The sequence below is a fragment of the Copadichromis virginalis genome, linkage group LG16 (assembly GCF_057382275.1).
Source record: "Copadichromis virginalis isolate Kocher_CV1m ecotype Utaka linkage group LG16, C_Virginalis_male_GT1.1, whole genome shotgun sequence".
In the NCBI taxonomy this organism is placed as follows: Eukaryota; Metazoa; Chordata; class Actinopteri; order Cichliformes; family Cichlidae; genus Copadichromis; species Copadichromis virginalis.
In genome coordinates, this window is record NC_140633.1 from 415,221 (window position 1) to 487,309 (window position 72,089).

General features: G+C 41.5%; 2 protein-coding genes and 3 long non-coding RNA genes across 6 annotated transcripts in view; 3 read left to right on the forward strand and 2 right to left on the reverse strand.

The window, feature by feature from the left end:
* Nucleotides 1–2,955: 2,955 nt before the first annotated feature.
* On the forward strand, nucleotides 2,956–6,570 carry LOC146690016 (uncharacterized). Of its 2 annotated transcripts, XR_014915532.1 has the most exons (3): nucleotides 2,956–4,075; nucleotides 4,444–4,508; nucleotides 4,991–6,570. It is a non-coding gene; the product is annotated as an uncharacterized LOC146690016 (long non-coding RNA). The 2 variants fall into 2 exon arrangements; XR_014915531.1 differs by lacking the exon at nucleotides 4,444–4,508 and having other exon boundaries at nucleotides 2,956–4,139.
* A 1,186-nt stretch (nucleotides 6,571–7,756) lies between these two features.
* On the forward strand, nucleotides 7,757–12,937 carry LOC146690017 (uncharacterized). Its single transcript, XR_014915530.1, has 2 exons — nucleotides 7,757–10,815; nucleotides 12,812–12,937. It is a non-coding gene; the product is annotated as an uncharacterized LOC146690017 (long non-coding RNA).
* Nucleotides 12,938–22,856: 9,919 nt separating this feature from the next.
* On the forward strand, nucleotides 22,857–47,600 carry LOC146690018 (rab3 GTPase-activating protein catalytic subunit-like; the record flags this gene model as incomplete). The annotated part of the gene is made up of 13 exons (XM_085434713.1): nucleotides 22,857–22,927; nucleotides 23,686–23,759; nucleotides 24,605–24,693; nucleotides 24,871–25,043; nucleotides 29,982–30,036; nucleotides 30,337–30,665; nucleotides 32,086–32,092; nucleotides 32,195–32,422; nucleotides 33,167–33,257; nucleotides 36,010–36,113; nucleotides 36,943–37,058; nucleotides 37,350–37,452; nucleotides 47,044–47,600. Coding segments are annotated over 13 exons (1,674 nt in total), but the record flags the coding sequence as incomplete, so codon positions are not given.
* A 13,543-nt stretch (nucleotides 47,601–61,143) lies between these two features.
* Nucleotides 61,144–63,489, reverse strand: LOC146690019 (uncharacterized). The gene is made up of 2 exons (XM_085434995.1): nucleotides 62,671–63,489; nucleotides 61,144–61,692 (listed from the first exon to the last, which is right to left on the reverse strand). Exons 1-2 carry the CDS (start codon nucleotides 63,487–63,489, stop codon nucleotides 61,465–61,467), a joined length of 1,047 nt encoding a protein of 348 aa, XP_085291121.1. The 3' UTR covers nucleotides 61,144–61,464.
* A 6,928-nt stretch (nucleotides 63,490–70,417) lies between these two features.
* LOC146690020 (uncharacterized) overlaps nucleotides 70,418–72,089 on the reverse strand; it is a 1,699-nt gene continuing 27 nt past the window's right edge. The window contains exons 1-3 of the long non-coding RNA XR_014915834.1: nucleotides 71,942–72,089; nucleotides 70,574–70,705; nucleotides 70,418–70,489 (exon numbers count right to left, since the gene is read on the reverse strand). The exon at nucleotides 71,942–72,089 is cut by the window's right edge and continues 27 nt beyond it. This is a non-coding gene — a long non-coding RNA (uncharacterized LOC146690020). The remainder of the gene's footprint in view (nucleotides 70,490–70,573; nucleotides 70,706–71,941) is intronic.

Sequence of the window (72,089 nt, forward strand, 5' to 3'; positions counted from 1 at the left end):
GTTGTATAAATGTAACAATAACAAGTTTTTCGTGTCCTAATTTATGTCTGGCCATACATTGTGTTTGTACTTCCAGACACATTTCACGAAGCAGAACGCAGTCTTCAGAAATATCTAAGTGAACACTGTGATATGTCTGACCTTCAGTCCGAAGCTGAAACTCAGACCAGTCATAAAAGAAAGCACAAGTAAAACTTTTTTTATTTCACAAACATATCTTTGATTGCTAAGAATTTATGATCTTGTCTTTTATACATATCTGTGGTGCTTGCATACTGCTATATCACCACATAATATAGTCCAAAAAGTGGAAGCTTGTAAACTTTTTATAAATGCAAAACCGTGTACACTTGTGCACTTCAAAAATTCCTTGTATACTGTACCTTCTTGCACATCTCCGTTTCCTGTGTGTGTTGTTATAAATCAAACTGTAACTTTAGGAAAAAATATTCCAAAAGCACATTTGTAATTACTTATGACCGTTTTCAGCTTTTTTTCTTTAGACCAAATCCCCTGTACACATATAGTGACTCAGAGGATGAGCAGCCCACAAAAAAATGGTTTCCCCAGGCCCCTCGAGTGAAAATACCAGGTAATAAAATACTGTCTAGTGTCTTTGTACATATCTGTGTGTGACACAAGGAAACGTTTGACAAGTTGTCTGTATTCTTAAATACTTAAAAAAAAAAAGTTATCTTTTTCTGTCAGACCTGACGAGAGCTGTTAACGAACTCCGTGAGGAGGTCAGAGCCATCCGCAATACCGGCTGCAATGAATCGGTAGATGCTGGGGTACTGCCTCTGGATTTGCCCTTGCACAACATTGAGGAGCTAAACAATGCAGAGGCACCTCTTCAATCACAAGAGGCAAATAAGGCAATGGTAAGTATATAAAGGTTATGTACACTTTGTAACTATAAAGTGTAATAGCTGTCAGATGTGATTTAAATACATAACAACGGCCTGTTGATTAAACACACAAGCACTTGCATACACATTTAAGACATGAGACACGCTAATTCCATCTCTTAAAACGTGTCTATAGGTGAGACGCTTTGCCTTGATTGGAGCCTGACGCAGCAGTTAGGGGCAAACTCTATGTCCGAGTTTGTCTTTGCACAAGCAGTGCAGAAATGGCTCCGATACGCCCCAGATCGTTTGGGTGGTGCAGGACGCACATCATGCAAAAAATTACAAACTTCTGTGAATCATATAAACGTAAATAGGAAACTGTCTTTTAATAAAGTATTTAGCAAACGAAACATGCCTATTGACCTTTTTTTGTTTATTTTTTTTCTCTGTTACATCACATGCAATGCTTTCTTATTTTAGGATATTAATATTGACATGATACATTGTGACACATTTAGGTTTTTTTTATAAAGGGTGTCCAATTTAAGGAATAAGTACAATTATGTGTTTAGGTGGTTGAAGTATTGATGGAAACATGCAGTAGTTTAGTATTGGTTAAAATACCTATAAAGAAAGGTAGATTTCCAGTCATGATTTAACTGTTGTTTTAATAAAAAGCAACTGTGCGAAAGAGGTGGAAAATCAACACCATAGCTCAACAGTGTTTCAATATCAGAATCTGACATTGTTTCAATGTCAACAGTATTAGAAAATATAACGTTGAATCAACGTCAGGTTTCAACATTGATTCAACGTCAAAACCTGACGTTGTTTCAACGTTAAAAAAGGGTGCAAGAGTGACGTTAGGTCAACGTCACACTTCAACGTTGATTCAATGACACAGCCTGATATTGACTCAACATTGTTTCAATGTTTCCTTGCTATCTGGGCAGTGACGCCAGTATGTTACCGTAAAGTGGCGATGAAAAGTCTAACGGTGCAGATACACGGAGTAATCAGAAAAGTTTAGCATGAATCTGGACATTAGATTTAAGATTTAAGTTTTAAGCTTATCAGATATCACTTGTTAGAAGCTCCTTACCGTTTGAATAAATCTCTTCTCAATCTGCTGTCCTCTTCTGCTTGCATCTTTTTTTTTTTCATCTAACACTGACGTTATTTTTTCTCCGTGAAAAACACAGCAACTCATCTTATCCCGGGGTGCCAGGAAGTCGAGCTGCGGATCTCAGCAGAAAACTTTTCAAACTGATTGCAGGTTGATCCAGGTATACATTTGAAACAGGTTCTCCTCGGTGACGTGACAGTCGGAATGCATCTGCGTAACCATGGTTACAGGGGGACGCTTTGGAACTCTGCTGTTCAGCAGCAAAATATTTCAGATCAATATGTAAATACTCCAACTCTAAAACCAAGTAATATAAATATGCTGCATATGTGTATAGTGCGTTCATGTGTGTGTGCGCTGCGTGGTGACGTAGGCGCGTGCATGTGTGCCCCGGTCACAGCTCCTTTCAGCATGGCCGGAGGTAAGTCACTGCCACTTTGCTCTCAGCTAATTAAAGTTTGTTCAGATCCCAAGCTGCAATGTGAATACAGCCAAACCGCCGCGTTTTTGTTTGTCATTAAGAGACTCATTCGGGATAAGTTTTGTGGAGGGCGGAGTTCACTAATATACGCTTATGAGTTTTAGCCGAGAACGCAGCTAAAATGCTAGCATGCTAAGTTAGCCTGATTGCTAGCGGCTACTCGCGGCAGTCTTTTTTTAACAGCATGCACTCTTTTTTCCTTCGTCAGGAGAGGTGTACTGGCAGTCGCGTGACACACACAGATCAGACACATATTTCTGTGTTGCAGGTATGGAGATGTTCTTATGTTTTGGAGATGCTGTCTTTCAGTCATTGTTTTTATAAGTACAGTGTTGTACTGCCTGTTAGATGGCGGTTATTAATATAATTGTACTGAAGTATAATGTTTGAACTATAAGTACCAGAATATTGGGTCCTGGTTATTGAATTGTATTTATCTGACTGTTTATTTGTTTTTGAATTATTTTGTTTATTGTTCTTATAAGTTGTTTTTGATGTTTTTTTCAGTGACATATTATTTATTTTGTGCTTTTTGTTTTTGAGAGCTTAAGTTAATGTTTTAAAACAATTTGTTGTATTTGATTCATTATATTATTGTAGTGTTAATGAAGCTGCAGACACAGCTGCTTTCAGCATGGCCGGAGGAGAGGTGTACTGGCAGTCGCGTGACACACACAGATCAGACACATGTTTCTGTGTTGCAGATGTGCAGTAAAGAGCCAAAGACCCAGTACTGTCTCCTGCCTCTTACTTTCACGCCAGAACACAACGCAAGAACAACAGGCGTAACACATGAACGGGTTACACATACTGAGGTGAGTTGTTGAGGATATGTCGAGCTGTTGATAAGCACGGCTGTTTTTGTGCTCTTATATACTGTTAGCCTGTTTTGCTGGCGTTAGTGAAGCTGTTTTCAACTGGATGTAACATTGTTGAACTCTGATGATTAATGAATAAACTCTCGATGTGACGACGTGAGCATGTAATTGTAACCCTGTGTTCATTTAGTCGTTTGATACCGTTTAATATCCAGTACATCTATTGGGTGTTTTATAACATGCCCTGGAATCATTTTAAGTTTTACAATGCCGGTGATTTACGACTCTTTCGCGACAGTCAACTGTGGCGTAAACTCTGGCGGGTCTCAGAGCTAGCTTATGTGAGCCAGCAGTGACATCTATACATGCAGTAGCCTTAAAATACTGATTATTTATTCTCCTGCTAGGTAAGAATTTGTGTTTTATACGTTTATTGTCACATTGTGCGCCATGTTATTGTTTCGGTGAAATGAATTTCTACAATGGCGGACTTAGACAAAATAGTGTTACTGTTAATTTGACTCTCTGCAGTGTTTAAATGCTTACATATACACACACAGTTACTGTCCCGCCACACGTAGGACTCAGTTCTGCTTCTATGCCCCATCTTTGTTTACTCTTTCCCACCCAACAAGTGCATAAATAAGATGTTAAAAACGTCATCATCATATCAAACATGATCGATTTGGGGGGAGTTTGTTTGGCACATGCTGACTGCATCCTAATTATAACCAGAAGAGGAGGCGAGAGCAGAGAACGAGAGTGCAGCAGTTTGGTCAAAGGAACAGGTGAAGAAGAGGTGAGCATCCAAGAGACGAGCAAGAGGACAGTTTCAAAGCAGACATTATGGCACAATAAAAGCTGTAAGAGCAGAGATTCATTCATATCTTTACTATTTTTCTTTAGCTTCTACTCCCGCTGCTTACAATAAATCTGAGATAAAGAACAAACAAGAACAACTCACATGGCATTGATTGTTTAGTTCAGTGTCACTCTGTGATTGTTTGACATTTCATATAAATGTGACTCTAAAATATAGTCAATAATATTAAAAAGTTGCTGTTACTGAGTGAAACTTGAAGGATTATGATAAACTTCAGTTCTTACTGAATCTGTAACATTGCTTTTTTTTAAATTGTTAAATGACTTTTGTGTCACTGTGCACAGTGAAAAGCTCACCTGATGTAGTGGTGAGGCCATGTTCACCACTAGATGGAGACAACCTGGCACAGGTATTTTCTATACACTAAATTTCACACTGAAAAGCCTTGGTGGGAATTGTTGTTTCATAGAAAGTAAAGGAAAACGCTCATACTCTCTCCCGCACTCGATATATGATCCATTGTTGATCTGCACGCAGCTGTTGTCACAAATGTGGCACTCGCTTACGTCACTGTCATGAGACATTCTCGCAAAAAAAAAATCACGGTTTTAGTAACGCAGTGTTCCTACGGGAAAGTAACAGTAATCTAATTACCGTTTTTGCAATAGTAATCCCTTACTTTACTCGTTATTTGGAAAAAAGTAATCGGATTACAGTAACGCGTTACTGCCCATCTCTGGACGTCATCATCCCGTAAGCCAATTAGGTTGTCACTAGGGATGGGTATCGTTTAGGTTAGGTTAGCAGTGCTTAAACAATGGAAAAAACACAAACTTTGTCCAAAAACCTCTCATGTTTAGCTGTTTTCCACTTTTTCTTTTGTCATTTTAGCTTTTTTGGCCAGGATGAAGGGAGCATCTGCCATCAAACAAGAAGACAGCTGCATGTAACTACGACGGTGTTTGCTACTTCACCTTACATGCATTAATGTAATAACGTGGTTAGCCTACTCAACGTAAATTACACACGAACAACATTAAGCTCCTCGCCCAGAGAAGAACGGCTGCTGCTGCATCATCATCCGTCATCATTTCCGCTACACTGGCAGGGCTAGGGGCCAGGACTCTCGTCTTCGGGTTCTTGGGGGATGTTGCTAACTCCGGGTCTGATAACAGGCACCACAGCCGCAGTAGATGTGCTTGGTGTGAGGTCTTGCAGCAAGCTATCAAATATGGTGCATTTCTCGGCTTTTAAAAAAACGCTATGCGTCGCCAGGTTCGTCGTCAGATTCGAGATGTTACCTCCTTTGCACAGTATCACCTTAAAGCACTTGTTGCAGGCTGCTGAGTTTGCATCTTTTGCTGTGAAATACAGCCAGACTTTGACCGCTTCGCCTTGGGCATTTTTAATCTGTAGCTCTGCTCTAAAAGAACGTACGTACCTGGGCCCGCCTACTATCCTCGGAAAGGTAAAATGATTGGCTAGAATCCAAAGTGTATGATATCTCAGGGGAAAAAAAGCACCGAAATAAAGCACCGAAATGTGCGCTGCTTTTCGGTCTGTTTACTACCGTTTATGTCAGAACCAGTACCATAACGGCACCGGATACCGGTACCCATCCCTAGTTGTCACATGACATTTGTGGACCCCGGTATTTTTTTAGTTGGACAATTTATCAGTAAAGTTTCAATCTCTGACATTACCCCTAGACTAGACCGGCTGCACCACACAGACACTGCAAACCTCATCTCTGAAGAAAAACCACAAGAACAACATCCAAAAGAAAGAAAACATACCTTAGAAACATGCCGGGTTAGAGGAGACGGCAGCACTGCAGAGGTGAGGACAGGCATCTGTTTGAAATAGACAAAACAGTAAACATAGTCATACAGACTCAGAGACGCTTTCCATCCAATCTGTCTAAGTTTGAGCTGTTTTACAGTGAAGAATGGGCAAATAATTCAGTCTCTAGATGTGCAAAGCTGGTAGAGACGTACTCCAAAAGACCTGCAGGTGTAACTGGAGCAAAATGTGGCTCTATGAAGAGCAGGGGGTGAATAGAAAAGAATGACACACTTTTCCAAATTTCATTTGCTTAGAATTTTGACAACCATGTATTATTTTCATGCCACTTCACAATTATGTGCTACTTTGTGTTAATCTACCATTGAAACTGTCAATAAAAACATCTTTTGTTTGTGGTTGTAAGGTGACAAAATGTGCACAAGTTCAAGGACTATGAATGCTATTTCAAGGGACTGTAATGTTAAATCACCCCCCATGCACACATCAGTGCACATGCATGTACACATATGCAGAGTTACATTATCAAAGAAGCTAAAAAAACAAGCTCTGCTTTAACTTTTAACTAAAAAAAAGACTGCAAACTTTAGGAACAATATGGAATGAGTGATAATGTCATCATTCCATGAATTGAAAAAATTTGTTTCACCTTAAATCTTTTTTTCTTTTCTTAATTGCAAAAACTGTAAATTTGGCTCAAGGGGACCTGAAAGCCAGGAGACAATTTATTGACTTTGCCCACAATCTTATGAAGAAAAAGATTTCCATTAAATATTAATAGAGCAAAATCTCTCTCTCTTAAGTATTTGCACCTAACCACGTCCTAACCTAGCAGTCATATACAGCTATTAATTAATCCTGCATTTTTTTTGTCAAAGACATTTCTCACCATGAAATTACCCGATTCAAAACATGAACACTGTTAGCCTTTGCAGTAATTTCCATAGCTTAGTACTGCAAAATCAACAGTAAAAAACTCTAAAGGATGTTAGCAGTTTAGTACTGTAATTTGCATGTAATTGTGGGAAAATTCCATGAGATTACACTATTTTTACGGTAACTCACCGTACTCATGGAAACAGCTGTAAAATACAGCAAATGTAACAATTGGTGATGTTACTGAGATTATACTATTACACCATCTGGATTTCTGTTGTTTTCTACTGTAGATCTAAGAGTAATTACTTAAATCCTCATTCAGTTGTTTTTATTTGTTTGCTTCTTTTTTCTTGCTTTGTTTGTTGGGTTTTTTCCTTCCTGGTCTGAGGGATAGGGGTTCTAAGTGTTGTGGGTAGGGGATAAACTGCTGGAAGCAACTATAAGACATGTGAGTGTGTCATTAATCTGTATTCTGATATTTCAGTTTTAACAGTCACTGTGAAACTTGCTTGTTTGGCGTTTGACAATTCTGCGTGTATTTGCTTTTCTTTGTTGCTTCAACTCAATAAAAATATCTTTGAGAAAAAAAAATCCTCATTCAGAGTGTATTACTATAAAATGTGATTCACTGTGAAAGCAGTATAACATATAAACTACAATATACAGCATAATTTTTAACTTAAGGAGTAAGTTGCAGCCACACTAAAATTTAATTCCTTGAACTGAATGGAACCTCATATATTAATAAATGCATTTGTTTAGTCAAACAATGTGAAACATTAGTAATACTATTAATTAATAGTATACTTGTAAGGTTAGTATTGTGATAGAGTCGAGTATATTTAATTATACTCTTGTAGACATTATGACATTATGCTAGTACAATTATGGTGAACAAAAAGTACATCTAAAAGTTAATTTCAAGAATACTGTTATGTACTAAAACGGGGGCCAATATAGTCCCAAGAAGCATTATTAGTATACGTACTAGGTAAGATATACTTGGGAAATATAATTGAAGTATACTTATTTTTGTATGGCCAGCAACAAAAACTAATGGCTACATTTAGAGTAATGTTTAAAAATGACTTCATTTAGCAGGATGTTGCTTTTTTTCTCTTCTTATTCTTTCTTATACTGGACCTTCATTTGTTTTGTATAAGGTGGTACTTTTTAAGACACCTCTGCCTAACTACAGTGAACTGACCTAATAATATGCTCTGGTCGTCATTTTACACAAGGTGTCACATCCATGAAACCTACACCACTAACCAGCATCAGTCCTACAACTTCACTCTCAAAATTAATAAATTCTGGGACAAGCAGAAACTGTATTTTTAGCGGTGCATTTTGTTGCAGGCCAGACTGCTATTAAATGCTCTCCTAAAGAAATAATTCCTTTGTAGCACCACTTCGTCTTGGTTCAGAAGAGATGTCCTGATATACGTGATTGTTAGGTATTTTAGTACCATGGGAGCATTTACTGGATATTGTTTTATAGTGACATTATGCAGGAAAACTCTGTCATTCAATAAGGCCCCTTTGTTTTAGTTATTTTTCTCTTTGACCCAAGAATTGATGTGTGAGAATCACAGGCTGGTACAAGGTTGAAATACCACAGAGATCACTCCCTCAGCTACATTAGTTTCTTAATCTTTTAGGAGACGCCTGTTGAAGGCCAGATGGTTTGTTTCAGAATTCACTAATGAAAGAACTCTTTATTTCGTGCCTTGAAAATATGTCGCTGAGATAATCACAATTGTAGCTGAACTGATACACTATACAAAGGATGCTTCTTCACCCAAGGGCAGAAAGACGCTCCCTTATCTTGGTCTGTACTGGTTTAAACTGAGAATCTGCTGACTCATGAATTTGTCCCTCTATATAAACTGTTGTACTTGTGAATAAAGTTGAGTCAATTTGGGAAGACAACCTGAAGCAGTCTCTGTTTTCTTGTTCTCCCAAGCTGCTCCCGAGCTCGTACTAACACGCTGAATGGCATGCTTGAATATTACTTGAGAATATATTTGACTGTGTTACAGACTAAGGTACATTCTCTGCTGATAGACGTCCACGCCTCGGAGGAAGCCGATCCACGGATTAGGCCCTGGAAGCCGTTTCTTTCAATTTTGGTGTCAGAAGTGGGATCCTGACGAAGGTAGGCACTCGTCTTTTATTTTATAAGACTGTGTTATGCCTTTCTCAGTGATCCACATAGAAACGGGATACGCTGACGAGGCCTTCTTCAGTGGCCCACATAGTAACAAGTGGGATACGCTGAGGAGCCTTCTTTAGTGGCCCACATAGAAACACAGGAAGTTGCCTGTTGTTTTGTAAATTAAAGCAGAAAGGACACAGGAAGTTGCCTGTTGTCATAAACTAAGAAGTTGCTCACCAGCAGAAAGGACACAGGAAGTTGCCTGGGGTCATAAAACGAGAAGTTGCTCGTTAAAAAGTGAGAAGTTGCTCACTAAAAAGATAAAATTGCTAGCAAAAAATCAAGTAACCTCAGGTGTGCCACAGCAAAATAAAAACTAACTTAAATCCTTCAAGCGTCTAAACCCCTCTGGAAATCACTGACCATGGGTCAGAATAATTCAAAGACCTTAGACGGGTCCGATAAAAAATCAAAATTAACTGTAAAACCAGATACCACCACTTGGGTGGGCCTGATTATAGATATATATTATGTCAACGAATTCCAGGTGTGACTGAATCTCAGCTTATTGAAGAAGTAGAGGAACTAGACCCTAAAGATGACCAAGCAGCCAACACCACCTCGTTTTTGTGGATAAACGATGACAAAATCACAGCCTTTTTTCAAAATCTAAAGAAATTTCTGCTCACAATGTCTAGAGATAAAATCAAACGTTTCACACACTGCTGGACTAATGAGGCATGCACGCCTGAAGGAGGAAATGATCAGATTTTCATAACAACATTCTTAAACAATATTCATCCAGAATGTTCACAACTATTGAAGCTGACTGCCACTGATAATCTCTATGACATGAAGATAAAGAACTTTATCACACTTGTCAAAACAAAAGCTGGTGCAGATCTTTTCCCCAACAGCACGAAGGCTAAAAGTGTTAAGATGATGTTGAATTTTGATGTTGAAGGCTCAGAGGAAAGTGAAAAAATGATGTATGCAGGGGCCCCGCCCCCTCAACAAGCGCAGCAGGGAGATTTCAGAAGGAGAGATAGGAGTGGAGACGCATGTTTTTATTGTGGAAAAATAGGACACTGGAGGAGGGAATGCAAATCAGCAGCACGTAGGTCTCAACCACAAAACACAGGACCAGCTCCTGCCACTAGGCGTCAGCAGAGCTCTTCCAGACAAGGTAACTGGCAACGCAGACAGGAATCACATCAAAATAATGGCCCTTTTGCACTTAGGCAGCAACCTTATAATCCACATTTTAATCCCCACCCATATGATAACGAAAGACTGGACCGACAATAGGGAGGCCCAGGTGAAGACGAGGGACAGTGTGAAGCACTACACACGATGCTGCATTTGCAATTGTCCCGTAACACAGAAAGCTTGCCCACGTTAGATATAGAAATAGGTGAAAAGATTTATTCCTTTTTAGTTGACAGTGGAGCCACTAAAAGTTCACTGTCTGGAAAATTCTATAGTGGGCCTGTTTCCTCTGTGTGCATCAACACCATGGGAATAAACGGAACTCTAGTGCAATGCCCCAAAACTCATTCTCTAAAAACACGCTGGGGCCCAAAACCAGACGAAATTACATATCATCCATTCATAATTCTTCCAAACTCGCCTGTGAATCTATTAGGCAGAGATTTAATGGCAAAAATGAACTTGTGTATTTCATTTAACACAAAGGGTGAAATGTTTGCAGACACTGATAACAGCTATGTTTTCTCTGCCCTATGCACCGACACCATGGAGAAGGAACAGCCTCTGTGTCAGCTGGACGCCTCAGCAGAGAATGAACTCAATATCCATCTGACTGGTACCCCACGTCACACACTGTGCCAAACACGTGTACAGACACCACTACCAGGTAACCCCATGCCTGGAAGCCACATATTTGTTTCTCTCACACTGTTCAACAACATGATAACTGCTCACACCAGTGAAGGCCAAACAGTGGTTTTGTCGCATAACTCAGACATAGGCTATGACATTACTGCACCATGTCGACACATAGATCTAACCTACCCCATACACTGTACTATCTTTGCTGTCACATTGCCAGCTGAATATCAAAACATGACATTATGGTCAAGAGGTGAGAATGATGTAGGATTTATCGACTGTACACCTTATCATGCTCAGCTGAAAAACAACAAGCCGGTATATGTCAAGCAATATCCCATTTCCGCTGAAAAAGCCGCAGCCTTAGACATCATCATAGGAGATTTATTGACAGCTGGAGTAATAAAGCCCACAGTATCTCCATATAACACTCCTGTCAATCCTGTGCCAAAGCCTAACAAACCTGGCGTATGGCGTTTCACACAAGACTTAAGGCAAATTAATGCAGTCATTATGCCTCTGCCACCTCTTGTCCCAGATGTTCCCAGCATACTGACATCTATTCCAGCAACAGCCACACATTTTACTGTGGTGGATTTGTGCTCCGCCTTTTTCTCAGTACCTGTGCATGAGGACACACAGCCGATATTTGCTTTTACACATAGAGATAAGCAGTACACATGGACTCGCTTACCCCAAGGCATGTTAGACAGCCCTGCGGCTTTCTCAATGGTGGTACGTGCTACCCTGGACGGCTTCATTCCTCCAGAGGGCTGTACCTTGATCCAGTACGTGGATGATCTCCTCCTCTGTGCTGAAAGTGAAAAACTATGTCAAACTGCCACACATATGCTACTCCAGCACCTCCAACAGACTGGCCACAAAGCATCAGCAAAGAAAATGCAGTACTGTCAGACTTCTGTTCAATATTTGGGATTTACACTGTCTCACGGACAACGTTCCATGACTACAGACAGGGTCAAAGCTGTGACCTCTGTCCCTAAGCCCACTACACAGAAGGAAATGCTGTCTTTCCTAGGCATGGTGAACTATTGCAGACAGTGGATACCAGACTGTTCTTTTCATGACCACATTCTGCGTGAATGCTGCAAAAAAGACAAGCCTCCTCGAATACTGTGGTCAACAGAAATGACTGCCTCTTTCAATGCATTACAGGGAGCGCTGACCTCTGCCCCTTGTTTGGGTCTGCCTGACTACCACTTACCGTTCCACCTGTACGTCACAGAGAACGGCACAACCTGTGCAGGCGTATTGGCCCAAGAGCATGGCTGTGGCTACTGTCCAGTAGCCTTCTACTCAAAGGTGCTGCCAGCAGTAGTTCAGGGGATGCCGGCCTGCCTGAGAGCAGTAGCAGCTTGCTCTATCATGATAAGGGACTGCGAGAAGCTCACACTCTCACATGACACTATTCTACACACCAATCACCAGGTCACGACCATTCTAGCAAACATAACTACACAACACATGACCGCACAACGTCGCTCAGGTTATGAAGCTACACTGACTTCAACAGCAAATCTCACTATAAAAGCAAGCAGCACACCCAATTCGCCAGCACACTTACTCATTCGTATGCTGTGTTCCTCTGACCGACAGGATGGTTCAGACGACCCTGACGATCATGATTGTATGACACGTATACAGGAATCCACAGCACCACGCCCAGACTTAGAGCAGACACCAATACCAGACTCAGTCATTGTTTATGTGGACGGGTCCTGTTCAAAACCAAATGACAACTCATTTCTTTGTGGCTATTCGGTGGTGACATTGCCTGACATCATACTAGAGGCTCACTCATTACCATTTCACTCAGCACAAAAAGCAGAGCTCATGGCTTTAATACGCACCTGTGAGTTACATGTGGATAAGCGGGTAACAATTTACACTGATAGCCGTTATGCATTCGGTGTGGTGCATGACTTTGGCACATTGTGGAGACAGAGAGGCTTCACATCTGCTGATGGAAAATCGATCGCTAATTCTGATCTTGTTCAAAGACTTTTGCAGGCTATACAGCTGCCATCGGCAATTGCAGTTGTTAAAACGAAGGGGCACAGCACGGCTGACACAGACGAAGCAGTGGGAAATGCTCTTGCAGACGTAACCGCGAAAGCAGCTGCTGCCTCACAGCAACCACCCAGAAAGGAAGTATTATCTTTGCCTTTACAGCTGCCACTTGTCGCACTCCCAGACTATTTAGAAACAAATGTTGACCTAAAATTCATACAAGAGCAAGCCTCTGCCTTAGATTACACTTACTGGGAAAGTAATGATTGTACCTTAGATAACAGAGACGGCTTATACAAAAACCTTGAGGGTTTGATTGCCCTCCCATCTTCACTACTGCCAATCCTTGTCCGCCATTTTCACGGTGTGAGTCATGTCGGACAAAGAGGGGTAATAGGAGCAATAAAATCAAGATTTGTAATCGAGAAAACATCACACGCAGTAAAACGCATATTAGCAACCTGTCTAACATGTGCACGAACTAATGTAGGTAGCTCAAAAGCAAAACATCAGCATTTACCACAACCAGATTTCCCATTTCATACATTACAAATTGATTTTACACACATGCCAGCACAAGGAAGCATCAAGTACTTACTGGTAATAGTGGACCAATTTAGTAAATGGGTAGAAGCTTATCCAACATCAAAAGAAACTGCAGAAGTAGTCTGTCAAAAGTTGTGCAATGAAATAATACCCAGATTTGGAATACCTCACCAAATTAACAGTGATAGAGGACCTTCATTCACATCAGAAGTAATTCAAAAGTGTGCTAAAACTCTAGGAATAGACTGGAAATATCATGTGCCATACCATCCTCAGAGTTCAGGAGTTGTAGAAAGAATGAATAGGACCATAAAAAATCGCCTGACTAAAGCAATGATAGAAACAGGAATGACCTGGATCAAACTACTTCCTCAAATCCTCTGCGAGATTAGAATGACTCCATCCGCAGCAACCAAATTATCTCCATTTGAAATAATCATGGGAAGACCGTTTCCAACACCATGGTCAGCCTCCAGAGGGGCACCGCTATTGGAAGGGGACATAGACACTGCATTGTCTGACTATGTTCATAACCTGGTAGAAACACTGAATAATAACTATCAGAAAGTTTGTCTCTCTCAGCCTCTCCCTTCCACAGATCCAACCCATCCGTGGAAACCAGGAGATGCGGTGTTGGTGAAGTCGCTAAAACCAAGGGCACTCAGGGAGGCCGCGTGTTCCAGCCCCCAGACTGTACTTGCAGTGACGAGAACCAGCATCCTAACAGACGGACAACCTCAGTGGATTCATGCCAGCAGGGTTAAGACCAGCCCCACCAAACCACCTAAGGCGTCGGATCAAGTAGATGACGACTCAGGCGAGCCAGCGCCCGGATTCAATACACCTACACACGCACAATCACTGATTAACACACAACGCCTGAAAGAGCCAAGACTCAGAAAGCCCTTTGATCCCCCACCTGAACAACAACAAGGTACTCGAACATCCAGCAGGAACAGAAAGCCTAGAGTACCACACAATGTCTAACCTGATAAAGATAGACTCGTTTCATCCTGATAATGGAAAAAATGAAATGCCCATTGTCATCACACGACGCTTAGGTCTCTCGAACCTGGGACCAGGCCAGGAGACGACTGAAGAACTGTGTTTTTTTATATATTTAGATTATTAATCATATCTACTGCATTAACCTTAGGATTTTTATTTACTATTTTGTATTGTAAACTGCAACCCTGTTCACATTTCTACAAGCCACATTTTGCTGACAATACCTCATGCTCCACTTGGCAAGACACCCACCTAGTACAGCTACTTCAATGTATTTGCAATTAGCACAAATTGATCCTGAGGATGTGCCAGATGTTACCAATGATGATCCTGGTGTGTATATTGAACATTAGGCTGTGAACTATTACATTTTATGATTTGCTTTTTATATTATGTTATTACATTTGTGATTTTTCCTTTCTATTTGAGTTATTATTTTAAAAAAATAATAAAAGAGGGGAACTGTTAGGTATTTTAGTACCATGGGAGCATTTACTGGATATTGTTTTATAGTGACATTATGCAGGAAAACTCTGTCATTCAATAAGGCCCCTTTGTTTTAGTTATTGTTCTCTTTGACCCAAGAATTGATGTGTGAGAATCACAGGCTGGTACAAGGTTGAAATACCACAGAGATCACTCCCTCAGCTACATTAGTTTCTTAATCTTTTAGGAGACGCCTGTTGAAGGCCAGATGGTTTGTTTCAGAATTCACTAATGAAAGAACTCTTTATTTCGTGCCTTGAAAATATGTCGCTGAGATAATCACAATTGTAGCTGAACTGATACACTATACAAAGGATGCTTCTTCACCCAAGGGCAGAAAGACGCTCCCTTATCTTGGTCTGTACTGGTTTAAACTGAGAATCTGCTGACTCATGAATTTGTCCCTCTATATAAACTGTTGTACTTGTGAATAAAGTTGAGTCAATTTGGGAAGACAACCTGAAGCAGTCTCTGTTTTCTTGTTCTCCCAAGCTGCTCCCGAGCTCGTACTAACACGCTGAATGGCATGCTTGAATATTACTTGAGAATATATTTGACTGTGTTACAGACTAAGGTACATTCTCTGCTGATAGACGTCCACGCCTCGGAGGAAGCCGATCCACGGATTAGGCCCTGGAAGCCGTTTCCTTCAGTGATAATGTAACACATTATCACAGTTTAGCGCGTTGTGTTGTGTTGGATTGTTACGTTTTTAAAGCTTTGTAATGCGACAGGTGCGATAGCCGACACCACACTTTCACCTGACGTACAACGTGACGTATGACGCACACGTCGGGTATTCACTTTCAAAACAACACTGGGGATAGAAAATAGTGCTCGAGGTGGTTAATGCTCCTTTCGCTGGTTGCCAACCACCATTAAATAACAACAAGAAGAAAATATTGATCTGCTTCTCTTAGTTTTGCACGTTTAAGCCGCAATTCAGACTCAAAAAAAGCTGCAAAGCAGGAGAACGACATGGCCATCAAATATTCTGTGCCACAGATACAGTTCGCTGCAGCACAGAGTGATGATGAGACCGTTAACATGTGCAACTTAGAAGTAGTCAGAGGTAACTGGATGTTCAATCGGGTTAAATGCAAGGTTGATTGGATTATATCTGAAGATCGTATGCTATTCGTGGTAACTCTGCTAGACTCCAAATTGCTGCTCGTCCATGCGGGAGTATCTCAAAATTAAATGAAACCACTTAACACTTTTTCCCTAAAACGGACTGACATGGGACACATTCAAGTTGGATCGGAACCTGCTAATCAGTCTGAAGGTAAGTGTTTTTTTCACTTATTCGAGAGAAGTCCGAAATGCGTTCTTAGTACTGTTTGTTTTGACTTTTAAGCTACCCTACCAGGATATTTTCATTTAAAGACAAATTGTCAATATCTCTGAATGTGGAGACTCAAAAGACTAGTTAGGTAATTTGCCGATGGATTTATGAGACTTGATAGAAACTTGGACGTTTGCAACAGGTGAATCGGTGAACTACCGAGGTTGCGCCCAAATGCTTAAAGCTGTTAGCTGGTCAGTGTTTTCAGGTGTGCTTGTACTACCTGTACGGTGCGGAGTGCTGACTAAGTCATGTTAAACCCATTAAAGCGTCGAGCTCAAATATCTTTTCATTTTTGTGCACTGTTCTCTTGTTGGCACACATTTTCTGTTTATTGAAGCCTTTTGTGAATAATTTTGATCATGTAAAAACTGGGAATTGGTCCCTATTGACAATACTCTTATTTTTTGCATTGAATATGTCATTCAGGAAAGGTAATTGGTCACTGAAGTTTTTGCAACTGTGTATTTCTAAATTTTGTGGCTTCAGTGCACACAAATTTATATTGTTCAGTTTGCATGTTAAAAGCCTGCCAAGCACCCCAAGGCTGATTATGCTTGGTAAGAAGTCATTTATGACATAGAGCTGATTAGACCATATTAAAATTTCTGTTTGGCACAGGAGCTTTTCGTGGACACAGGTATCCAGTCTCTGTTTTGTTAGCTCAAATTTCTGTAATTTCCTTTATAAACCAAGGTTGTTGGACATGTGTCTCAGTGAATCCAGCAAAGTAACAATATCAAATTTCACATTACATATTACTGATCAACAGTAGTCTAGCTACACCAACAGCAGAAATACTGAAGTCAATACTGTAAAGTTTAACAGCAGCACAAACTATAAACTCCAAAATAACCATACAGTTGATTCACCTCCGGTACTTTAACTGGGCTGACTCTTTGTTAGGTGTGTTTAATGTGCAGAATAATTCCCAATTATGTACAATTATAATATGTTAAAATGGACTTATGTACATAAGGCCATTAATAATTAACTGTACGTAGGTATTTGCTTTATGACTATCTAGACAGTGTGAAGAAGTGAAGTATTGAAATTATTTTATGTTGCATAATGACAACATGTTGCCCCTATACATTTAAGGACAAAGTTCAATGACCGCCACCTGCTGGATGGTGAGTGCAGAGGGGCGTGTAATTGTTGAGCTGGACAAAGAGAACACCTGTGCTGATGCAATGTCAGTCTTCTTTGGTTCATTCTATGTATTGAACCTGGAATACCAGGAGTCAGCGGGTGCAAGGTTTTTTGTAAGGATAAACCCTGAAGAGGGAACAAAATGTACCTCCAAGGTTGGGACAAGCAGGAAGACTGGGACCACTGTGAAGCGAAAGGTTGTTCACATTAACCCTCATGTCACAACTTTCCTCCAGTGGCTTACTGAATTTGAGTGGAGAACTTCAAATTAGGGAAATTAGTACATTTCTTGTATAATTTAAGTGACCAATGTGTTGTTACCCATGTCTCCACAGATGATCCATGGCCCATGCTTTCTGGACATTTACACAAGACGAGCAACAATGAAGACAAGCTCTCTCGCCATCTTGCAAGACGCTGTCTCTGTCCAATAGGTTTTTTTGAGTGCAACAGTTTTGATTTTTTTCCCTTCTTTTACCCATCCATCCATCCATTCACTTCCGCTTATCCTTTTTCAGGGTCGCGGGGGGCGCTGGAGCCTATCCCAGCTGTCATAGGGCGAAAGGCGGGGTACACCCTGGACAGGTCGCCAGTCTGTCGCAGGGCCAACACACAGGGACAGACAACCATTCACACTCACATTCACTCGCACATTCACACCTAGTGGCAATTTGGATTATCCAATTAACCTATCCCCACAAGCTGCATGTCTTTGGACGGTGGGAGGAAGCCGGAGTACCCGGAGAGAACCCACGCAAACACGGGGAGAACATGCAAACTCCACACAGAAAGACCTGATGGTGGAATTGAACTCAGGACCTTCTTGCTGTGTGGCAACAGTGCTAACCTTCTTTTACCCGTTTGTTAAAAATTATTTCAGCTACTTACACTTTAATTGTCACATGTATTGGCTCACCCTACAAATCAATGAACTCAGTCCACAAAGCAAGATCAGGGTTCAGTGCAGGTCAGTCAAGTTCCTTCACACCACACACGCTCATCCATGTCCTTGTGGACCCTGTTTTGTGCAATGATTTGGTCGTGTGAGCCAGTATTTTGGACAAAGTGTATATAAAGGCAGACGTGTGGGGCTTGATATTATATCCATTACAATTCAGTTTGTTTGTATGGTGCCAACAAAATGAATGCCAAGGCACTTCACATTGTAGGTTTGAGACCCTACAAAATATAAGTAAGGAAACCCAACACTTGAGCATGTGTTGTCTGCCATGATATGGATATGACATAATATTGTTATTGTTTGTACAACCATCTGAGAAAATAATGGATTACATGGTTTAGTAAAAACAAGTGCTTCCTCAATGAAAATATGTTTTCAGTTCTTTTCAGTTTTTGATTTTGGAAATGTGTATTTCAGCAGGGAAGAATCAGAATTGAAATAAAGTGGTGTAAAGCACATGAATTATATTTTGTGTGTGTGTGTGTGTGTGTGTGTGTGTGTGTGTGTGTGTGTGTGTGTGTGTGTGTGTGTGTCCATCCATCCAATTTTTTTGGAACCCTCCAGTCTCTTACAGTATGTTACTGTTAACTGAAATTACGGTAAATTACGACCTTTTAAAAGAGTAAATGACCGCCTGTTAGGACACGGTGTCCTCTAGCAGAGATGAATATTTTTGGTACTGATGATGCGTACCAACGGTAAGTTACTGGTTAATATATTGCAGTTTATTACCTTGCAGCGGGCTTACAGTGACATACCGTGAATAAACGGTAGTATACCAATTTATTAATCACAGTATGATGTTACTTTGTTGACGTAATTTACGACATAACGACATAACGGTATCTCACTGACATAACTGTCGCCAGTGAGATACCGTAAAAAAGGCTACGGTGCGTTACCATAATTTGTCCAAGAGTATTATACCACACCAGCAAAAAACGGTATCATCCTGCAGAAAGGTAAGCTACCGTAACACGGCGTCACGGTATGACGCTGGCAGCAGTGACACCAGTATGTTACCGTAAAGTGGCGATGAAAAGTCTAACGGTGCAGATACACGGAGTAATCAGAAAAGTTTAGCATGAATCTGGACATTAGATTTAAGATTTAAGTTTTAAGCTTATCAGATATCACTTGTTAGAAGCTCCTTACCGTTTGAATAAATCTCTTCTCAATCTGCTGTCCTCTTCTGCTTGCATCTTTTTTTTTTTCATCTAACACTGACGTTATTTTTTCTCCGTGAAAAACACACCAACTCATCTTATCCCGGGGTGCCAGGAAGTCGAGCTGCGGATCTCAGCAGAAAACTTTTCAAACTGATTGCAGGTTGATCCAGGTATACATTTGAAACAGGTTCTCCTCGGTGACGTGACAGTCGGAACGCATCTGCGTAACCATGGTTACAGGGGGACGCTTTGGAACTCTGCTGTTCAGCAGCAAAATATTTCAGATCAATATGTAAATACTCCAACTCTAAAACCAAGTAATATAAATATGCTGCATATGTGTATAGTGCGTTCATGTGTGTGTGCGCTGCGTGGTGACGTAGGCGCGTGCATGTGTGCCCCGGTCACAGCTCCTTTCAGCATGGCCGGAGGTAAGTCACTGCCACTTTGCTCTCAGCTAATTAAAGTTTGTTCAGATCCCAAGCTGCAATGTGAATACAGCCAAACCGCCGCGTTTTTGTTTGTCATTAAGAGACTCATTCGGGATAAGTTTTGTGGAGGGCGGAGTTCACTAATATACACTTATAATGAGTTTTAGCCGAGAACGCAGCTAAAATGCTAGCATGCTAAGTTAGCCTGATTGCTAGCGGCTACTCGCGGCAGTCTTTTTTTAACAGCATGCACTCTTTTTTCCTTCGTCAGGAGAGGTGTACTGGCAGTCGCGTGACACACACAGATCAGACACATATTTCTGTGTTGCAGGTATGGAGATGTTCTTATGTTTTGGAGATGCAGTCTTTCAGTCATTGTTTTTATAAGTACAGTGTTGTACTGCCTGTTAGATGGCGGTTATTAATATAATTGTACTGAAGTATAATGTTTGAACTATAAGTACCAGAATATTGGGTCCTGGTTATTGAATTGTATTTATCTGACTGTTTATTTGTTTTTGAATTATTTTGTTTATTGTTCTTATAAGTTGTTTTTGATGTTTTTTTCAGTGACATATTATTTATTTTGTGCTTTTTGTTTTTGAGAGCTTAAGTTAATGTTTTAAAACAATTTGTTGTATTTGATTCATTATATTATTGTAGTGTTAATGAAGCTGCAGACACAGCTGCTTTCAGCATGGCCGGAGGAGAGGTGTACTGGCAGTCGCGTGACACACACAGATCAGACACATGTTTCTGTGTTGCAGATGTGCAGTAAAGAGCCAAAGACCCAGTACTGTCTCCTGCCTCTTACTTTCACGCCAGAACACAACGCAAGAACAACAGGCGTAACACATGAACGGGTTACACATACTGAGGTGAGTTGTTGAGGATATGTCGAGCTGTTGATAAGCACGGCTGTTTTTGTGCTCTTATATACTGTTAGCCTGTTTTGCTGGCGTTAGTGAAGCTGTTTTCAACTGGATGTAACATTGTTGAACTCTGATGATTAATGAATAAACTCTCGATGTGACGACGTGAGCATGTAATTGTAACCCTGTGTTCATTTAGTCGTTTGATACCGTTTAATATCCAGTACATCTATTGGGTGTTTTATAACATGCCCTGGAATCATTTTAAGTTTTACAATGCCGGTGATTTACGACTCTTTCGCGACAGTCAACTGTGGCGTAAACTCTGGCGGGTCTCAGAGCTAGCTTATGTGAGCCAGCAGTGACATCTATACATGCAGTAGCCTTAAAATACTGATTATTTATTCTCCTGCTAGGTAAGAATTTGTGTTTTATACGTTTATTGTCACATTGTGCGCCATGTTATTGTTTCGGTGAAATGAATTTCTACAATGGCGGACTTAGACAAAATAGTGTTACTGTTAATTTGACTCTCTGCAGTGTTTAAATGCTTACATATACACACACAGTTACTGTCCCGCCACACGTAGGACTCAGTTCTGCTTCTATGCCCCATCTTTGTTTACTCTTTCCCACCCAACAAGTGCATAAATAAGATGTTAAAAACGTCATCATCATATCAAACATGATCGATTTGGGGGGAGTTTGTTTGGCACATGCTGACTGCATCCTAATTATAACCAGAAGAGGAGGCGAGAGCAGAGAACGAGAGTGCAGCAGTTTGGTCAAAGGAACAGGTGAAGAAGAGGTGAGCATCCAAGAGACGAGCAAGAGGACAGTTTCAAAGCAGACATTATGGCACAATAAAAGCTGTAAGAGCAGAGATTCATTCATATCTTTACTATTTTTCTTTAGCTTCTACTCCCGCTGCTTACAATAAATCTGAGATAAAGAACAAACAAGAACAACTCACATGGCATTGATTGTTTAGTTCAGTGTCACTCTGTGATTGTTTGACATTTCATATAAATGTGACTCTAAAATATAGTCAATAATATTAAAAAGCTGCTGTTACTGAATGAAACTTGAAGGATTATGATAAACTTCAGTTCTTACTGAATCTGTAACATTGCTTTTTTAAAAATTGTTAAATGACTTTTGTGTCACTGTGCACAGTGAAAAGCTCACCTGATGTAGTGGTGAGGCCATGTTCACCACTAGATGGAGACAACCTGGCACAGGTATTTTCTATACACTAAATTTCACACTGAAAAGCCTTGGTGGGAATTGTTGTTTCATAGAAAGTAAAGGAAAACATGTCTTGAGGTCTTTTTCCAGTGTTTTCAAAATTGTGTTTTTCACATACACATCAAAACTTCACACAGACAAACACACACACAAAACAACAAAATATGTCAAATTAGGGAGGGCAGAGAGCGCAGCCTTTACATTGTTTTATTGTAGAGTGACAGGAACTGCCTATGAGCTTCTAATCAAGCAGAAGTGTTGACGGAAAATCTATCAAAGGAAATACATTGATGAAAATCAAAGAAGAGAAATATTTATATGATGTTCCATTTTCCTGAGAGCTGATTGGCTTTGATGACCCCTTCAAGTACTACATGCTACTTTGTCCTGCTAGTTAAGCCTGCTGTCTGTTCTCAGGCCTCCTCCTGTTTCACTGCCATATATCCACCACCAGAGGGCTCCACTGACCTGCCTGCCGGTGTCATGTGACCTGGCAGGAGTAGCAAAGCTGGACTCAGACCTGGCCAGGCAAGTTCAAAGGCAGCTGTGGTAGAGAGAGTATATGGGCTCAAATTGTGCTCATAAATATTTTGTACTTGTAAATCAATTTGTGTGTGTATGGGATCAGAACGATGCCACCTTGAAATGAAACCGAAAAAAATATTGAAACTGAAAAAAATATTGAAACTGAAATAAATATTGAAACTGAAATAAATGTACAGCGCGGCTGCAGTCACGGACAAACTTGCATGTGTCTGTTCGGGAATGGCAGATGCTGAGAGGTCCAGCGTTTACATTACCGGCTATTTCAAAGTGACAGCCTGAGGTGTTCTTCAGTAAATTGGACTACCAGACAGGAGGACCTGAGGCCCCACCGTATTATTTTCGGTAAGTTAAATGTGTGTGTAAGCTAATCCGTAACTTAGGTCCTTAGGTGAGCACTCGGCTGTCGGGGAAACTTGTTTTGTAAAGTTCGTTTAGCTAACCCGTGCAGGTGAATGAATTTACCCTGACTAAAGAAATCAAGAGAAACGCACCGGGCTGCTCAGTGACTAACCACGGTTACTGTACTTTCTTTATGAGTATTATACTGTAAGAGCAACAGGCTGGACTCTGCTTCTGCTCCTGTGCAGAGCTGATTATTAATAAGAAGCTCGGTATACAGACAAGGATAACACAGTACCCGGGCTAGAAAGACAACTCCAGTTTGAGGCGCATGTCCTCCTGACATTTGGTGTTTGTGTTAACGATCCAATGGAAAAGCTTTGATGGGAGTGAGCTGTTCACTTGCACTATAGCACACAAAACGCTGCGCTGAGCACTGAGTGTTGCATCCGTGTACACACTGCATTGCTTCATATTTCACTCGTAAAGTAGGAAATGGGTGGAGCAGTTTATTAAAAGGGTAAACGTACATGGGTTTGATTGTAAGGCCCAAACAGAGCTGGCACAGGTCTAACAAGCTTGTGCATGAAGGGACAAACTGAGTGTGACATAAGGAAATGCTTACATGTGTAATTATCTTGATTACTGGTGAAGGACTACGTCACATGTAATCAAACATGACTCATTACTTATAAAAACCCTTTAACTAAAAGTGTATCAGAAACTCTCCTCTACTGTTTACTCTGTTTATCACCCAACAGTGACCTCGACCCTCTTCAAGCTCCTCACTGGTCAGTTCGAGTCAGGACGGCTGAAAATCCTCAGTGTTTACTGGGTAAGTTAAACTGATCAGTGGGACACTCAGGAACGGAGACCATGATGCTTTGGGGCTGACCACAGAGGTTTTACTAGTCAGTACAGATTTCAAACACACCGCTACATACTACATTAAGGTCAGTGCATTAAGTGCACTGACCTTAATGTTGTATTTTTCTGGTTGCTAATACACTTGGATCCATTACAAACATACACATTGTTGTGTGATGTGTGAAGACTTTTTATGGCTTTGTTTTTTGTCCGAACAGCACAGAGGAAACTATTTCTAAGCCAAGAGGCTAAAATTCATGCACCAAATGATACGCAGCAGATAAGATGGATGTAATCAAGCTACCGATAGAAAGAACATAATCAAGGACAAATAAAGTGTCTTTTTTTCCTCATTGTTCTCTGTGTGGGCCTCCTACTTCCTCCGTGTGGTAGTTTGACTCGTACTGATGTGGCTCCTCTGCTTCTTTTCACAAACAGTTTTTCCTTCCTGGTTACTGTTGAGCCCGTCACACTCAGCAGCTCGAGCTCGAGCTAAGACAGCCTTGAATCTTAAAACTACAGCCGTAATTGCATTTATGTCTTAGAGTGCTGGCCACAGATATTGATCCCATCTGACAGCAGCTCAGTAAAGCACAAGAGCGTCATCTTAAACAGGATATCAGGCAGCGTTCTTATTTTTATTGTCTACTTCTGGTCACATCCTGCTTTTGCCACTGAGCGATCAGCATCCTGTGTTTTATCATGAAGTGATGACTACGTGAGCTCCACTTGTTTAATTCTTCTAACATCTATAAAACAACAGAGTTTCTAAATGACAGACTTATTTATTTGTGTTTGTGTCTCTGTTTCCAGATGCTGCTGTGGAGAAGTCTGACTGTAAGAATAACACTCAGCTGTCCAACTCCAGTGGGACATCGGAGCAAGAGAAAACCTCTGATTATGTATGTTTGCCTCTTCACCACTCGCACACTCAAGGTTACACTCAGGTCAGGTCCAATATAAGTTTCAGAGTGAAGACAGGCTCAGTGCTGTCAGTACTTTGTCAGGATTTTTATTAGAATGTATTAAATTTGGTGTCCTGCTGTTTGATTTCATGCTGGTCTTTTCCCTCGTTGTAGAACCTTTTCCACCAGCTGAAGTCAGCCCCCAGTGACAGTCTGACCTACCGTCTGGCTCTGTGTGTGTGTCTGGTCAACTATTACTACGGTGGGCTGCGGGCTGTTGGACACCTCTGGCAGGAGTTTGTCCTTGAGTTGCGTTACCGGTGGGAAAATAACCATGTTATTTGTGGGTGGGTACCTCACAGGCTCGTGCTGCTTTGATTTTAAAGATGTCACACATATTAACATTTTCATTTTATAGCAGGTAAAATAAGTATTGAACACGTCAGCAGTTCTCTAAGCAAATATATTTCTAAAGGTGCTTTGATGTGAAATTATCACCAGATGTCGGTAACACAGGGACATTAAACACACAGACATTTATTTATTACTTTATACAAATGTTGGTGATGACAGTTCATGGCAGCTTCTGTATGGAGAAACCAGTCCCATCATTGCTCATGACTTTGACCCACTCACCACACAAACAGTCTATAAATCCCGAATGCTCCGTGGATCCTTCCCACAGATTCAGCTCAGGTGATTGGCTGGGCCGTTCCAGCAGCTTTACTTGATTCCTCTGAAACCAACAGTTTCCATTGGCTGTGTTTGTGATCATGGTCTTGCTGAAACATCCATCCTTGTTTCATCTTCATCATCCTGGTAGATGGCAGCAGATTTTAATCAACAATGTCTCCATTCATCCTTCCTGGAGTTAGATTTAATGGCTCAGTCCCTTTTGCAGCTTGTTATAAAGTTTTTATGCATAACTTTTCTAAGCAATCACACATTTTTTTTGGGAACATCAAAATCATAATGCTCCCACCTCCAGACTTCAGTGTTGCTGTGGTGTTTTTGGGATGCAGCCACCCAAACACGGTGTGTTTACAGCATTCAGAGAGTTTTGCTCTTAACAAAGGCAGTCGCACTTTTCTCCTCTCCCTTAGCTTCCCTGCTTAGCCTCTTGTGTCCTTGTTTACTCTCGTGTTTTTTGTATTACTTTTCCCTGGAACATTCTCTCACAGTCTGTTCTCTAAAACCTAAAAGAGGAATTATGGATTTGATCAACTGGTCCCTGAATGCAATTGACACCCCTTTCTCAACGAGAAGTCTGGGCTCGGGTGAGCCTGAGTGCTGAAGAGATCTACCTGTTCGGAACCATGGTAACAGGGTTCTGGCTGATCGGAGCTGGCTTGGCCCTGACTTATCGAAGAATTAAGAAAGCGGAACCGGCTGTTCAAACCCCCACAAGGCTGCCCGCTGGGATTCAAACGATGGGAAGAGGCGTGAGTTTCTCAAAATGAGCTCATTGAGTGCAGCATGGATAAGATCTTGGAGAAGCTTACGGCTGCTGTGAATACTCAGAATAAGACTTCTGAGTGCAAATTGGATCACATCTTGGAGAAGCTCACTGCGGTCGTTGTTAACTTGTTATTTTCTGTTATACTGCGAGAGTACTGTTGCCCGCGAAGGGTTGTTGTTGGTGTGGAGAAAAATGGCGTAACAAATAAAGCGCTTGGAGTGAGACTACGACGTCGTGTCTTTGAGTTCTCAGAATCGGCTCTCTGAGCACAAGAATGACAACATCACGGAGCGCAAGTTTGATAACATCATGGAGAAGCTCACGGCTCTCCAACGGGAGATTGAGAGACCAGTGTCGGAGTGTTAGAACAGCTTTGAAATTCATATGAGCTGTTCGCACTAAAGTAAAAACCTCCATCACTTATGCGGATACCCCTTCGGCCCCAGCCGTGGGCTCAAGGCTGGAGCCGAACAACAACTCCCTGATAACGACTGTGTTTAGACTGTTCTTCCCACTCCATGCAAGGCCACCTGGGTTGGCTGGAAGACTGTTTACTTAGCCTGGCAGGGAGGAGGACACTGTCTCAGCTGAACTCTGGACACGCACACGCTTACACAGACATATATACACATGCAGATGTACACTCCTCCCCCCTCCAAACGCCTTCGACGCTTATTCCCCTCCGATGCTGACGGTGGATCAAGGAGACCAGCGCACGCAGGCCTGGATGTACTGTCTACACTGGCTGTCTCTCACCCTTTACCCATCCCTGTTGCTTGTCATGTGTTTCTTTCGTGTATTAAGAGTTTTTTCATGTGCAGAGGTGTTTTTTTTCTGTTCTCAAACTGATCTCCCTGTTGGAGCTCAGTCTGGGGGGAGTTATTTTTTTCTCCTTATCTTTCCTCATGTGGTGCATTTTCCATTGTTATGCCTCTCTGACCTGTCTTCCCCATGTGATGTTTGTGTCATGTATGTATGGTCAGAAGGGTAAGATGGCGCTGGCAAAGGTCGGCAGCCTTAACCCAATTTCCATTGGGGTCAGCCTTCAGGATCAATAAAGTTTTATTGAATTGAATTAAGTGACCAAACTATAAAGTTAAAGCGTATTGTTGTACCTATGCATTACACTGGAGCAGAGCTTACATACATTCTTACCTGCTTACACTCATCATTCATTCGTCAAACTGAATAAAATAGCAATAAAATAGGGTGGCTGCAGCTCAGGCGGTAGAGCGGGTCGTCTACTGATCGGAAGGTTGGTGGTTCAATTCCTGGCTTCCCCCAGGCTGCATGCCAAATATCCTTGGGCAAGATACTAACCCCAAATTGCTCTCCGATGCGTTCATCGGAGTGTGCGCGTGTGTGTGTGTGTGAGAGAGAGAATGTTACTTAGAAAGCACCTAGAAAAATGTGCTTGTGTGAATGGGTGAATGCACAAGTTGTGTAAAGCACTTTGAGTGCTCAGAAGAGTAGAAAAGCGCTATATAAGAACCAGTCCATTTACCATTTAACCAGAGGAGTATTGCACTGGTTGGATGGCAGCAGCCATGGAGGGAGGGTGTAATTGTCCCGTGTTATGCTGGTGTTTTGTATTAGATGTAAGCTTACATTTGGCAGCATTAGTGAACATTATACTGAATGTTACACAGGAGTGTCTCAGGTAGGAGGGAGGCTCACTCGGTCCGTTCACTGAGCTTAGTGTTCAGTGATCGATGGTCCAGGGGAAAAGCTGTTTTCTTAGCCTGGCTGTCCTGTTTCTTGAACAGGTGCTGTCCAGGATGAGATGAGATTTGATTGGCTCTCCTGAGACAGCGAGTGCTGACCATGTCCTCCAGGGAAGGAAAGGGACAGGCACTATTCTTCTGTGCTGTCTTAATGACCCACCGAGCAGTTAGCATACCAAGCTGTTAGCAGTAGGTGGGGACACACTATGGTGCTGTGGTAAAAAAGCCACCAAGACTTTCTTCTCCAGATGGTTCCTCCTCCTCCTCAGCATCCTGAGGTGGAGTCTTTGACTTTGGACCATGAGAGGTCCTCAGCTACGTGAGTCCCCAGGAACGAGGACACTCGCTGAACACAGTCTGCTTGATGTGGAGAGGAACGTGTTTCCCTCTGCTGAGGTCACATCTCCTTAGTTTTGATGGCGCTGAGCAGACGGTTGTGTTCATTGCAGCAGCCTGTCAGGTTTTTAACCTCCTGCCTGTTCGCCGTCTTCTCCGCTGATGATTGTCGCATCATCAGCAAATGTAACGATGGTGTTAGAGGGGCAGGTAGGTGTGAACTCATGAGTGTACAGGAGAGCAGGCAAAGACGCCTGTGGATACTTTATGAATGCAGATGATAATATTCTGCCAGCGTTTCACAGACTTGTTCAGCAAACTTTAAACACACTTCACGCTTCTCTTTTTTTCTGTGGCTCTTGCGCCCATATTGTTTTCTTTGAAACAGTCGTACCTGCTGATTCCAGGCCTTTCTGTGGCTCTTCATAACTGGGCCTTGACTCTTCTGATAATTCTTTTCACTGGTCTGTGTGAAATCTTGTGGGAAGCACCTGGTCGTGGCCCATTTATGGTGAAATAATATTCTTTCCACTTTACCAAAAGTGCGCTGGAACCTTCAGTAGTTCTACTGTGACCACTGCCACCAGCATGTTTTGCAAAAGTCTTGAGAGAGCTCGTTGTTTTTACCCGTCATGAGACGTTTCTTGTGTGAAACCTGAATAATGAGACCATCAGTTGGGACTGAACCAGCTGATATTTGATTTGATATTAATTGGCGAGGTCTGTGACGAGTTACATGACTCTTTGGTGGCAGGACTCCTGGGCTGGAGGTGCGAGTCCCACTGAGTCTGTGGATGTTGTTGGACTGTCCTGGTTTCCCACCTCGGGATAAGCAGACTACAGTAGCGGTTTCCCTTTCTAAGAAGTGGGACTAGGGGCTGAGCTTGAACTTGGGAATGATACTCCAAAGCCTCCCTGGAAGTCTGTGACTGGGTCAGTTCGTTAGTTGAACCTGAGGTTGAGGATATATTTTCAGCCCTGGAGCTCCTCTGTCAGATGGTGACGGCATACAAAGTATCTGGTACCACTGTCCTCTGTGTGCTGCTGTTGGTCCATCAGCTGTGGAGAGAGTGAAGAATAACTGATAATGAAAAGTTGTTGTTCTCGTTGAACTCTGTTATTGCTGCTTTATTCGTGGCCAACACTCAGCAGATATTGGCACCAGCCGATTTCAGTCGGGATCTCAAAGGACTTCGTGGAAGAGCAGAACCTATTTGCAGACATTTGTGGGACCTCGTTAGACTGTTGACTTGGACACAGACAGAAGACAGAAACACATTTTGAGACCAGAGGAGATGGATCTGTCAGAGTGGGGGCCCCCAGGCTGTGGAGTGCTTTGCCTCCATCATTATGTTGCTTTGATTGCATTTATTTTTATAAACAGCAGCTTGAGACTCATTTATTTAGCCTGGCTTTGAACTAGATTTGTGCTGTTTCATATTATTGTGAAGCACTCTGTGGTTCTTATCCTGTGCCATATAAATAAAGTCAAATGCTGGATGTCTGTACTTTGTCCAGCTGAGCCGACACTTTAGAATCAGGCTTTGGTCTTGTTGTCAGTCATGTTGGATCTCCGTCCGTCTCTAATAACAGACAAATGACCAAAATGTAAAAATCCAAGTACATAATACCAGGCACAAAAGCCCCTGCAGTGTTTGTGCCGTGCTCTAACTAAAACTTTGCTTGAAATTGTTTAAGCAGTATTTGTTTCTCTGTTAACACACTGGTGTTCACTCATATCCATCTCTGTGCTTCCTAATCTGCAGGCTGGCAGGTGGAGCTCCTGATCTTCGCTGTTGTCTTTTGCATCAGAAGTTCCAGGTAGCCACACAGTGCACAAAGTGCAAGGACTAATCGAACGATTTAAAAGACAAAAAACAACATCATGCACATTTGTAGACTTGCAACTTTAATTCCAGTGGTTTATCAAAAGTGTTGTGTTAACTTTGATAATTGGAACGATGTTTAGGTGATAAAGAGAAAAATGAATTCTGAGAGCTGATGCTCAGTGTGATACAGCATCTTCAAACTCCCAAACACCTGTTTATGTCGTGTTGTCTGTTGAACACAAGTAGCAGTGTTATGTTTCCATGTGTGAAAAGAGTTTTTGTTCCTGGACAGATGCTGAATTGTTGTATCGAAAGGAAGAAGGCCAGAGATGAATCTCACAAGGTACCCGAGGGGAAAGAAAAGGAACACAGGGTCTCAGGTGCCTGCCAGAAGAGCCGCCAAGGACCAGAGTGTGCAACCAGTGCTTCCAGTTCAACAAGAGAGATGTCTCAAGGAAAATCCTGGGACTCGTGGAGTGACAGCGAGGAGGAATTCTTCGAGTGCCTGAGTGACCAGGGCGAGACTGAGGCGACACAAGCTGAGGGCAGAGCTGAGGGCAGGCTGCACCCCTACAACAACATGACTCTGCTCAACTCTGCAGAGCCTCTCTATGTTCACAGGTCAGAGTCACTGCCTCACTGTGCAAACACATCATATGCTGTTATTTATTCCAAATACAGCATGTTGAAAATAATAGTCGGGGTCACACGGGGTGGAGCCTATCCCATACCATAGGGCGAGAGGCGGGGTTCACCCTGGACAGGTCGCCAGTTGCAGGGCGAACACAGAGAGACAGACAAACATTTAACCCAGGGGTGGGCAACTCCAGGCCTCGAGGGCCGGCGTCCTGCAGATCTCACCCTGTGTCAACACACCTGAATCAGATGGTTAGTTCAGCCTCTGGAGAACTTCCACGATAAGGATAAGCTTTATTTGTTGGTTGCCTGCAACTGAGATGACCTAATCGACCATACATACCATGTACAAACTTAACATTGGGGATACAGGTCAGGCTAACTAGCAACAAAGGATAGCCCTAACCCAAGACACTTTGAGGAGGTCATTTAGCCATTGAAATCAGCTGTGTTGGATCAAGGACGCATCTAAAACCTGCAGGACACCGGCCCTCGAGGCCTGGAGTTGGACACCTCTGATTTATGCTCTCATTCACACCTGTGGGCAGTTTAGAGTCAGAGTTAACCCAACCCCACTCGCTCCATGTTCAAAGACCTGCAGTTAATAATTAGAACTAAAAGAAAGCGGTTGTAACAGTACAGAGGCGGCCTTTGTGTGACAAAACCATGAAAGCAGATCTCATATAAGTGGTTCACAGAAATGTCATTAACCTCAGCTGAAGCTGACTGAGTCTGATATCTGTGCATCATGTTTCATTTTCAGGAACCGTCTTCTCTGTGCAGTTAATGAATGGGATATTAATGAATTAATAATAAATGTCATGTAGGCTTTTACAAGTAAACTAGTGTGGAATAAGAGGACTGTTGATCAGCCTACGCTGTGGAAAGCTGTGACTCTGTCACTGACACGTGTGGCATGATGGATGCAGTCATGCTGGGAGAAGCTACGTGAGTGCAGAAACCTCTGATCACCAGACGATCACGTGGTCGTCAGTTTTCAAACAGCTCATTGCAGTTTTATAAATCATCTTCAGAGGTTATTTGAACCTTGTCTTTGCAGAGACCTGCAGATCTGAGGCAGTAATGCAGTGATAATGACCAGCACACAGTGTAAGTCATGCTGCAGCTGCCCTGAATCTACAGTGTTGGTTATTCCCACCATGTCTCTGTTTCTGATCCAGTGTGGACGAGCTCTTTATTCAGTCTGAACTGGTTTTAATACTAAAATACAATTGATTTGTTATTCATAGATTTTCAGATTTACTCTTACACAAAAAAGTAAAACATTTTTGTTGCCAGATCACACGTATTTACTTCCAGTCCTGAACAGAAGGAAATCGTTTTGATGCCTAAATGACATTTTATGTTCAGTGACAGCCTGGTGTGCTTGGGTCCATGAATGCAGTGGTGTCGTGAGTGGGCCCTGCTCGAGTCGTCAGTGCCAGTATGAGGTGTCAGTGAATATATTTACACATTACTTCATTTAAAGTACGAGTTTGTGTCTCTGTCCACAGGCAGCCAACCCCGGCTGTGTCCTGGAGGATTTTGTGCGCTGGTATTCACCTCGGGATTACGTAGAAGAGGAAGTGGTTGATGAGAAGGTCAACACAATGGTGATGGGGACACTCAGTCCCAGGATGAAGATCCCAGGCAACATGTGGGTGGAGGCTTGGGAGACTGCCAGGGTCACACCTGCACGACGCCAAAAAAGACTTTTTGATGACACCAAGGAGGCCGAGAAGGTCTGAAGCAGGTCGTTCGTTTTGCCACATGCGTGTTTTAAGCCAAACGTGTTTACTAAGTGGATCACAAAGTGTTTTCATGAATGTTTCTGCTGATTTTCAGGATCAGCTTCTGCCATGGGACCGTTTTGGCTCATGTATGTTGAAGAAGTCAGTTTAACACAGATCTGTGCTCACAGACATGTTGAAGCATTTTCACATGTTGATGAAAAAGGATCTGATGCTGTCACACACGATGTTTAACTGACACACAGCAGCTCTCTGTGGTGTGATGGTGTTAAATGAAGAACAACTTTAAACCAGCTTCTATTAATGATCCGGTCGGCTTTATGGGAAAGGGACAAACAGTAACTGGGGTTAGTTGTTTCCTCACCCAAAGAGGGTCCTGGATTTGGACCCGGGCAGGTCCCTGCCAAGCGTTTGCATGTTCTTCCTGCACATATGAAAGCAGAGCTCGGAGCTCCAGTTTGCACCGTCACTGAAAATGTTGCCTGTCTTTTAAAGACATTGTTTATCCAAAAAGAGAAAGTTAAAAATAATGCTCACTGATAGTCTTATGACAGATTTAAAGATCTGGGTATGACTGGTCCCTCTGTGAATAACCATCATAGAGAAAGGTCACCGTTTATCTGGAGTCTTCTTCAGAGGCAGCCTGTTGGCTGTGCAAAAATATTCTGTTGATCTGAAAGAGCAAAAGGAAAACAGAAGCCAGGCAAACTAAACTTTTTGGGGGTTTGTCTTTAGGTTCTGCACTACATGGCGATGCAGAAACCTGCAGACCTGGCCCGTCACCTCCTGCCCTGTATACTTCATGCAACTATTCTGAAGGAAGAAGGTAAGTCCTCACCGTTTGGTTGAAAAACACGTTTATATGAAATAAAATCTGGGAAAATAACTCTAAGCCCACAGCAGGTAAATTACAGTAAGACCGAAATACAAAAAACTAAAGATATTAAAATAAGTACTAAGAAAATGAAATGCAACCTGAGATGTTAATGGAGAAAAAAAACCAGAAGCTGCATGAATAAAAAAGTAGAAATCTTGGACGCTGCCAGCATAATGCACAGCCTTTTGACGGGGCTCGCACACAAACACAAAGCAGAGGATGAAGCATCACCAAATATGTTTCCAAGCCAAAGAAGATAAGATGAAGCATACCTGCGCAGTGGTGGGTGATGAGGAGAGGCCGCAGCGTGTCTGTCTTAAAGTGCAAGTTTGTGACAGTTTAAAGCTTAACAAGCTAAGACGCCAAACATCCAGAGCACAAAGACAAGTCAGAGGGCTTTTTCAGACACACACTTCTAAACCGTCGTGCTCAACAGTGTCTCTGCTAAAACTGCGTCTGTGCTCTGCTCCTGTAAAGTTGCCTATCGAGTGCTTAATGATAAGGTGCATGGTAGCTGCTTTCCTCTGCAGGTGGACAAAGGAATGACTTCTCTGCAGACAGGCTCCTGGCAGAGCCACTGCAGAGGAACTCTTTACAATCACTGACTGTGAAACGTGAGGACTGTGTGGGGATGTGCAGACGGGGGCGCGACGGCTGGGAAACGAGGAGGGCTGCAAGTGGATGCACTGTATGATACACGCTGGCGTCTACACAGCTCAGTCCTGAGCTGAGTGATGTAATGACTGATTGCATCGACACAGTCATTACATCAAAATACAACCCCTTTTTTTCGGCACTGAAGCGAAACAGGCTCCGCCCACACAGCCGTTCTGTATCACAGCTGTGATGCAAAAAGATTTGGGCACCACTGGTATAGAGTGAATGGAACCCAGAACCTGGAAGTGTCCAGTGATGTGAGGGTAAAGGACGTCTCACTGTGTACTTTGGTGCACAGATGAGTTTGTGGTCGGTTCAGTGAATGCAGCCCATGAGCTGCAGAAAAAGCCCAAATCCTGAGCCCCCCAAGATTTGGGCTCAAGATGTGTTCTGCACTGCAGGCCCTTGGACTCCATCAGGGTTTGGGCCAGTTTTGAGCTCTTATAAGTATCAGAGATGGACACGTGATGTTTTCAGGGCTGCGTAGGCATGATGGGTAGAACATGACCCTGGTGTTAAAATGCAGGTAAATGTGATTTAGTTTGTTTACTCTAACTAGCTACCCAACCCTCACTGTGAAAGGAGCCTGGAAAGTTTCCCCAACATGAATTTCTTTCAGTCAAGTTTTCTCCAGTAATGATCAGAAATCAGATAAAACCCACTCTTTATTTTATTCTACACACAATAAATTGATAATTATTCCAGGATACAGAAAAGTCTAGATTTCGTCTTCAGACTGTCACATCTGGAGCAGGGCATAATTTGAATTGGTTTTTAGAAGAAGCTAAAGATCTTTCAGTCGTGTTGCTGTTGTTCCCTGACACCTGCAGTGCAACCATTAATTTAGCTAATGAGAGTTCACGTATAATTATAACAGGTCGTAGTTTCTGGATCGTCTCTAAGTTGACGGTATACTGCTAAGACCAGTTCTGAGTCTAGAGACAGCCAATGGTAAGGACTAGTAAGGACATCACTGAGGAGAGTTTTCTAGTACTTTGGAGAAACCTCAATCAGCTAACGTCCTGCTGTGATACTCAGACCTTTTCTCTAATTAAACCAGAAAGCTAGTTTTCATTTATTCTGTAATATCCCAGAATGTTTCAGCAGGTCAGAAATGCTTTGGTGCATATCCAGGTTGTATGCAAATTAATTCTGATTAAGTCTGGACTACAAAATACAAAACATAGCAACAATAATGTCCTCGTTTCACTTCTTTAAAAAATGTATTTTGATCTTATGACACTTACTAAAAGCTTTACTTCCAGAGGTTGACAGAGACGCTCCGTGCTGATAACACGTGAATGTGTGAAGGTTTGGATCATATCTATCTAATAGACTCCAGTTTGTGCATGTAAATGGAGAGTCCTCTTCACACACTGAGGTTAATTATGGAGTTCCACAGGGTTCAGTGCTAGGACCAATTCTGTTTACATTATACATGCTTCCCTTAGGCAGCATCATTAGAAGACATAGCATACATTTACACTGCTATGCTGATGACACCCAGCTCTATCTGTCCATGAAGCCAGATAACACACACCAATGAGTTAAACTGCAGGAATGTCTTAAAGACATAAAGACCTGGATGGCCGCTAACTTTCTGCTTCTTAATTCAGATCAAACTGAGGTTATTGTAGATGGCCCCGCCCCTCCCTGAGCCTGGCTCTGCTGAAGGCTTCTTCCTGTTTAAAGGGAGTTTTTCCTTGTGCCAAAGCACATGTGGGTATATTCCTGGACAAAAGGCTTAGTTTCTATTTGCAGATGTGTTCTGTGATCCTCTGAAATAGCTGGATTAATTAACTCCAATAATAATCCATCAAGACTTTGTGGATATGTTTTAATCTCTGTAAAGATTATTATAAAATGTTGTGAAGGTTTTGTTTATTTCAAAAGGATCTGTATTAGTAAGATAATAGTTTGCAGGTTTACTCAATTTTAGGCTTTTTCTCATGTTAACAGTAATTGAGGTTACAAACGTGGCAGGTCTTTCTTTTAATCACAGCTTTCTGTCACTCTGGAAACACTGTCATTTCTTCTCTTTCAGAGTCTGCTGAAGATATTCCATCAGTGCAAAAAACCATTCAGCAAGCTACAGTTCAAGCGAGCAAGCTCCTGCAGTCCCCCAACCAGGACTACAAGAAGTTAGAGGTCAGTGAAAACTCGACCGGACTTTCCACAAATGATTCAGTTTAAAAGAAAGTATCATTAGATTCACCCAAAAAAGTTTTGTTTTTAAATACATTATTGATTGATTGTTAACTGTGTTTTTGTTGTAGTTGAGTATGTGCTGTACATGAGGTGTACGTAGACTGGACAGTGTGCACCATGGCTGAGAACTTGGCTGATAATTATTATGGCCATTGATGGTTGAACCATGAAAACAGGGGTGTGGTGCAGTGGGATTGTAGTGGGAGCTGGAGTAACAAACTCCAGTGCTTCCTCAGTGATGGCTAACTTTTTTCTAAACCTAGGTAATTCCTTCGGCTGTTCCCACCTGGGCTCAAAGCTTTTATACTCTGCTGATATCGGATGTGTTTATCAGTGATCGAAAGCAGAGACTGAGATTGTTATTATTGAGTTTGATCACACGTTAGGTGCATTAAACATATGCTTTAATACTGTCCTAAAGTCTGAGAACAATCATCACTTCTTCACATATAAAAATGTTCTTCTCACTAGCACTCAGTATCCATACAGCCCCTTTTCTTTGAATAACACTGTACAGCTGCACAGCTAAACCCCACCATGTTAGTTCGGCTTGACTGGACAGTCTTGTTGTGTAAAAGCATTCTTGGCTTTCTCAAAGTACATTTAAGTATGCCATGTATCCACTGTGACTCCAAACACGCCTTTTACACCCCGAGACTCAGCCTATAACGTTCCACGTAGGAAAAACCACGTATGTGTATAAATGTGACAGTCTTGGGGTCTCATGCTGTCAGGATTGAGCAGACAGTTGTTCTTGTCCTGTGTGCAGGATTTCATTAACCAGCTGCTGAGCATGGAGACAGTCATCACTCAAGCTCGCTCGCTCAAGGCCAAGTTCTCCGTTCCTGAGGACGACAGCGGAGAGGCTGCTGATGAACTGAAGAAGTGAGTCGCAGAGTTTGAGCTGCGCTCACTGACAGCTTTGTTTGTGCTGTTGGTAACATGTAACCGTCTTCACCGTCACTATAGATAGTTAGTCAGTAACAGGTTGTCACGATGAATCTGTTTCACAAAGACGGCGTCTGAAGGATCACAGTCAGTTCACACGTTTCTTTCTCGCTCATGTTGGTGGTCTTATTTTATAGTTTTGGTGTCTTCAGGTTTTACATGTTCTTATTTAAGTGTTTTGTTTTGTGGGAATATTGTAACATTTTCCACATTGTGTGTTGTCTCTAGGTTTGTGAGCTCCCTGCTGGAGGAACCAGAGGTGGTAGTGACAGGAGCAGGCCAGGGCCTGGCTGGCAGTATAATCCACGGACTCTTCATCAGTGCTCAGAGGGTAACTCTCACTCTGCCTCCGTGTCCTTCCCACGTCTTGCTGTCAGTTTCATGTATACAGTCATGTATTTGTCATCTATAGAGACATCTTTAGAGGTACACACACACACCAGTCAACCACTTATTCAATATCAGCATCAAGAATAGGTCGGTGTCCCGGTCCTAGAACAAGACATGAAGTCAGCGCTGTTTTATTTTGTTGTGGGCAGTCTGAGGCACACCTGTGCACTACTCATGATGTCAGATCAGCATCCTGATGTGGCACACCTGTGAGGTGGGATGGATTATCTCAATATAGCAGATGTGCCCACTACCACACATTTGGACTGATTTGTGACCACTGTTTGGGAGGGATGGTTATATTGTGTATCTGGAATGAATTTTAGGTCTCTACGTCCATCCCATGGGGAATGGGAGCAGTAACAAAGGTGTTGCGTTTATATTTTTGTTGAGTGTATATACTTCATGTAGATGAAACTGGAAGGACGTGGTCAGCACTGATGTAAAGATGCGGTGTTTTCTGTCAGTGTCAGGAGAGTCTGCTCTATTGTAACGTTGTTTCTTCCTGAAACACACAATTGCTGCTGCTGTGCTGTGAAGCACGTTCAGAGTAGAGATGGACCGATCCGATATTACGTATCGGTATCGGTCCGATACTGACCTAAATTACTGGATCGGATATCGGAGAAAAATAAAAAATGTAATCCGATCCATTAAATATCACGAAAGCACCTCACAAAACTTGCAACACGCCGTAACTCACCTCAGGTTAGCACGTCGGAGCAGTATGCATCACGTGATAGAGCGGCTGTGGCATGCGGGACCTGTCGGTGGTCTGGATAGCATTTGGAGCTTCGCTAGCAACCCGGCATTTCATCTCCGACAAAGTTATCCCGAGAGAAGTAAAGCAAGTGTGTAAGTCCATCTCTGAATGTTTGTAAAGCATTCCTGCGTTAAGCTTAACAAGCGACTGCCTCTTCTTGCTGCTACTTCAATCATGAAACTGCTTAACGATCAGCTGAAGCGACTGCCTCTTCTTGCTGCTACTTCAATCATGAAACTGCTTAACGATCAGCTGATCGGCTTTTCTGTCGCGAGTCCGTGTCTCTTGTTTGCTTTTGGCCCACTTTGCACCAGAAAGAGGAAACCAGTGGCTGAACAACAGCAGCACGTTTAAGCTTGATCAGCTATTGTTAGAATGTATTTAATCTTACTTTCTACTCGAGGATCTTTTTCTACGTAGCTGACGGCTGGTAACTGTGCAGGGGCGCATCTAGCAAAGTTTAGCCAGGGGGGCCGATAGGGCATGAACAGGGAAAAGGGGGCACAAAGACATACTTTTCTTTCTTATTCTCATTTAAAATGTCGAGCTTTTAATAAATAATTATCTGACAGCCAAAGTTTTAATTTGATGCAAAATGAATAGAAGTCCATTACTGTATATAGTGACTGTTAAGTCTAATATATATACCCTAGTAAGCTATAGTACTTTTTACTTTGGGAAGGTACCATCTGTGCAGTCTGCAATTTTGTTGAAGAAAGATGTTGAATCTATTTAATATTTCTTGAAAAATAATTGATTTCTGTGCATTTTTTTTCACACTGCATTAAATTAAGGTATTTATTTATTTTTGTTGTTGCTGGGAGTTGGAACCCTATTAGTTAGGTTGCTTAATATTTACGCTAAGTACTCCTTAAAATACCAGAATAGGGAGGATGGTGTAGGTTTAAGTTTATTAGATTGATCAGTATTGCTGTACTATGAAATATTTTTTTTTGCATACAGGTGTAACAGAATAGCTTTAGTGTAGTTGTTGTTTTAAACTTGAGTATGAACTTATACAAAATGCAGCAAGATATTTAAAAAACAGTTTTGTTGATTAAAAAACACTATATCGGATTCATATCGGTATCGGCAGATATCCAAATTTATGATATCGGTATCGGTATCGGACATAAAAAAGTGGTATCGTGCCATCTCTAGTTCAGAGCTATAAGAACCAGTCTGTTTAACTATCAATGAAAAATGAAGAATTATCAGTTTGACTGTGTGACAATTCTGCAGGAACAAAGTTGTGCAGCTCTCTCCACAGTGGAGCAGATCTCCTTCCTGTCTTTGACGCTTCTTTTTCTCTTTCTGCAGTAACAACTATTAATGTGCATTTGTATATGTTTACAGTGTTAGCAGAAACAAAGCTTTGGTGGCCGTGACTCCAGAGATGGAGCCGAGTATCTAATCGAATCATCGGTTTGTTCTTTAAGCCTTAAAAGTGTCCATGTGCTCCACACTGGATCCCAGATTGACTCTGATGCATCAACTGGAACATGAATCCAAAATCCTGCTCCTCACATACAAGGTCTTAAATAATCAGGCCCCATCTTATCTTAATGACCTTGTAGTACCATATCACCCTATTAGAGCACTTCGCTCTCGCTCTGCAGGCCTACTTGTTGTTCCTAGAGTATTTAAAAGTACAATGGGAGGCAGAGCCTTCAGTTTTCAGGCTCCTCTTCTGTGGAACCAGCTTCCAGTTTGGATTCAGGTGACAGACAAAACTTTCCTCTTTGATAAAGCACATAGTTAGGGTTGGATCAGCAACCTTAATTAGTCTGCAATAGACCCTGTGCACGAGAAAATGCTAACTTCCTGTTTTAAGATCGGATGCAGGGTTGTACATTTCCGGTAGCTTTACTTTGCGGTCAATTGCTGCTGCAAAGATGGACTCCAAAATCATGTCCAAAATATGAAAACAGAAAGATGGCGTTAAGTTACAAAGAGCAGAAGGTGGGAACACTCACCACTGCTGTGTCATAAAAAAAATCAAATGATCAGTTTTGAGGTTTGAAGCGTGCAGATCGATTGGTGGTTTACATCACTCAACACAAGCAGAACTGCATTACAGAATCAGAAGCACATCTCTGTATTGATTGATTGATTGGTAATTTATTTCAACATGTGAACAATATACAAGTACATTTAGAAAAGAAATAAGAGAGAAAAAAATACTATACAAATTACATACAAAAAAAACCATTCTGATTAATTTACATGTATAGTGACAGTTCTTATGATTTAAACAGGCAGATGTTCAGCATTCAAACTACAGGTGAACAATAGTCAAAGGTTTCCCTGCTAGTCAAGTACACACCTACACAGCATGTCAACAAACCGTGGTAAGGGTCTCTATGCATGAGTATTTACGAAGGGTATGTTGTGACGTACCTTCAAAATTACCGCGGTCCCTCGCTATAACGCGGCCTCGCTGTTTCGTACATTTTTTTTGTGCAAGTTTGCATGCTTTTTTTTTTTTTTGCGCACAGCGCTTTGTGTTCTGCGTCCTGATTGGCTGCAGACTATTGTTGATCTCCTCCGTGCCGTCTCTCCTGTACAGTACAGAATCGCTGATTCATTGATTCATTAATGATTCATTGATGTTGAATTATCTCTCAGCTGCTCTGTTCTCATGTGCTGGACCTGAAAACACGGTTTGATCTTTGGTTTCTGTAATACTGGACTTATTTGTCTACGAAGGTTTGAACTTTGAGAGCTTAAACAGGAGAGAAACGTGTGAAAATGTTCATGTCTGTCTGAGTGTATAAAGTGTGTAGTGAGGGGTTTTACCTTAAAACATCTATAATAATTGTAAAAAATAAAGTTGGCTACTTCAGATTTCACCAATCGCATTTTATTTTTAGAACGTAACTCCCGCGATAAACGAGGGAGCGCTGTATACAAATACTGAGAAGTATAAAATTTGAATCCTGTCTCTCTCTGAGGCGCGGGGGGAAAAAATATCGACAAGTCGATCAACATCATCTACAGATACATTCGACATCTCGAGAAATGTAAATCGCCACTGGATTCGTCCATTTGGTTGAAAAACCCGACCGTGAACAAGGAGCGAATATCACACCGGAAACTAAGCGCTATGCCCTGGAAGTAGCATATGCTAAGGCGCACAGGTCTAAGTTATAGGTCTAAGTTTCCCATAATGCACTGGGTGTTTCTTCTTCACTCAACATGTGTTAGTAGACCTCTCTGCATTCAGTCCGTCTGCCCCTCATCTATCGATGGATGTTTGTTAGAGGCTTTGGTTCCCACTGTCGCTCACAGACGGTCACCTAATGTTTCCTGTGTAACTGCAGGGTCTTTGCCTTATAACATAGAAGCAGCTTGAGGTAACTGTTGTTGTGATGCTGTGTGTGTGTAATAAAGCTCCCTTACTGACAGTGGGTCACCACAGCTTGTAGCTCCATGTATTTGATGTGGCACGTTTGCCCTCGCTGACACAACCTTAAAGGGATTTGTGTGTATGAATAAAGTTTATTGTTCATACAGTTCATTGCCGTATGTCTGTGAAAGGCTGAATGAGGGTTGTAGCTCCCTCAGCAGCTGTGGAGCGATGGCTCGTGGTCACCTGATTCAGCCCTGGAGATGTGGTTGGTTAGACACGCTGCTTTAGTTTACACTACAAACCACACTCACCTGTTTACACTCCTTTTGTGTTACAACCACCTTGTTACACTCAAACACCAGATGATGCATCTGAGCCAACTAAGGATTCACTGAGACTGAAGAAGCTCGAGATCATAAGAATTTGAGGCTCAGCTGATACAGTATCATAGGAGAATCCAACCATTGTATGTCAAGAGACTATAGGCAGTGAAAGCTCCATCTGGAGGAGGAACGACGTGGTTCAGAGCGTTGCCTCCTGCAGCTGGTGACATGTTCAGATTTCAGCTCTGTCGGTTAGAAAGTCTGTTTTTGTTTTTCATCTGTGTGTTGCTCTTTCATCCTTTTCTTCTTCCTGTTTCTTGCATCAGGCTGGCTGACTTCACCACTGATGAGGTAACCATGAGCAGTAAGCCTCGTGTCGCTCACAGTTACATTTAACATAGTGCGATAAACACACTCAGTCATTATAAGGTACATCCTCTCTAAAGGTTCACATAACAGACAAACAGGATAATAAAAATGATCTGGTTCTTTGCAGCGTCCTGAGATGAACAACACACGACATTATTACACGTCTCAGTATTTGTTACACTGAACACAAATATAAACACAACACTTTTGTTTCCATGAGCTGAACCGGATCCTGACTGGTTTTGCGACATGTGTGTCATTGTGCTACACATGTACGGCATATTTCAGAGTGGCCTTTTATTGTGGGCAGTCTCAGACACACCTGTGCAATATTCATGCTGTCTAATCAGCACCTTGACATGCCACACCTGTGAGGTGGGATGGATTATCTCAGCTAATGAGAAGTTCTCACTAACACACATTTAGACAGATTTGTGAACAGTGTTTGCGAGCAATGTTCCCTGTAATGTTTCATGTGTCTGAGCGAACACACAAACTCCCTGAGCGTCCCTTGGACCACTGTGAGTAACAGCAGACGTGTGCACTGTGGTCACGCCAGCATCCAAGTTACATGTTTATTAAAATAATCAAATTACAGCATTTACATTTATGTTAGACTACTTTTAATTAACTGCTTTAGCCCACTTACAATGAAAATTAAAACAATCTTCTTCATGACCTGTGCAGCATGTTAACACTAATGGAAGTAAGAATAACTTGAACTTCAATTTTGAAAACACAACTTTCTTTAAATAAAGCTCTGACTTGTATTATGAGTCTGTGGTCTGAGAGAGAGTCTGTAACTCTGTCTGCAAAATACAGTAAATAATGACCAATGTTGGGCAATTAATTATATAGTTACTTCTTCTTCAAAAAAGTAACTGAGTTTTGCAAACAGAGTTTTTTGCAGCTGTTTACCTAAAAATGCAGCCAAGGTGTTTTTTAAATAAACATTTCAAACTATTTACAGAACAATCAGCTGTTCTGCATCAAATCTGATGCCACACAAATTATTTGTGCCGCTCCAAAAATAACTTCTGTCCACTATGAGATGAAGGAGAACAACAGCCTGATACCTGCAGGCCTGACAACAGGAGATGTATCACTGCTGTAACACCTGTAACACTCAGCAGTTGCCTCATTGTTCTGACACACACAACAAAACTATTGACTACACTACACACTAACTACACACTAACTACACACTAACTACACAAGATTTGTGCTAAACTTGGCAATCGCATCTCAAACACCGCCGTCACTCCTAAAACTTCCCCCTTCCTAAACAACTAAATGTCATGTTGCCATATCATTTTTTGATTGGTCGACATGGTGCATTTTTCCACCAATAGGAAAGGCTGGTGGGGGTTTGTTTTGGTGTTGTTTTGGCTCACAGGCTTTCGAGCGTTTTCCTTATAAAACGGCGTTTTTACCGTTTCTTCCCGCAGTAAATATAAACAACGACAGTATTCAGGAAGAAAAACAAACATTGCAGATATTTTTATCATAACTCTGGTTTTACGCGGCCGATCAACACAATTTAAAAACTGGTATAAAGTCCACACTTTGTCCGTCAGTTGTTCCGTCTGTCCTGCTCACGTCTCCAATGGTTGTACACGCCACATCAGCCGCTTTGCTAAAACACCGGTGTCGCACATAAGGACGCTGTCATAGCCTGTCAGCCACGTTGATCAGCTGCGTATATACGAATGTGAATCGCGTGATTGGCTGGACTACGGGATAAGGTGGCCTCGTTCTGATCCCATACGGGAGCAGCCAGTCACTGACTAACACTGCAGAACAGAATTGTTAGTTTTCATTTTAATTTCAATTCAGGTGATTTTTTTTTTTTTTTTGTGCGCAACGCAGATTTTCTGTGCAGAGCCCGTGCCAGCAGTGCACAATTGTGCCAGCAGTGCGCAATTGTGCCAGCAGTGCGCAATTGTGCCAGCAGTGCGCAATTGTGCCAGCAGTGCGCAATTGTGCCAGCAGTGCGCAATTGTGCACGCGCGCAGCTTAGAGGGAACATTGCTTGCGAGTGTCGGGTCTTTTGTGTTTGTAGAAAATGTTTCATATCTTTGAGTTCAGCTCATGGAAAACAGGAGCAAAAACAAAAGTGTTGCGTTTATATTTTTGTTCAGTGTAATGATAAAACATCAGGTTTGACCCAGAATACAGTTTGATCCACATGATGGCGCTGTGAAAAGTGCGCGCTGTACTGGTGGCACCAGTGTCCCCAGCCCACAGACCAGTGCTGCCACTAATCGTCATTAGCAGCATCTAAATGCTGTTTAAAGGTGGACTTCATCTGTCACACAGGAGCAGTTTGGCTTCGCTTTGCTTAAATAATGACCTGGTGTATTTCTGTATACACACCTGCTAAGGATCAGGTGACTTTTATAATAAAAGGTTAATACGTAAAACCTTAAAAATAAAAAGGGCTGTTTTTAGCAGTATTTAGGCTGCAGTCTGTGTATTATGTCCATGATATTCTACATTACAGTAAAAACAGTAATTATATAAAGAACAGATGGATCAGGATCCTGTCTGTTCTTTACTATGATCTCAGCTGATAATGAGGCTTGAAAGAGACATGTTTGAACTTTTGCATTGATCAGACAAATAAGCCTGCATGTTTGCATGAGCTTTACCTTTAACTGTAAAACATGAAGCCTTTATTATTAAAAAAACAAAACCCTTTTGGTGTCATACAGGTAAGAAAGCAGTGAAGCGTTTTTCTCTCTAACAGATGTTTCATCTGTTTTCTCTGCCGTTGCTCTGATGGGACCTGCAGGGTGTTTTTGGTGACGTGGAGGTTTGCACATGTTTCACTTGCTGCCTGTGGTTCATGTTCTAGTCCCACTGTGAAGCACATAGACGTGTCCTGACTTCCTGTCTGTCCCACACTCTGTTGTCTCTGTTTGTTGCTGCCAACAGTACAAGTCATCTTTGCAGATTTTACTGAATTAACAAAAACATGTTTACTGAAAGACTTATTCAGTAAACATTAGGGCTGGGCCATATTATACCGTTCACGGTAATACTGGTATAATGTTAGGCAATGATAGGAAAATGAAATATCGCGATAGAATATGAGTAAAACGCGCATGCGCAGTGCCTTTGTTTTCATACGCACATGGCCGATTGTTGAGTGAAACAGATGAACCAGAATTGGTTTGTAAAAATGGTGCAACTTCAGTGATGTGGAACTGGTTTGGTGTTTGTCCGTCAGATACACGACAAAGCACATTTTTTTGCAGAACATGCAAGCGGCCGTCGTTACTGTCGTATTTGTCGGACTAAGATGCTCTTAAATCTGGGAGTAATCTGGGTCCTAAACTCCATATGGTTCAGGTCAAACAAACACTGCAGCATCACTGAGCGTTAAAAACTGTCTAAATTCTTTCATCTTTAATAAAACGATCAGCATTGCTGCTTTACCAGGTGTAACTATGAAGTTTAACTTCCAGGCATCCATGAAAACAAAAGTTATTACATTTAACGGAGTTAGAAGTTAGCAGGAAGCTAGCGGAAGTTAGCTCGCTAGTTTCGCTAGTTACCTAAGCATGATATAGCATGTTCTGACTGAGAGATTTCTGAAAAAATTCAAACGTACAGCTCTGCTATCACTTCCAACATAAATGAAGACAGGAAACTAAACAGCAGTGACGTTTGTAGGGTTACTGAAGTTGGGCTAGCTGGTATATAATGATGTGCTACGTGATCGCTAGCGACACAGCTATGTTAGCATAACATAAACAGTGAAGCTGGAGGACGAACACTAACACTTTTCCACTTATAAAAGTTAACGTGAAGGTTCCTGATGGTTAGAGACAAATACAATCGCATGGCAGGATGCTGTAAACGGACCAAACTTCAGTCAGGAGAACAACTGAGATAATCCATCCACAGTACGAGGTTAGTCATTAATATACTGCAACAACATGGGAATAGAGCAGCTGCCAGAGAATTCAACATTAATGAATCAATGGTACAGAAGTGGAGGAAGAATGAGTTTAATAAAGTTTGATTTATCTGACTGCTTTGTTTCGCTTAATGTGCGTTATAATCCCGTGCACCGAAAACTACGTACTGCACACTGCAGTTTAATGTTGCAAAGCAGCTCTTTTTAACTTCAGTGGATATTATACATGGTTATGCTCAGGATATGTCAGCCCATTTCTACTGGAAATGCCTTTTGGTTAAACTTTCAGCAAGGAATTTGCATTTGCACTGTTACATTTTTATAAAGCTTTAATGTACATAAAAACCAGCTTCTTGTTTAAGTGAAAATAAATGGAAGGTTGTCTTTTTGCGCTAGTAATGTTGTGGAGTTGTATTTTGTCTCGCATCAATTATATCGTCAGTTATATCGTTATCGCAAATTTTCAAATATATATCGTGATAAATATTTTTGGCCATATCGCCCTGCTCTAGTAAACATGTTTGTTACACTGAGACTGAAAAAGAGATCCCTGTTTACGCTCATAGAAAACGAGCCTCTGTTTTAATTTATTGAAATCATTTCTAATCACAGACAGGATCAGCAGCGTGCAGCTGCAGTGAGGTGTTAGTAGAGGAGCTGTGTTTGTGAGCTGTAGTCTGGATCAGGTCTCTGTGGGAGACTCGGTTACAGTACTTCTGAATATCCACGTGTCCACCTCACACAGCACATTTCTTCAGAATCAGTTGCTGTTTGCTAACATTTGACCTTTGCCCTTTTAGGCTGCCCTTCTGGCGCCCGTCGATAAGGACTTGGGATCTGACAAGAAGCAAACTGGGGGAAGCAGCAGAGTACCAGACTTCCCTCCTCCAGCAGGCCGGGAGATCTTGTTGCGCACCTGTGTGCCGCGACCAGCAGCGTACTCCAAGGCGCTGCCTCAGCGGCTCTTCTGTGTCCTGATGAGGGAGGAGTTTAGGTTGACCGGAGCCTTTTCCACAGACACGTCCTTCTTTTAAGTCCTGTGAACAATTCACACCTGGGATAAAGATAAGTGAAGGACACAGGATGGAGACTTTCACATGTATGAACGTGGCCATGGAGTAAGATCATAGAAATACATTTCTTCATTTGTTTGCTTTATTTGTAAGAATGGTGCAATATTTCAGCATCTACGGCTCGCCCAAGCTTAAAAGCAGGAAGCAGTATATTACTGGCATTGATTAAGAAGCATTTATGGCTTTGTCTGGAAATATGTGAAACTACATCCTTCTCTGTATTCATAAATCTGCAGCTTCCTGCAGCTGTGATAAAACAGTTTCACACTAAAACCTTCATTTTACCTTCAAAGCTTCTCTTGATGCCTTTTTAAGGAAATGAAATTTGTCGTTAGGATGGAGTTCCCCATCCTGCACTCACCACACGCTAACACAACCTTCTCAACTCTGATATTTAGTAGATTATATTTCAGTTGCAGGGATTGGTCCTGATGGTAAACATGAGAGCCGGTGAGGACTTCATGGGTCGTTTCAGCTGAGCTCCATCCTCCAGCATGTCCTGCTGCTGGATTAACACACAGCTGTTTGTTTGCATCCAACCAGAACCAGACCGTGCAGATCTTATTCCTGTTCATAAGCTGATTGTTCAAACATGAAGCTCTTTGACGTTGTATAAAAACTGAAACGACACTTTACAGCTGACTGTGATGTTTTAAATGGAGCTGGTTCCTCGAGGCGCGTCCGACAGCATGAGGGGAAAATTGGTTTTGTAATATTTTCTTTGTTTTGTTAAGGGTGTATCCATCCCATGATACAGACACATACAGTTTAAGCGAAGCACTGAAACTTGCACATATTTATTATAGATGCACTGAAGCTAATCGAGATATTTGCTGTCAATCTGTGGCTGCGATTAAACACTTTACTGGAAACTTTATTAACTAGTAACTTCATCAGTCATGACAGAAGCTAATATTTCTGTGCTAACATCGTTTAAACAGTAACAGCTTTCCTCCAATATAAGCTAACATTTACACCGTAACTTTAAGCTAGCACCATAAAGACGGTAAAACACGTAATAATATCTACAAATGCATCTTAAAGCTGTTATATTAGCACTCTGTGTATTACTAACATAACCACATTAACATTACTGACACTCGCTGACTTTTAATAGTCAGTCTATAAATGCTGTCCGTTTAAATGGTCTTACCTGTACCCACTGCATATCCACCGGGTTCCAGCCAGAGTGGATTCTGGAGTCTTCCACGCTCCTGTTAGTGATCCTCCATCTGGATGGATGAGAACAACCTTCTGAACAATCTAGCAGGAGATGGCCCATATCTATGGGACCGATTTGTGCTAATAACGCCCATTGTATGGACTGATAACAGCCGAAGCGGGTGAATAAAGTCACCCAGTAGCTAGCTGTGCCATTACCCAGCATACATCACTCCCTCCGTAAATGCAATAAACGATACAAAAGTATCGTTCTACCTGTTTTTCAGGTAGTTGTTTACATTATATAATTTATTGTGTTCAGTATACGTCACTACAATGTGATTTGGAAAATGTCTAAATATACCGACAGCAGGCACTTCCGCAGCAATCTCTTCAATCGGAGGACCCTTCACGTCAATTCCCGACGCGAGAGGGGTACCCTGCGCGTCCATAAGTGCAGCAGAGGGAGCCTGACCATGCGTCACACGTTTGACGAGTTGGGAGTGAGAACGTGTTGTATTATCGGATCGTCCATCTCTAGTAAATAGTGCACATTCATACAGTGCAGACCAGCAGCGGCACTGCTCACATATTTTGTGCTCTAAGAAGAAACCAAACCCAGCGAGTGATGTCACAGTGATTGTGTCCATCTTTCATATACAGTCTGTGGATATATCATGGTTTTAATGCCTCTGACAGCTTGTCATGAAATACAATGTGATTAACGTGGTTTTGTTTTAGAGGACTGAGGGACCTCCAGGGTCAAGAGGGTTGCTTTTGATTTTTGTAAAGACTCACACGGTGTGCTCGGGTGCTTGAAAATCTTTTCATCTTCACCAAAGCCCTCTGTTGGTTTGAGCTCAGTCTAAATGTGTTTGTGGTTTTCTGTTTGAACCCTGAAAGAAAAATTCAACTTCCTATTGCCGAGCTAATTTGCTTCATAATGACTCTGCCGGGTCATTATGAAGAAAATTTCATCAGGATCTCAACAGTGGAAACAGGATCAAACAATCAAATGTGTCTGTGCAAACGAGCTGAAACCACACAAAAGGATCCCAGACCGGCCCCGTCTCTCAAAGCGATCAACACGAAAGCTCGTGAAGTTTCATTTGAGGTCACGCAGGTTACATTTTCTTTGAAACTACTGACTATGTGTCAAATTCAGAACTATTGCTGCAATGTGACCCAAATAATACTTTTTATTCTGTATTCAATGAGATTACAGTCGTATCGCTGGGAGATCTGGCTGTTATAATAAGGGAAAAGTTAATGGAGTTATCAGTCGTCGCTGTACTTGAAAGGAGAGATGGCCCAGCCAGATTTATTGTAATAAAATGCGTGGACAGCAACATGAGCCCACAGTTTTATGTCTCTATTGTTTTATAGTTTGGAAAATGATTTGCCAAAGATGAGTGCTTCCAGTTTTCTGCAGACTGCACGACCTGACTGTGGAAGTCTGTTTCTGCCACCCAAATATGAAGTCGATGATAGTTTTGTGTTATTTTCTTCACAAGTTGGAGTCAATAAGTGGAGATAATAACCTGTTAAGTTTTGAATCATGATGAGGATCTCTGTCAGTGCCTGCATAAAAATCTCAACTGTAGCTCAACACAACCAAGTGCAGTACAATGAAAACACTGACCCCGGGTTTAACGAGGACCAGAAGGATCCGGAACAGAGTCAACGACTAACTAAATCTGACGGGTACTTCAATACAAAAACACACGCAGAGTTCATTTTTCATGTGCTGCAGCCTCACAAACAACTGATATCATGGAGATATAAAGTCAGAGCAACTATACGTTACTCTTACTGCGCATTTTTAATTTCTTTTATTATCCCTTTATCATCCAACCAGAGTCAGAGAGGAGTCGACCCCACCCACCACAGGGCGAGAGGCGGGGTACACCCAGGACAGGTCACCACTGAAGTACCATCAAATCAAATGAAAACATCCCTACACAGCAAATTCAAAAGTGTTAAATGTTTTGGTGTTAATAGTCTCCTTGCAAAAGTAGAGTTAATTTTACTCTAAGTAGAGTCACATTCTTTTAATGTAACTCTGAGGTGTAAAATGATAGTAGTTAAAATCGAGTGTTAAAAATGAGTGTTTCTCTGTCAAATCTGGAGGTGTTACAATGGAAACATTAACTCTTGACCTCTTAACTCTGAACTCCTACAGGGGCTATGACACCAATAGAGTAAATTCACTCCGCCCCCAGCACGGCTCCAATCGAAGCTGAAGTGAAGCCGTTTCAGAACATTTTGCTCTACATATTTGAGTTGTTTGCCATGCTTGGTAAGTCATTTTTTCAAAGATTGTTTCAATTATTATTATGAGCTTTTACTTCTGTGGCTCTTTGGAGTTGAGACAAAGCTGTGTGAAAGGCATTAGCCATGTTGCTCGGTGATAGCATAATATTCTGTTTTAGCTAGCTGAAAGGTATTGTCTGCGGGCAAATACCACAGCCTTGAAAAAAAGCTTGCATGTGAATTTTCAGTCAAACGTTTGGTCAAATACACCTAAAACAATGTCTAGAATGTGAAATGTTGGTATAATGGTGCTACTTGAAGCCTGAAAACGATCGCCCATAAAAAAAAAAACGAGCAAACGGCAGTAGCAGGCGTCCTGACTGGATTCTACGTTAGCATAGATTCCTCCAGAGTTTTGTGTACACGGTTTAGGTAAAAATGAAAAAGGTTGAGGTTTTACATTTAGTTCAGTATTACCTGTTGCCTGTGTCTTTGTCTTTTGGGAAAATACTTTACACAAGTAATGGCTCAAAGAGGATTCCTTTTTTTTTTTACTGTGCTGCAATTGTTTACTGGATTATTTGTGCCATTAATTAGTGTCAACTAATTTTTATTCAATCTCCGCACAGGATATGCTTGTGAAGATGGAATATGGGGGAGAGCAGAAGTGCGTTGAAGTTCCACAAAGGGATGAATGAAGGACATGCATATTGTATTGAAGAAATAAGTGATGAGAATGCTGTTATTTGCATTTACCATGTCAGACCTTTTGATAAACAAAATTCTAATGAAAGTGAGAACATGTACACTGTTACATCTTTCAGAAAATGTTTTGAAATTGTGGTGCACAGTTCAGAATAAATGTTTTTCAAAAACCATTGCATCTTTTTAGTAAATGTTTATTTCCAAAAGAAATTTCTAGAAGTTCAGAACAGTAAAATTACCGCTTTTTAGATGAATTAGAAGATAACTGTTACGTAGTTAAACTAAAATACTCTTTGAGAGTTAATATATAAACTCTTAACACCAAGTGTTAAATTATCAACTCCAGACAGATTTGGTGTTTAACACTAAATCAGAGTTAACGTACCAACTCTCCAAAAGGAGTTAAATTAACACTCTCTGGTGTGGACCCATATAGACACTTTAATAGTGTTGAAATCAAATCCGACAGTGTTAATTTGGACATGCTGGATTTGCTGTGTACAATAACTCTGCAGTGCTGTTTGAAGGACTTTTACGTTGCTCCATTGCTGCACTTCAAACTTGTCCTCAGAGCAAACATCAAATTCTCTTTCAGACTCTGAGGCTCTGGAAGTCTCCTGCATATTCGCAGAATAAGACGGCGGCACAGAAGCCAACCAAAGTGCTGCTGTGCATGTGGTCAGCACTGACATGGACTTCAGATGTAGAATATTTTCACTCCCTTCCCCAGACAGTCCTAATGTTAAGCTCTTTAAATGCCATCAGACTTTGGCAGGACGGAGTCTGGAGGAGCCTCATGGAAGAGAGGAGCTCCGCCTCTTTGGCTACATCCACACAGGTGTTTTTGAAAACACAGAGTTTCCGTTTTTGTTTCTTTGTTTTTAATCCCGTCCACACGTGCAGTTTGGAAAAATATCTCCGTTGTGGGATTACAATATTACCTTATGCCATGTTAGACCCCTAATTAAAGATTGTGAATTATTATGTAGTTTTAGTTTGCATTATTCTCCTGAATTAGAAGAAGCTGATAACTATTGCATTTATTAAACTGATTTGCATTAGAGTGCTGATTTATTGTGAATGAATGATATTGTTTTATGATGCATTATACTGCTGAGTTATAAGAAATGCTGTTCACAGAAAGTCATCGCCTTATTTGTCTGATTAGAAGAGAACAGCCTAACTAAGCCTAACAGGGGACAGGTACTTCTGCCCAACCTGGCAGCCACAAAGTGAACTCATTTAGGTAAAGATAACCACATGCACCTAACCAGCCTGCACCAGCCTGACATTTCTTCCTCCTAAGTAAAAACGAATGGATGGATTGAACTTAAAGTCTCAGCTCAGTTTTCTATTTTGACCACCTACACCCCAAGATACTCTTTTAAAAAGTGTTGTTTTCAGATCCCTTTGAAGTTCATAAAGGGCCTGTTCATTTTCATTCAAATGTTTTATTGCATAAATGTTACTGTTTTCTTTTGATTTATGCTCCCACTACACTGCACCTCTACAAACAACAATGCCACGGACTGTCAGTTGCTTTTACATGCTATAAACATGAGTAGGTTTGATCAGAGTTTCAGTTATCAAAGAAAAGACAAACTGAGCAAAAAGAAGGAAAAAAAGACCAACTTCTTCCCAACTGACAAGAAAAATACTCGTCATGTTTTCATAATAAAGGATCAGGCTCCCCATTTATGACAGCTTGGACCAATAATGTATGTTACATTGATGCTACTGTAGAGACAGTGTCAACATCTCTATTTAAATATAATTAATATACAAAACACAATAAAAGTTATACATGAATTATTCATTATTTTTCACTATTGATAAAATTCATGTATACTAATCAAGGTTATACATGAGTAACGACATTATTAATAATGATTAATAATAATAATTCTAATGCCAACATGATGACTGTTCATAGCTCCTGCTTTGAAATACTGAACTTAAACATTGACCTGATGAAAGATCACAATTCACAGTGGCCCACTGTCAGAATCATTCTGAATATAAACTCATCGAGTTAATCTGAACCTTTCTCAAATGTGCTGTGAATAAATGCTGCTGCAAGCCACTGTGGGAAAGCTGTGTTATTATCATGAAAACATCTGTGACACATTCACAGAGGACGAGGACACAAAGGGACGACACGCAGAGGCTGTGTTAAAGTCAAAAATCCAAATCTTTAGTCCTAAACAGGCAGTGGTTACAAACAGGAAGACGAGCAGTCCATTAAACAGTCTACAGGGTCAAACATACAGAGAATTCAAACAGCTATTAAAAACAAATAACTGGACACTGAAAAACTTCAGTGATGTGTGAGGCACCAAAGGGAAGCAGCTGAGTATATTCAATTAATTATCTTCAAATACAAAGACAGAAACTCCTACAGGCAGCATGCAAACTGAGCAGGATACACAAAGATCAGAGATTACAAAATAAATCAGACAAGGATTTCAAACTTACTGAGAGCAAGGCCTCTGTTACAAATCTGTCTAATAGAAAAACATGCTGTACAGATACAATACGGTCAGTGTTCATGGTCATTTAAAAACTGGCTCTACCTGAACCACTTCAATATTTTATGAAGTCACTGAGTCGACCATTTCTACAGTTTGTTTCCTTCATTGCAGTTAGAGTGTGGCTGGTAAGGATGAAAACACACACAGAGCGTAAATTGTCTTTGTTAGTAAGAAACGTCAGCAAAGAAAAGACAAAACACACAAACACTCTCATGATATTCATGAATCATTAGAAAGCATCCAAACATTCTGCTCGTGGACTTTTACAGTCTTATTTGCACTCGCTCATCTTCATAATCATCCTGATCAGTACATGACAGGGGAGGCTTTGAGGTAGGCGGGGCTCTCTGCTGATGTCAGCATGAAAGGCAGGACCAGCGTCTGCCACATGTTGGTGAAACATCACAGTACACTGGCGTGGTTTCCTTTCCAGATGTTGGACGTTTGACACTTCAACGTTGAGGCGAACAAGAAGACACAGTTTTGGGTCGGGTTGCTGCAGGGTTTCTAACTGAGCAAAAGCAGAAGCACACAGACTAACAGGGATCAGATGCTGAGTGTTAGAGGAACATCTGTGCTGATCACTGAATGCTGCTGTGGTCTCTTGTTGAAGTTGGCTGGTGGGACAGTCTAATAGTGATATCCTGCCCATCGGAGGAACAGTTTTAAAAACACATGCAATACTTTGTTTGTATTACAGTCAAAGTTTATGTTAATTTTGTCCTTTAAAAGTGTTGCTGTACTATAAAGTCCTATAATTTGAGGCTAAAATGGCTCAGAGAGTCTCTCTCTCAGAGGATCTCCTTTGAAAGTGGAGACGGCTTTGTCCGCTGATCCACGTCACTTTACCTGGATGTTTTCTTTGAAGCTGGATGAAGACTCCTCTCCCTCACTCCTGTTGCAGCTGTGTGGTCCAGTTGGCCTCTGAGGTCACAGTCAACATCTGTAGCAGAAGAGGGGAAATAAAAGTCCAGGTTACCAAAACTGGGAGCTTTTCCAAAATAGAGCGTAACTGGACTTTTTCAGCCTTACAGGCAGATAGTCGTCTGAAGCTGCAGCTTTTTCTTTTTAGCTTTTTCCAATCTCTGCTCTCGGCTTTCTTTGAGAACATGTCTGCTTTCTTGGCATGGGTCTGTCTGCTGTTGGTGAAGAGACTAAATCCACATACTCGCTACTAAGATCTCCTCAAGTAGTCTCAACCAGATTACAGTTTAAGAGTAAATGTCTCCTGAGAGTTTCACCTTGGGGTGATGCTGTCTCGCTAACATGCAATCATGAGCATTAATCTATGAGGTGAAAAAGTAATTTTAAAAGCTCCAGCCACAAGTTTTATTTCATCTGTGTTTTGGTCAGAGTCCCATCAGACCTCCAGAATGGTGTCAGAGTGTTTTCTATCCACGTGATGAGCACAGGCCTCAGGTCCAGACCTCCACGGGCACCATAGCCTCTTTGGAGCTAATAGGTGCAAGAAGGTTTTGTTGGGATAGGAACTGAAGAGGAAACTGATGAGGAAGGCAAGGATCTTCTTCAGCTCCTCCGAGCCGGGACCTCTTTGTGTAGGCCAGCATTGGCCAGGTAGCCCTCCAGCATCGCTGGATGGCCGACAGTGGAAAACCTGGAGGAGGAGGAGAGAAACAGCAGCTTGGAGCATGTCTTTATACTGTTTAGTTTTTAGAGCCACAGACTTTCTTTTAATGTCATTGTTCAGGATCTATGACTGATTATGTATTTATTGTATTCCTCCATGACTGTGTGACAGCAAGTGGAAAAAACCAGCTTCACCTTTGTTGATATGCTTGTAATTTTAATATTGATTAAATTGCCCATGAAATAATAGAAAGCTCATATATGAAAATGTATTTTAAGAAATAAAATGTTAATCTGAGTACAAAGGAGTACACTCATCTTCTGGTAGATGGAGGTGTAGAGAGCGCTGGTGAACATCCAGGCCTCCTCGTAGAACTGATCACTGATTGGATCCAAAACATCGATGGAGGATCTGCGCTGAGGATCGTCCTGATGGACAGAACAGAAGGAGAGTGAGACAAGTGAAGATATACTAAACAACACTGTGACATAAACTGACCCACACACAGTTTGATTCACAGGTGATTGACACATTATTTGATGCCGTCTTTGTAGCCAGAAACCAGCTCTCTCCTCGGCTTCCTCCACTACACGCTTCCCCCACGCCAGTCTCCTCCGTCACTATAAAGGGGAGAGTCATGAGCTCCATCACCCTCACCTGTGCCGTCCAACGTCCCGCCACCAGCCTCCACTGCAGCAGGCCAGAGACCACACCCCTGCCACAATAAGTAAAAGTATATCCTTGCTGTACCCTTAATGCTAAATGTGCTAAATTAACCGCTGCCTTTGCCCCTTTGGGATTATTCTTATGTCACTGGGATGTTGACCTTTGACCTTCACATTAGAGAGATGGGCAGACATAATTAGTGTATGAATTTTAAAGTCACAGGTAATAAAGAGAGTGTAGCAAATGTAGTCAGGTTTATTACTCTGTATCACACATGAGTGCCCGAGGGAGGTGGGGCTGACTGGGGAGACACAGGAAACAGAGAGACAGGGCTGACTCGACATGAAACGATGAAACGTGGGACACGGGAACAGAAACTAAACACAGGCTGAAATGAACACTGAGGGAGGGAGAACTAAGATTACTGAGAGCCTGATAAATAAGAAGAACAAAAACCAAGAAAAACAAGAGTCAAAGAAAACCAAAAACACAAAGCATTGGGCCAGGACCCACTGCTGTGACATTTATATGTGATAAAAACATTAAAAACTGCTCAGATGTTGAAATCTTTCTACGTATACTTTAGGTTCAGCTCTCCAGCCTGGCATTTGGTTAAGCATGATTCAAACATTTTATTTTGTTTAACTGGTTTTAATTATAGTTACTTTTTGTGAACATTTGTTGCAGCATTTAAAAATACATCATTTATTTTCAAACTTTTATTGGATTTAGAGCATCATATTTGACCAACGTAAATGTTTTAATTTCATATAAAATAACTGAAACAGTGAACTAAATATCTGAAATCTTTCCTTCCTTAAAAGTTATAATCCTACTTAAGTTATAGTGCAAACGCTTAAGCAACAAATATACTTAATGCTAATTAATTAATATTTCCCTTTGATGTTGCAACTATGCGGTCACTTCTGTCTTTAAACAAAATAATATTTTCCAGTTACAGAAATCATAAAGTCCAAACTAAAGTGCTACTGTTGCTATATGCATTTTATATAAATCATGGATGATGGTCCTGACATGAAGGAAGAGAAAGTTACAGGTTGCATCCTTTGACTTTGTCTCCGTGCCTTTGGGCGATTTTCAGAAGGACAGATGTTTCTGTTCAATTCTTAAATCAATTTTTTTCAAACGCAAACACTATTTTAAAGCTTCTAGAGAGTAAAATATTAATGATAATTATAATAACAATAATAAAAACAAAAGCTCTCAGATCCATCAAACCAAGCAGCAGAAAGAACAATAACTGAAGAGAAAACTTTAACCTTGTAGACTTCATTATGTTCCAGCTGCTCTACAGACGCTGTGACCTCGAACTTAAGCAGGTCGTAAAGTATGTGCAGCTCAATAACTTCATAATCAGACCCTGTGGTATTTAGGCAGCAGAACAACTAAGAATAACAACTACAAATAATGTTTTTAGATTTCTGTTGTACTGCAAGGTTCTGTACAGGAGAACCAAACCAAGAGCAAATATTACGTCTCATTTACACCTGAGCACGAAGAGCCATCAACATTTAGCAAATTGAATCATCTTTGTTTAGATGCAAGAAGAATCATATAGAAATGAAAAAGTATAAATATAAATCCAGAGCAAAGATATCCTCTAATTCAGCGTAGCACACGTGCAGCTGCTGCGATTCACGTAAGCATTCGGCTCGTCGCTGTTGCAGATTTTTCTCTCGCTGTTCTGGCTCACAGCGCTGCAAACACAAAAATAAATATCCCCAAAGGTGTGAAAGGGAGCTAATTAGTAAGAGTATTGTTATTCTCCGCAGGAGTAGTCCAGCAGTAGAAATCAGTCCAATAACAAGGTGTGTAACATCTAGCAGGGTGACAGAAAAACCCAGGGTAACTTCTAAGGACCTCAACGTCTCTCTCACATTGTGTTTTTTAAACATGCTTCCATTTGTCACTTCAGTCTTTACTCTGAAATACAGGAAGAGAAATCATGGCTGAAACAATTTCTCATGAAACCAGGGGTGTGGTCCAACAGTCAGTTTGGTGAGGAAGGTTCCTAACTGAGAGAAGTGACCCAGAAGTATCTGTGTAGCAGCCACAATGAATCCAGATCATGAGCTTTATTAACTGATCAAAGTCTCTTCTTTCATCTTCTGTATCATTCAGTTTGCATTGGTAATGCCCATTATTGTAATGCTTTTTTAAGATGAGCAAAACTTTATTTCACTTTGGGTTAGCTGGGATAAGTGATGGATGGAGGGAATTTTACTTCAGCCACAGAAATCCTAAACAGGAAGGAGGAGCAGAGTTACAGTGGATCACTATCCAGCAGGGAAACAAGGTTTATTTCAATTTCTTGGCCATGAGTGAGATTTACTGAGTGGGCAAATTAGGGAGACGACACCATCAGATCCCGAGCCCTCCATGTGTTAATCAAGAGACGGCTGCTGTGCTACATCCATAAATAATGAATAAATTAGGAGCTAAAGCTGAAAGGACAGTTTATTTATACCATCTTCACGTGAACACATTCAAGAACATCACAGATGAAGAAACATTAAAAACTTCCACACTGCATAAAGCAAGAAAAATAGTTTCTCTTTCAGGTGGTTTCAGAAAAACAGAAACATCAAGCATCTCCAAGACTCTCTTTGAAAGAACTAAAAACCTTTGTTATCATGGTCCAATCATGAGTGAACTCCCCGATGAAGCCTTGTGTGCTAAAACATGTCAGAGTTTCAAAGGTTAAACATGAGTTTCCAAAACGTTTTGCTGGAGAACAATGAACTATTTGACTGAGTTTCAATCATTTACAGACGAGCAAAACCAGGACAGAGAAAAAAGGACAAAACTGACTCAGTAAAAAACAGAAAAGAAGATCCCATGTAGATCTGTATTATGTAGAAGTTCAGCCCAGCAACCAGTTCAGTTCAACACAAGTTTAAATGATTCTATCTGAACTCTGTGGAGCCTGATCTCAAGCTTTTTGAGTCTGACACAGAAACCAGAGGATCTTTCTGTGTCTTCAGATTCACTGTGATCCAGTGATGGGAGTGATTTCAGCCCTGAGTGATGGCGCTGATGTTTGCACAGAGCAGACAATGAGGTGAATGTTTGGGCACATTGGTAACAGTGAAACAGTTTATTAGTAACGTGGGATCGTTTGTGTGCAGAGTATGAACTGAGATTCCTGAAGCTCTTGTCACACTGGTCACAGCTGTAGTTTCCTTCCATGTGTCCACGTTCATGACTGTTACGACTACCTGACTGTGAGAAGCTTCTCTCACAGTGTCTGCACTTGTGTGGTTTCTCTCCTGTGTGGACTCGTTTGTGTGATTTAAGGTCCCTTGCAGTGGTGAAGGATGACCCACACTGATCACAGAGGTGCTTTTTAACCCCACTGTGAATCAGTTCATGTTGTTTTAAGTGATGTGATGTGGTGAAGCTTCTCCCACATTCTTTGCAGTATTTCAGTTTGTCTCCAGTGTGTCTATGTTGATGTACTTTTAGGGTCTTTTGCTGACTGAAAGTTTTTCCACAGAGGTCACAATGAAAGTCTTTCCCACCACCACAGTGATGACAGGGTTGAGAACTGGATCCATCTGTGTCGCTCTGCTTCTAAACAAAGACACAAAGACAGTGTAAGTCAGTCCTTCAACATTTGTATCCTGACCGTCGCCTGAAATAAAGAGCTTCTCTGCAGACGTCCAACTACATTTGACTGTTTCAGTTAACACACTCAGTTTACTGGGCTGCAATAACTACAATACTACCACCATAATACTACAGTAATACTAAAATCATAACTGAAAGGAAAATCTGAATAATCACTCAGAGCTGCTTTTCCATGCAGTAGAATTGCTAACATGCTAACACAGTTTAATGAGCAGAGTTGTTCCAAACAGTCAGGCTAAAATGACAAGATAACAATATAAATACATACCTCACAGTAGCTGCACTTGTAGAGTCTCTTTCTGGTGTGGATCTGTTGGTGTTGTCTCAGGTGATGTGGAGATTTAAAAGTCTTCTCACACAGGTCACATTGATAAGGTCTCTCCTCAGTGTGGGTAAACGTGTCGTTGTAACTGTGCGTCTGTTGTAAACTCTTTGCCACACTGTTCACAGCAGTACACATCATGTCTGGTGTGAATGCGTAGGTGTGTATTTCGGCTCCCTCTCCGGCTGAAAGTTTTTCCACAGATGTCACAGCTGTATGCCTTAATTCCAGAGTGGGTAACTAGATGACTCTGTGTCAGAGATTTACAGTTAACAAACAGTCAGGTGAATAAACAACAATGAGACACTTGTGTAGGTTAACGTGCTGCACGGGTGAAAAGCTCAGAGCAAATCACACCGAACTGCAGTATTCGTTTATTTTTATAGGTTACATCGTCAATATGCAAATATAATCACATTTCCTGTCACGCAGGTCCTGATGTCTGTCTGCCTGCATGCAAGCTGTGTGTGTGTGTGTGTGTGTGTGTGTGTGTGTGTGTGTGTGTGTGTGTGTGTGTGTGTGTGTGTGTCACAGAGTATGTGTGTTGCAGGTCAATTTCTAAGAATAATATAATGCAAGTCAACCTCTGCGGATATGTATTTCTGTGCTGGTCTCTTGTCAGTGTCACAGGGTCAGCTTCCTGTTTCTACAGAAAACTGTGTCTGGTGAAATATGTATAACATAACTTTTGAAGCATAAGCAAATAAAACAATAAAAACTCCCTAACATTCCTCCCTGTTGTTACCGTATTTCACCACTTCAATCATACTTTATTATCAGCTAACAATCACTTGCTTATAACATTTTCAATTGTAGCATCATTCAGTATGTGTGAGTGTGTGTGTTCCTATACTAAATCTTCTTCGTCCGGTTCATCTTCTTGTGGCAGTCCAACATAGGTGATTACTGTGGCCTGTTCCATCTTGCCAATCATTGATCTGATACAGGGTAGAATGCATGTAGAGAACATGCAAAGCAATAAAAGAAGAACTCCTATCAAGACAAGTCCTTTGATCACGAGGGTCGTCCAGCCGCCGCTCAGTAGCCAGGTCAGCCAGTCCTCTGTGTTCATGACATAGTCTTGTTGCTGTGCATTACTCAGTTGTCGTAACTTCTCCAGGGCGGTGGTCATGGTCAAGGAATGCACGTTATCTGGAATCTAGGTGCAGCAAGTGGTGTTGAATAAGACACAGAGGCCCCCTCTCTCAGCGAGAATCATGTCCAGGGCGACTCTGTGTTGCATGACCACTATTCTGATCGCGTCGATTTCCTCATTCTGAGCCTTGTTTTATCCATGTTGAGCTGTTCAGGAAAAGTCCAAATCTGTAGTCAAGAGTCTCGATCCTTAGCATGTTTTTTCCATTCCCGATCCATGGGAAAAGTGAGTGCAGGACTTTCTGTCCGGTGGTCCACAACTTGAACTCCGCTGGCACATCACTGCCCCAGATTGGATCATGAGGTTGCACGTCATCGGTGCTCCTCTTGCGTCTTGGTTGGTCCTGATGGACCAACTTATGTTCGGGGGAAATTGGCACGGGGCATTGCCGTCCTGGGAAAAGCAAAGCATATGTTGGATCAGAAAGCACTGCACATTTTATACTGTGCTTTACTACTGCCATATATGAGCTACTGTGTAGAGGTCTGGGGAAACACATACAAAAGTAACACACAAACAATAACTATAATACAGAAAAGGGCCATTAGATTAATAAATAATGTAGGGTACAGGGACCATACAAATGCACTCTTTGTCAAAATGCAAGCTATTAAATTCCAAGACTTGGTGAAGCTTAAAACAGCGCAAATAATGTATAAAGTCAGAAATAAATTGCTTCCCAAAGAAATCTGTAAATTGTTCATAGAAAGAGAAGGTGGGTATAACTTAAGAGGGAAATGGAATTTAAAAATACAAAGTGCTAGAACAACTTTAAGAACTATGTCAATCTCAATTGCAGGAGTTAAATTATGGAACAGTCTAACAGAAGAAATAAAAGACAGTCAAAACATAAAACAGTTTAAAGTAAAATATAAAAACCTAATTTTAAATAAGTATAAGAATGAAGAAAACGGGGTTAACCCAGGATGGTAATGTTGCTGGTAATGGTGTTGCGGTTCTTTTTTGTTTTTTTTGTTTTGTTTTGGTTTGTTGTTTTTCCATAACTTGTGTATCTGCAAATATACACATTCTGTATTTTTCATATGAAAGAAACTATACTGTGGTGGGGCTTGCTAATTTCTTGTTTTTGATTTATGTATGTTATGTTTTGTTTTACTTCATATGTTTATATGTTTCATATGTTGTTTGTTTAATTTAAGACAAAAAAAAAAATTAAATGAATGAGAGGTAAAACTTGAGGGGGTAGGGACAAATAAGTAAATACTTCAGCCTACTCCTTTTCAAACAAATAATGGAATGATATTTTGTAATGATTGTGAAGGCACATGTTTGAAATGTTTGAAATAAAAATGAACTGAACTGAACTGAACTGATGGAATATTCTGAACGTGTGGTCTGACACTAAAATTGGGGCGCAGAGTCCGGTGCTGTTGGGTGGGATGGTGAAGTATGTCTTTGAGCCACATGCCCAAGCTGTACCCTGCACCCAATATGTGCCATTCAGGAAGCTTATCCGTGCCTTTCTGTCCTGCGGCATCCGGAAAGTCTGGGAGCAGTTCTGGTTCATCCCCAGCTTTCTGTTGCCGTATGCGAAGGTGAAACACATTGGATGTTGTATTCCTGGTTCCCTCCTGACGTTGAAAGATTTTCCCTTGTCATTGGTCGCATTCAGGTGTACCCAGTATTGGTCATCACAGCTGTAGTTCCAGTCTGAGACCTCTGGCGCACAAGAAACTACCTCATTAGGTTTAAAGTTGATCAGTGTTCCTTTACACCGTCGCAGGTCAATTTTTGTGACTTGTCTTTTTAACTCAAGCTTGAAGGCGAAGATGTCTTCGGGGGAAAATGTTCCGCTGGTGGCTTTGTAGAATGTACATAGGGCTTCGGAAAGGCTGGGTGATTTTCCATACAGGGTGGCTTGCATTGCTGTTGTTGGGAGGTGTGAACAGACGTAGCAGCCAGTGTGGTTGTCTTCTGTATGTACTCGGTTGTAGACGTACCGGTACCAGGCATTGTTCAGCCAGGGGTGGTTATGCTCTTTATCCATATCCTTTAGGTATAAGTTGTCATACGACCATTTCTTCTGCAGGTGGTGCTGTGGGTCCTTGTCTCTCCAGGTGAGTATCAGTAGGCTCACTAGGAGCGCAATGCCAGTCATTATGAGGACAAGGTTCTTCATTATGACCAGGCACACCCGGGCTCCAGGTGAGTAGACCACTGGCGAGAAGACAAAAGGGCAGGATATACCCAAACAGCCCTTTCCTCCACCAGGAGAACACCTAGGAGTCGGGGGAACCGGCGTCTATGCTTGTGTTGTCACTCACTTTTTTGCAGTGGCTTTGGTGGATCCAAGATGGTCTTTCTGCTATTTTGCAGGCAGTCGGTGTGCTGAGTAAGACCTGATATGGGCCTTCCCACCTTGGTGAATTCCAATTCTTTCTCTGGAGTACTTTGATCAGGATCCAATCACCTGGTTGCAACCTGCAAGAAACTGGAGAGGTATCATCCGGCAGTTTATTGTTTAGCACAATTTCTTTATTCTCAAATAGTTTAGTCATCCACTCTGCTAGGGTGGTTTCTCTTATAGACTTATTAATAGGCTCACTAGTGAGAGGCAGCGGAAATTGCCTCCCATGAACGATTTCAAAGGGTGTGAGCTTTTGCGAACCCTGGGTTAGTCGCATCCACATCTTCACCAGGCCCAAACACTCAGGCCTTTGTCTGATTTTATCAGAGTAGGAATGCCGTAAGTAGGAATAAAATGGTTGCATAAACATTTTGCTACTGAGATTACATCTGCTCTTTTTACTGGATAGATTTCTGGCCATTTTGAGAACACATCCACAATTACTAGAGCGTATTTTGATGTTTGACATCCGTTCAGTTCAATAAAATCCATGTGGATTGTGTGAAATGGGTGCGGTGGTGTTGGGGAAAAGCCTCTTTTAGGCCTGAGGTTTCCCTGTGCAATATGTTTCTGGCAAATCATGCATGTTCTGATAAACTCTTGTGCTGAAGCTTCAAAATTTTGAGTATAGAAGTGTTTGGGGAGGATACTCATCATTCCACCCCTTGACAAATGCTTTAAGCTATTTGTCACTAATGCTGCTGTCTTGTGTAGCAATTTTGTAGCCGTGCTCCACACTTTAGCCATTTCTTTCGCTCTGCTATAGGAGTGGCTTCCTATTCATCTCTAAGTACATCAAGTGGTATTAGCTGTGAAGTTTCAGACATTAAAGTTCATATTGGTTGCTGTGCGGCCGTCTTTGTGGCTTGGCCTGCGAAGTTATTGCCTTTAGTAACCTCTGAATTACCTTTTGTGGCGTGCAACGCATATTGACTGTCAGTGTGAATATATATATATTGACCTTTGCGCAGCATGCACGTATGATAGCCGTTAGTTCTGCACTCTGTGCCGAAAAAGAGGAAGTTAGGGCTTTACTTCTATAACTGTGTTTAGATGCAGAGCCATCTACAAAACGTCTGCGAATGTAGACTGGTACTGTGGTAAGCTGTAAATATCACTTCTCTGTTTCGTTTCCTCTTCTAGCTTCTTTAGACAGCAGTGCGCGTCTGCAATGCAAGTCTTAGATCATTAAATGCTTTTTCTGCTTCTGGGGTCCATTCTATTTTATCTTTCAGTGCTTGATTTTTTCCATAAATTAAGTTTTGCAATGGACCAGCCAACGGAGCATATGCAGGTATCCAGCATCTGCAAAAATTGCAGAGACCTAAATAACTCATCATTTGTTGTTTTGTGAGCAGTTTTTTGTAGCATTTTGCACCGCTAGTTTTCTGCTGTCTAACAGTGTTCTGCCTTCTCCCGTAAGCTTCAGTTGTTTTTATTAAAAGGCCTATTGTTAAAATACTGCACGCTTTTTCTTCTCTATAGATGCAACATTACATTTTCATTTAAGGCATGTTTAAATAATTTCTTGTTTCTCAAAGAATTCACACATTTCACTCAACTTACATATTTCAACTTTGAAGTTAAAGTTTTCTTATTTCATCTCTCTCTCTCTCTCTACACACACACACACACACACACACACACACACATATATATATATATATATATGTGTGTGTGTGTGTGTGGAGAGAGAGAGAGAGAGAGAGAGATGAAATAAGAAAACTTTAACTTCAAAGTTGAAATATGTAAGTTGAGTGAAATGTGTGAATTCTTTGAGAAACAAGAAATTATTTAAACATGCCTTAAATGATAATTGATAAGATTTTAACGATTCCGATTCCGATTTCCGATTCCATTTTCGATTCTGTTTAACGATTCGATTCCTTATCGATTCTCTTATCGATTCTTTTTTTTTTAAAAAGGAGAACACTAAAGTCGATTAGCTTAGAACTGTGTTTTATATCTTCTCTTTGAACAAGATAGAAATTTAGGAGTAACATGGCCTTACAAACCCAACAGTGAGATCTTAAGAGATCCAGCCTATGGCTCTTCAATGGGGTGTCACAGGGTCCCCAGGAAAAAAAATGTATATGTAAAATAATAAAATAAATATTCTCCTGTAGCAATAACAAAGTTTAACATAAATTATTCTGTAGCAATTACACAAGAATATCCAGTAATGTCCTGCCTACAATTAAACACATTCACTTACCAAAGTGAAATCGGGGGCATCTGCTGTGGCAAATGGGTGCAAGCCTTTGACCACAAACTTAGTCACTGCTCGGTGACGTTCGTCTATCCTGCCTGAAAGGAGACGCTACCGGCAGACTGCAGCGAGAACTGCCAGCATCTGAGCCAGACTCTGTCTCTCTCATCATGGTCACTAAATGCAACGCACAGTAATAGCAGGTTTTGTAATAAGGTAAATCGCGCTAACATAATATGCAATGCTAATTGATTAGTTACCTGCAGTATTAACGGGAGAGGACGTGGAAACGCTACCGCTGCTGCTGGGTTGAGCTTCGCTAGTCCGGAGCGGATCAAAAACACGACATTCGTTGAAAGCAATCGCGTGTTTTTTGAGCAAATGCTTTTGCATGTTCGTAGTGTTTCCTCCCTCTGATGAAATCTCTACTTTGCAAGTATTGCACGTTGCCCTGTTGTCATCCTTTCTCATAAAGTGTAACCAAACTTTTGAGCGTTTGTGCCGCTCAGGCGCCGTGTTTCCTACTGGGTAAAAGACGCTACTCAACGTGATGACGTCATTCGGGGCGACTGGAATCGATAAGGGAATCGTTTTTAAAAGTGGCAAACGATTCCAAGGAATTGAAACAGTGGGAACCGGTTCTCAACAAGAACCGGTTTTCGATACCCATCCCTAGCTGTTGGACTCATGAACAATAACCGTATGACTATTCGCACCACTAACACATGACCCTATACTGTATTCTCTGCATCCGTTCCATTTTTGCACTGACCATCACCTGCGCACATGTATACATCAATCTGCTTAGCACTTTATATTTTTATGTTTATTTAAGCGTTGTCTGACAGTATGTTTTGCACTAAGTACCGCAGCAATTTCCTAATGTTGTAAACCTGCTCAACATTTGGCAATAAAACCCTTTCTGATTCTGATTGTGTCAGCAGTGTTTGATGTTTTTTTTCTCTTACTGACCTTCTGTCAGCCTCCCTAAAATTGACCTCGCCACCTCCATCACATTGTCTGAATGCACCTGCACCATCACTTCTACTGTTTTCAGTCTGTCTGCATTCTCCAGCTGGCACTTATAGATTTTAGGGAAGTCAGCTCCAGGTTCATACTGCAGGTAAAAGTGGAAAAGCTTCAGGTCCTCTTCTCCCAATTTCTTCAACATTTCCAGGAGCTGCACAGGTGAGGGCTTCTCCATCTTTGATCTGTTAAACATGATATCATGTGAACAGTCAGTCTCATCACATCTACTTTTTACTAATTTAATATATTTCACAGCAGATTACATGTTTGATTATTTAAGATTTACTTAGGATTGATTTTTTTTCTGGATGGATTCTTCTGTGATGGGAATAACATCACAAACTGCATGATAAAGAATCAATAATGAGACCTGATGTCTGTGAAGGTTCTCATGAGACCTGATACAATAAGAACTGACCCCAAAACACCAAAGGATCATTAAAAGAGAATTGTGCAGAACTAAGTGTAACATGTAACTTTAACTCTAACACTGCTGTTAAAATGTAAATGAAATAAAAACTGATTGAACTGATCAACGTGTCAACAGAATACAAAGAGAGCTTACAGACTTTAGAAAACTGTTTAAAATCAGCTGAGTGAATAAAAATGTAATATGAATTTAAATAAAGAAAATAAAAGCAGAAGACTCCAGAAAAAAAATGAAGGTTCTCAGTCATCCAGGTCATTGTAGTCTAAGGAGCTTGAAAAGAAAACCATCTGGACTTTAAGTTGCTTGAAGATGTTTCACCTCTCATCCAAGAAGCTTCTTCAGTTCAAGATGGTGGAAAGTCCCAGATTTAAACCCAGTGGGAGTATCCCACTGAGAGGGACAATAGGCCCCCTAATGATCCTCTACCTAATCACATGAGCCAAGGTGTGAAAACGGGTGTGGGTCACAATCAGCCAAGGTTTCAGTTTCCTGATTTTAGATGGCCCTCAATTAGCCCTATCAAGAGTTATTCTTGAGCCTGTTTAACATGAGGTTTCTAAATCAGGAATCTGGTACCAAGGAATTCATTATAATAACAGTTACAATATAATTATCTGATGACGGGTTAACTCTGGTTCTTGGAGATATTCTCAGGCTCCTGTTGAATCTAATGAGCTAGTTCGCCTCTGTCAGAGCAGACAAACACACAGCTGAGCTTAAACTTTGGCCACTGAGGGCTGCACTCACAGACTGGAGCTGATCACTCGCTCTAAAACACAAACACACCAGTTTCACACAAATCCTAATAACTAATAAATATCAGGTGGAAATGTCTCACACTCATTAACAGTGTTGGGACTAACGCGTTATTAAGTAACGCGTTACAGTAACTACGTTATTATTGTGGTAACGAGCACGGTAACTAGTTATTATGCCAAAATCAGGGACGCGTTACTCGTTACTGGGATTTAGATAGGGTCGTTACTCGTTACTTCGTGTGGTGGCTATCGCGGAACTTCCACAGATTCAGTAACATTAGCAAGTGGTGGAGGCCAGCAGGTGGATGAGAGAAAGCAACACGTTCTCAGGCTGGAGAAAGGGGACGCAGAAGGAAAAGAGACCCGAGGCGGCCGCCGGTCCAAGTGTGAACTGAACTTCAGGTAAGAAGTTATGACCTGCAGTCTCTCTGGGTCAGATATAAACCAAGTTTAGGTGGAGTTTATTTTCGTTATGCTGACTTTTTCCGTACTGCGTGCTAGCTAGCATGACGGAGTTTCTATATAGCTGGGTGGGTGCTATGAAGTTAATGATGTTGAACTTTATTTTGTTCATAAGTTATTAGAGTTGCCAACCGTCCCGTCTGGTATTCAGAGAAAATATTACGCGTTTCTTATTGAGGTGAAAAGGAACAGAGTTTGTCCCGTAATTCAGCTACAATGAAAAAGACACAAAGCTGGAGTTATTCTGTGTCTTTGCTGCACAGCTGCCTCTTCTTCTCTCATTCTCCCCCCTCCCTCTCCCGTTTCTACTTCAATCATGAAAACTGATCAATGATCAGCTGATCGTCTCTCTTGTTTGTTTATCGCCCACTTTGCGCCGAAAGAGGAAACCAGCGGATGTCGCGCTAAACAACAGCAGCACGTTTAAGCTTGATCAGCTGTTGTTAGAATTTATTTAATATTAATTTCTAGTATCAGCTGATGTTTGCTGGAGCCACAGCTGCAAAAAAGCTGCTGGTCATGATATCGGTTTGTATATCTGGTGAGAGGGAAACATGAAGATGAAACCAGGAGATGTCCTTACTGGATCATCAGAGCTGAACAGGTGATGGAGAAACAGGTTTACCTTTTAGGTCACATGAATGAGTTGAAGAGAAGTTATGAACTGTTTCTGAGAGACAAATAACACCAGGATCCTTTTTTAGGTAGCTGACAGCTGGTAACTGTGCAGGTGCGGATCTAGCAAAGTTTTGCCAGGGGGGCCAGGTAGGGCATTAACAGGGAGAGGTGGGCTCAAAGAAATACTTTTCTATCTTATTCTCATTTAAAATGTCTCGCTTTTAAAAAATAATTATCTGAATCTTACAACAAACGATTGATAGATTAATGCATATATACCATCAAAACAGTGTACATCACTGTCACAACAGCGTTTGTTTTCATTCAAAGGCTTTATAATTTTTCCTATAATGGTGGGCCAGTCTCTAGTCAAAATGTCTGGGCCAATTTTCTGTCCCAGTCCAGCCATGTATGCAGCTCATCTGCAGTCTGGTGTTGCCTACATCTTCCTATTCAGAAGGCAGAATTTCCGAGTTCTGAGTACAATCGAAAGCACCACGACTGCAGTTTTTGTGTTGGATGTAAAAGGCGCGCATGACGCTGTGACGCAGGCTAGAATCATGGCAGCAGTCAATGACGGTCCAGGCGTGGGATTTCTCTCGTGGAAATATGCACATTATCTTTTCCTTTCTATTGGTAGGTGGCACAGTGCACTGTGGCAAGTAAGCAAGCTAGAAGACTGGCAAAGTTATGGAAGCAACACATTAACAAGAGAATTCTGAGTAAAACCAAAGTTACTTTCCCTAGTAACTAGTTACTTTGAAAGTAACGAGTAACTTGAAGTAACTGAGTTACTTTTGAGAGAAGTAACTAGTAATGTAACTAAGTTACTATTTTAAAGTAACTTACCCAACACTGCTCATTAAACTATTCATCCTTGTCCATCCAGCAACACCTGAAACATCTGAGTGAAAGTTCCTCCCTACACTGTGTTTGAAGCAAAGCACAAAGGAGACACCTGCTGGAGCAGCTGGAGTCCTGCAGACACTCAGCCTCTTCACTACACAAACACCTCCCACAACATCCACCCTATACACTCTGACTGCTGTGTTTGTGGAAACACTCCAACAGCCATTGCTTCACATATGACCATAGAAATGTGTGTGAAAAGGAGGTGAGCTGACATTAAACACGATGGAGGATTTATTCACAAACACTGAGTCACAACAACATTTAGACACATATTACCTCTCTGCAGGAGGACCACCGCCCTTTAACTTGTCACTCTGTAAGGACACAGAGCTGGGTGGAGGTCCAGGCTGGTTCCTGTGAATAATGATGGAGCAGTGATGTGAGTGCTGAGCTGTGACGTGGAGAAGGGTCATGGACAGTTAGAGTTGGTCATCTCACCTCTGAGCTTTGGTCTGGCTCTCATGTTCCCCACACAGAGTGGTTTTAGAGGGAGGGACTCCCTCCTCTCTGTCCTCACACTGATCCATGCTGCTCAATTCACATCAGCTCACACACACTTTCTACCTTCACCTGCAGAGGAAACACAAATCATTCATGTGCACATCAACTGAAATCCTCCTTTCCATCATGTGTGCTGTCCAAATATCAGCTGCTTCTTTCCTGCTTCATCTCAGTGTCAGCTGAGAGAATGACAAACCCACTATGTGTCAACATTTGATGGATGATGAAATGTGAAATGATACTGACCTAAATCTGTCCTAACGATAATGAGAAGCTTTGATGAGTTGTGACTCTCTGAGGTGTTACTAGGATGTAGAAGCACTGGAGCGCATCCCTGAAATCTTTGCTATTTTCACTTGATAACAGCAGCTGTTTAAAGTTATTGAGAGTATTTGACAGTAAAGTGAATGTAAATGTGAGACACTGTGTGCTCACAGCTAAAGGCTGCAGTCAGCTGTGTTAGAGCCTCTTTCACACAATGATCCTTTAATAAACACTCCATGAGCTCCATGTTGATGAAGCAGTCACGTGTGAGCTTGTGTGCTGACATGTTGACAGTGTGACTTCAGCTTTTACAGGCTTCCTGTTTCATATTACACTTCCTCCTCACAGTCAGCCTCATTTCACAGCTGTAACTAAATTTCCTGAAGAAAATCCACAAACAGCTGAAAGTGAAGCATCACTTCCTGTATGAGGCGCCAACAGTCTTTTTACATGTCATGTCTAAGTTACATCTGGAATAAATCATCATTTACAAAGGCTGCTGCTCTATAGCAGCAGACAGAGAGCTCTCTGTAACCATCTGACCATCCACTACCTCTGTGCTGCAGCTCTCATTCACACAGGGCTCAATTGCATTTTTAACTTGTGTCTTTAAGAGCTCTGAGCGTTAGCATGCTGTCTGCTTAGCTTAGCGTTATTATGCTGTGTGGCTAGCTTAGCATCAGAGCACTGCAGGTGTCTCGTGTGTAAATATTAATCGGTAAAGGTCCTCTGTGGACTCTGTGAACTCAAAAAGTACAAACTATAAGAACACAAACAAGAACGTAGCTCAGAGTGGCGGACACACTCGCCTCGTTGGTCCAGCTGTGAGTCCGTTACCGTGAACTATGGAGCGGCAGATTTGTGCCGGAACTAAGCTGCACACAGCTGATGTTAGCCAGGAAACATTACACACTGACTTTAATGGAGAGACCGGAAAAACAAACACACACAGTTTGTTGTGTAAAGAAATCAAACATGAGCTGAACAAAAAGTAAAGTTCTTAAAGAAAAACTGTTAAAGGAGGAAACAAAGCAAACTTACAGTTTCTTCACACACCAACAACAAGCTCCACTCCACACCTGGGGCCCGTTCTTCGTACCTCGCTAAGTAGGTTAGCCGGATTAGATTGTTGACGATTTCGCGTGATCCTGGATCAGTCGGTTCCCCGAAGCTCATCCGGGACTTGCTG

Coding starts and splice junctions, on each gene's coding strand:
- LOC146690019 (XM_085434995.1), bottom strand. CDS start 63,489: ATGAAGAACCTTGTCCTCATAATGACTGGCATTGCGCTCCTAGTGAGC. Junction 61,693..62,670: donor TATTCCATCAGTTCAGTTCA/GTTCAGTTCATT, acceptor TTGGTCCATCAG/GACCAACCAAGACGCAAGAG.